At 45.0% G+C, this 60,948-nt stretch overlaps 2 protein-coding genes across 3 annotated transcripts in view; one reads left to right on the forward strand and one right to left on the reverse strand.

The window, feature by feature from the left end:
* CMTM7 (CKLF like MARVEL transmembrane domain containing 7) overlaps nt 1-25,907 on the forward strand; it is a 52,286-nt gene extending 26,379 nt beyond the window's left edge. Inside the window, exons 2-6 of the mRNA XM_044915836.1 lie at nt 13,290-13,463; nt 20,089-20,187; nt 23,289-23,370; nt 25,157-25,215; nt 25,527-25,907. Coding sequence (XP_044771771.1) covers nt 13,290-13,463; nt 20,089-20,187; nt 23,289-23,370; nt 25,157-25,170 — 369 coding nt within the window. The 3' untranslated portion in view covers nt 25,171-25,215; nt 25,527-25,907. The remainder of the gene's footprint in view (nt 1-13,289; nt 13,464-20,088; nt 20,188-23,288; nt 23,371-25,156; nt 25,216-25,526) is intronic.
* Nucleotides 25,908-35,735: 9,828 nt separating this feature from the next.
* Nucleotides 35,736-58,809, reverse strand: CMTM6 (CKLF like MARVEL transmembrane domain containing 6). 2 transcript variants are annotated; one of them, XM_021678841.1, is made up of 5 exons: nt 58,579-58,809; nt 48,228-48,404; nt 43,563-43,661; nt 39,888-40,053; nt 35,736-36,612 (listed from the first exon to the last, which is right to left on the reverse strand). In XM_021678841.1, the coding sequence occupies exons 1-4, from the start codon at nt 58,714-58,716 to the stop codon at nt 39,916-39,918; spliced, it is 552 nt and encodes a 183-aa protein (XP_021534516.1). In that variant the 5' UTR covers nt 58,717-58,809; the 3' UTR covers nt 35,736-36,612; nt 39,888-39,915. The 2 variants fall into 2 exon arrangements, with proteins under 2 accessions (XP_021534516.1, XP_021534515.1); XM_021678840.2 differs by lacking the exon at nt 35,736-36,612 and having other exon boundaries at nt 39,213-40,053.
* Between the last annotated feature and the right edge of the window lie 2,139 nt (nt 58,810-60,948).

Raw genomic sequence — 60,948 nt, forward strand, 5'->3', positions numbered from 1 at the left:
ACACCCCTCACCTAAAACCCTGAGTTACAATGAGTACGAACCACATGCTGGGGACTTGGCTTCCATTTTTCTCTCTCGCCATACATGCAAGTATATTTTCACATTGTGACCTTTGTCACTTTGGGAACTTTTTTATATTTATGACTATGTTGGGAATATCTTCCCGTGTTATTAAAGCAAGGTTGTTTATGTTTGCCATATGAAAGTAATACATCTCAATGTAGACATTTAAAAAAAATATGAAGAAAACACACAGGGAATAAAAACCACCCATAATGCCATCACACCAGAATTTTCACAGTTAACATTTTGTCTGTGGTTGTGTCCTTTACATATATTGTCTCTAGTTTTATTTGTGGGGTGGGTGGTAGGAGGAATTACAGCTTTGTGCCTGATTTTTTTTTTTCTTAGCTAGGTGAACATTTTCGTTAATGGATACATAGTATTTTATCATGAGGATGAGCCATAATTTAATCAATGTACTATTGAATATTTAGGTTCTTAAAAATGTTTCCACTTTTATAACACTCTGTGTTATTCTTATAAATAAATCTTGGCTTATATCTGTGAGTATTTTTTTTAAATCCATGAGATCCTAATTTACTAGAGGTGATGCTGTTGAATCAAAGGATATGCATTTTTATAGATATTTGATAGTTGGGTGTTAAGTCCAGAGGTACGTGTGTTCACTGGTTTTTTTCCTCACACCGTCCTTATAAGGTATGCTATCTGGATGAGGAACTTGAGGTGTGGAAAAGCTAGAAAGTGGCAGCAGCCATTGAGCTGAGGCAGTTCGCTGTACCAAAGTCAAGCTGCCTGTCAGACATAAAACTGGATTTACGTAGAATAGAACTGATGGCTGGAGCATCCACTCTCTTCTCGTATCTGTGGAAGGTCACCAACCTCTCTGGACTATATGAACAGCCATTCCTAGAAGCCCGATACTTAATCCAAGGAGGGACAAAGCACTTGGTAAGTGAGTTCTCTCACTGAATGGTTCCTTTGTGAGATCCAGGGAGGCCCAGACCCTGCCTGGATCTGCATGGGCGTTTCATCTTGTGAGGGGCGTGAGACCAGAAAGAGGATATGGTAGATGGGATGGGAGTGAGGCGCTGGAGAAGGGAGAGGCCCCTTCAGTCTGGGGAACAGAAGGACAGAGAATGCTTCGTGGACAGTATAGAATTGTATGATACGGTAGCACATGTGGCTATTTCCATTTAAATCAATTAAACATAAATTAACAATTCAGTTCCTCAGTCACACCAGCAACATCCCTTTTTTTTTTTTTTAAGATTTTTTTATTCGTTTGAGCGAGAGGAAGAGCAGTAGGGAGGGGCAGAGGGAGAAGGAGAGAGAGTCTCAGGCAGACTCCACACTGAGCGTGGAACCCGACGTGGGGCTCGGTCCCAGGACCCTGAGATCACGACCTGACCTGAAACCAAGAATTGGTCACTTAACTGACTGCACCACCCAGGCGCTCCCCTCACCAGCCATGTTTCAAGTGCTCCACGGCCACTCGCGGCCATTGCCTACCATACTGCCCACACAGGTAGAGAACGTCTCCACCATCACAGAAAATCCTGTTGGACATTGCTGGTCTAGAAGCTTGTGTGTCACCTGACCCTGGATCCAGCCGGCTGAAGTGGAGACCGCATTGTCAACAGGACATAAGGGAGATCCAAGGCTCATGCAGGGACTGGTTCTGGGCGGTGACAGATGGAAAGGGGCTGCTCCCTGTGGAGAGTGTGGGATGAGGGGCTCAGCCCTGGAGTGTGTGACGCAGTCTGGGGGGGAAGATGCCCACATGTAGGCTGTGCCCTGAGCGACGAGGGCTGCCCACAAGCTCTTCCTGAGGCCTGTTCGGAGCGGTGCTGAGGGTGGCTGCCTCCTGTGTCCTTACCCCAAGCATGGTCACCCGAGGTGACCTGGGTGGGTGGCTTGCTCCCTGTAGCCTCAAGTCTGGCTGCCCTGCCTTGAGTTTTCCCTTTATTTCCTTATCTCGGCACTGACGGGCCAGGTAGGGGTGCTTCCTAGAGAAGAAGCAAAGATACACAAACTGGAGTTGAGAGGACTGTCCCCTGGGAAAGGGTTTACGAGGATGCTCAGCTTCTGGAGAGCAAGGGTCTAGAAGCCAAAGGTGTTGGTAAGATTCAGGCGGAGGAAAGGTTTTAAAAGAATGAATCTGAAGTGTTATGGGGCAGCTGCCTCTTTAGGGAAGAATGGGTCTCATCTCAGTGTAAGGCTTCTTGCTTCTTCTGCTCACAAAGGCTCTTTGTCTTGTAAAATCACACTGTGCATTTCCAGACATCTCAGGGTCTTGGATATGCTTTCCACACCGCACTGCCAAGTTGATTGAAGCAGCTTGGCTGTTTTTCCAATCAGTCTGGGAAAAACATCGCTCTGGAATGTCCCTTGTATTCTTGGCAGAAGGTTGGCCATGCTGTGTTCAGCCCACCTTGTACCAAGAACTGTGGAAACCTGCAGGCAGCTGTCCACCTGGGGCCACCTGGTCCCCCCTTCTGTGTCCCCCCCCATTCTGACCCTGGGGTGCTTGCTTGCCTCGGAGACGCTCTCTGCGCTGGTACTTGTGCTGGTGACTTCTGTGAGTGCAGAACTTTATCGCCTGGTCTCCCTGTGGTTGGGATTCGGTTTATCTGAAGAAAGCAAAACCGTTGTCTGCTCTTGGATGAAGCCTCGTGGCATCACACAGCCAGAATTGCTCATGACATGGGATTATTGCTTTATAGTTTTAAAGATAAAAATAGGGGCGCCTGGGTGGCTCAGTCATTGGGCATCTGCCTTCGGCTCGGGTCGTGATCCCGGGGTCCTTGGATCGAGCCCCGCATCGGGCTCCCTGCCCGGCGGGAAGCCTGCTTCTCCCTCTCCCACCCCCCCTGCTTGTGTTCCCTCTCTCGCTGTGTCTCTCTCTGTCAAATAAATAAATAAATAAAATATTTTAAAGATAAAAATAACTGCTCCCTGGGGCGCCTGGGTGGCTCAGTCGTTAAGTGTCTGCCTTCGGCTCAGGTCATGATCCCAGGGTCTTGGGATCGAGCCCCGCATCGGGCTCTCTGCTCGGCGGGAAGCCTGCTTCTCCCTCTCCCACTCCCCTTGCTTGTGTTCCCTCTCTCGCTGTGTCTCTCTCTGTCAAATAAATAAAATCTTTAAAAAAAAAAAATTAAAAAAAAAAAATAACTGCTCCCTAACTCCCACGGATGCCTTGATGTAACAGGGATGACTGCAAATTTCAGTTGCTTAGTTATTAGTTTTTTCCCTGAGCTTACTGGGCATTTTATTTTTTAACTCTTTATCACGGACAGTTTCAAACGTACACGAACGTAGAGAGAATAGCACAGTGAGTGGTTGTGTAGCCCTCAGCCAGTGGTCACGATCCCCAACCCATGGCCAGTCCTCATTGAACTATATCCCCACCCACTTAATCCCCCCATATTGTTCTTTAACAGCTTTGTCGCGGTATAATGTACATACCATAAAAGCTCCTGGTTTTATGTGTGCAATTCAGTGATGTTTAGTCAATTGACGGAGTTGTGCAGCCCCTCCCATAATCCCATTTTAGGATATTTCCATCACCCCCGAAAGATCCCTTATGCCCATTTGCTCCTGTCTTATTGTGAGGCAGACCTTCTGCTGTGTTTTATCTCATCCATAAATATTTCAGTGTGCGTCTAAATGCTGGGCATCCTATTCGCTTGTCATGGTGGCATCTGCTCAGGCGGCCCCTCTTCCTTTTCTTTTTTTATTTATTTGAGAGAGAGAGAACGAGAGAGAGCACACGAGAGGGGGGAGGGTCAGAGGGAGAAGCAGACTCCCTGCCGAGCAGGGAGCCCGATGCGGGACTCGATCCCGGGACTCCAGGATCATGACCTGAGCCAAAGGCAGTCGCTTAACCAACTGAGCCACCCAGGCGCCCCAGGTGGGCCCTCTTCTGCTTATGCCTAGAAGCAAAGCCGTGCATTCAGTGCTGCCTTTTGGTAAACCCTGGAGAGCCTGAGGGCAAGTGATTACGGAAAGGAGGCCGTCCCCTGCCAGCCAGCCATTTTTACCCCGGGAGGGCTGTTGAGAATCCAGCTTAACCCCAGGCTCAGATCTCAGTTTACCACTGAAGGCCTGTGCACTTGGGGATACAACAGGGAATTAGTCATGGTCCCCACCTGTGTGCCCAGGGCTCAGCCGTATACACACTGAGGAATAGGGTGAGCAGGGGCAGCCTCAGCTGGGATATGAGCTTAAGAGTCAGCTTGTCTCAAACTAAAACATCGCTCTGGCGTGATCTACATCTGAACAGGTGCATGTGTATTCTACACACTTCCTAATGACCCCTTGCTTCTGGGTTTGAAGCCTCTACTTGTTTCCGGCTGCACAGGAGAAGAGTGAGTGTCCTGGTCTCATCCCACATGTAAAGGTGGGATCTCTCTAGGGTGATGCTTTTACTAACTTCCTCTACTCCACTCCCCGCCCCCGCCCCCGCCCCGCTGACCACCTCACTCCCCTCCCAGGCATGAGGGGGTGGGTGGAATGGGGCCCCCCACAGCGCCTGAGACACAGAAGGGTCTCAGATTGCAGTCAGCCATCTATTCATTCATGTACTCACCAAATATCTATGGGGAACCCAGGTACCATTTAGGGTTCCTGGCCGTGGGGAAACAACTGGACAGTGATTAAAACCCCCATCATCACGGGGCTTACATTTGGGGATGACAGCCAAAAATAATAATAATAAATAGGTAAAAAACAGCTTGCTAGGCCATGATAAGAGCTCTGGAGCAGAATAATTGAGTAAGTCGCAGCTACAAATGATAAAATGATTATCTTTTTGGAAAGCGGTATATGTACAGTATGAGCCAATCTTTGAAAAGAAAAAATAAAATAATACATATGTTCTTTAAACATACCTAAATTTCTCGTGATCTTTGAAAAACCCTGGATGTACATTATACCTCGACAAAGCTGTTAAAGAATAATATGGGGGGATGAAGTGGGTGGCAGCTAGTAGGTGTTCAGTAGGTGAGTGTGCCTGTCACCACTCTGGGTTCCTCACCCCCAAGGGCTCCCAGGTCACTCCCTGGGCCTCCGTGCCTCCTGGCCCGCCTCAGCCAGGACTTCCCTCACCCCTTGGGGGTTTCCATGGCAGTGGCCTCCAGACCCTTCAAGCTATATCATATATTATTATTATGTTATATATTCTTCTTCTTTTTTTTTTTTAAAGATTTTATTTATTTGAGAGAGAGAGACAGAGAGAGAGAGCACAAGCAGGGCAGTGGGAGAGGGAGAGGCAGACTCCCCGCTGAGCAAGGAGCCCCACACGGGACTCGATCCCAGGACCCTGAGATCATGACCTGAGCCGAAGGCAGACGCTTAACCATCTGAGCCACCCAGGTGCCCCGAGTTCATCTAAATTTCTTGTGATCTTTGGAACACCCTGTACTTTTCCTTCTGAAAAGTTTATGATGAATTTGTGATGGCGTAGGTGTGGGTGTTTCTCTCTTCCTTTAGATTGTAAGCTCCAGGAGGGCAGGGACTCTGTTACGTTGATAACGATTCTGTCCATAGTGCCCAGCACAAAGGAGGCAGAAGATAGTTTTTGAATTGTGCATCAACAGGAGGATAAGTTGGAACAAAAAAATCCACCCCAGCCATTCCCCTCTGTCCCGTTCACTCTGCTGACACACACGTTCGGTAGCCAGTGTTGAGGCTGGAGTGCCCTTGGGAGCCGCAGCTCCGGGGCCCCCCCCCGGCCGTCACTGCCATGGCAACGGGACGCTGCAGGTGCTGGGAGCGCGCGCGCTGCAGTGGGCAGGCCTGGGTCCCGGCCTGGCTCCGACTCACTCCTGGGTGATTGGGGCAAAGCGGCTTCCTGTCTCTGTAGCTCAGCCTCCTTTCTGTGAACCTACATGATAAAATGGGCAAGTGCTCGTCAAGCACTTGGAGCTCGGTGCGCGGTGAGCGGTCAGTGTTAGGTACTGTCTTGGCCCTTCTCCTGATCGGGAGCCATGCCATTAGGCTCTTCTCTTCATGGTTGAATCCTCCCATCCCCTGTGGCGTCTCCACACTGTCTCAGCTGCCCCTGGTCCTCTCTGATGACCCATTTCTCGGGGAGGTGACCACCCCGACCCTGTCCTTCCGCTTCCATACATAGACGAAGCAGAGTGCCCTCCCCTAGTAACAGCAGGGGCAAGAGGCCGAGGGTGTTGCTTTTGTTCTTGAAATTCAATCAGCCATAGCAGAGACCAGGAAACTGAGTCAGATACTGAAAGAGAAACGACATAGAGAAACTATTACTTGGAAACCAAACAAAAATTTGTGGTTTCAGTTTGGTTCAATCTTAGCACCAAACCACCAAATTTGCCACCAAATGAATGTCAGTTGTGCTTCTCTGATCCTTTCTGATAGGATGATGTTTTTGACAAGCTGAGCATTCTATCTCGGTGGTCTAAGTGGATCTGATGACCTTTGCCAGCGAAGGGCCGTGGTGACGCGGGTGACAGGATGCTTGCCTAGGTTGCCCTCCAGGCTCTGTGGTGGAAAATCGATTAGGGACAAAGGGAGCATGGCCTGGCCTGAATAACAAGCAGAGAGTGTTCTGGCTCCATCACGAACGAGGCATCTAGAAACCTTTACACCCCATTCTCTAGGAGAGCCTGAATGCCAGACGTCCTGGGGTGGTTAATGAGCCCATTCAGACAACTTGGAAAGGTGTTCCAGAGTAGCCTCCAAAAGTCATTCTTTTTTTTTTTCTTTTTTTTAATTGTTATGTTAATCCCCATACATTACATCATTAGTTTTAGATGAAGTGTTCCATGATTCATTGTTTGTGCATAACACCCAGTGCTCCATGCAGAATGTGCCCTCCTCAATACCCACCACCGGGCTAACCCATCCTCCCACCCCCCTCCCCTCTAGAACCCTGTTTGTTTTTCAGAGTCCATCGTCTCTCATGGTTCGTCCACCCCTCCGATTTCCCCCCCTTCATTCTTCCCCTCCCGCTATCTTTTTTTTTTCTTAACATATATTGCATTATTTGTTTCAGAGGTACAGATCTGAGATTCAACAGTCTTGCACAATTCACAGCGCTTACCAGAGCACATAACCTCCCCAGTGTCTATCACCTAGTCACCCCGTCCCTCCCACCCCACCCCCCACTCCAGCAACCCTCAGTTTGTTTCCTGAGATTAAGAATTCCTCATATCAGTGAGGTCATATGATACATGTCTTTCTCTGTTTGACTTATTTCGCTCAGCATAATACCCTCCAGTTCCATCCACGTCGTTGCAAATGGCAAGATCTCATTCCTTTTGATGGCTGCATAATAATCCATTGTATATATATACCACATCTTCTTTATCCATTCATCTGTCGATGGACATCTTGGCTCATTTTTTTTCTACATGCCAGGCATTGTGCTAGGTTCCTAAGTGAAGTTTAATGAAAAAGCTCAATTCTCTTCTCAAAGCACTTGAGGCCAGTAAGAGAGGGAGACATGTATTTTTTTGTGTTTTTGGGTTTTTGGGTTTTAGTGCAATAGAGTGTCATGGAGCAGTCATGGAGGATGGCAGGATGACCCCAGAAACCATTCATTCACCTGATGTTGAATTCAGTACCTATCATGTGCAGGGCATTCTGCTATGAGCAGAGAGAGTTAAGTGTGAAACCAACAGAGTCCCTGGAGTAGTTGGGAGAAGAAGGGTAGTGAACAAGGTAACCAACAAGCAAATACACTCAACCAACAAACAAGTAGATACAGTATCAATCGCAAAGGTTCCATCGGAGTGAATACAGGGGACCCTGAGGGGCAGCCTGTGAGGCACTCTGGGGACCCAGTGTGCCCAGAGAAGCGGCCCTGGTTGGGACTAGAGGTGACTGTGTCCGCAGGTGGAGTGTCAGACACAAAACCCAGAAGCTATGAAAAATGATGCATAGATTTGACTGCATAAAAAATTTTAATTTCAGTAAAACAAAAAGACTAAAAATAAAGGCGAGGGAGAGAATATATTTGCAATATCTGTAACAGACAATAGGTTTATCAGAATATATCAAATCCATAATAAAAATACAAACAAGAGAAAAATAGGCCAAGAATATGAATAGGCAGTAACCAATAAACTTATGAAAAGATACTCAACCCACTAGTAATCAAGGAGATGAAGATTAAATAACAAGATACCATTTCCTTTCTTTTTAAATACTGATAATAATCTGTATGGGGAAACTCCTCTTTTTCTGGATAGCATTCTGGCAGCAAACATCAAAATCTTCAGTGTGAATATGCTTTCACTTAGTCATTTCACTTGTCTGGGAACCTTTCAGAAATCTTCGTACATACAGAAAGAGCGTGCCCAAGGATATTCTTTTGCAGGGTTGTTTGTATTAGTAAAAAACTGGGGATGTGACAAATGCCCGTCGGCAAAAAGTTGTTTAAGGTAGTGGCTCGTGACCAGAGGTGCTTTTGCCCCCGAGGACCTTTGCCAACATCTGAGGACATTTTTGGTTCTCTCACCTAGGAAAGTGCTACTGGCATCTCGTGGGGGGAGACCAGGATGCTGCTAACCATCCCACCGGACAGCCCCTACCAAAAATTACCCAGCTCCAATGTCAGCAGTGCTGAGGTTGAGAAACACTGGGTCAAATAAAACTGCAGCCAACTGAAAGAAAAGGGTAAATCTGTGCCATTAAAGATCTCCAAGACGTGTCATTTTTTAAGAAATGCTTTTTTTACAGCTTAATATGTGATTTTTTTATAATACAAGAAAATAAAATAGCAAATCTGAAAAACCGCTAAATAATCAGTTCTCCCCAGAGGCGGCCAGTTTCTTAGTGTCCTTCCGGAAATAGTCCCAGCATGGGCAAGCATATTTGGTTTCTAATAAGCTGCAGGAACTTTGCTGCCTGGTTAGAGTCGGAAACCAGTGCATTAACTAGCGAGCTGCTCGAGACCCACACCTGAGGACCCCTGACACAATGTTCTTTCGATTATTCCCCCTCCCTTGTGCTTTCAGTGGCATTTTTTATTTTTGGATACAGAACAGAACTGTGTGCTGGGGCTTGCGGGGATGGGAAGGAGCCTGTAGCAAGAGTCTGATACTGATGAGCGAGACGGGGATCCAGTGGAAGTAAGCCGGGTGAGGGTTCTCTCTCACGTGGGTGTTAATGAAGTTCCACAAGGGCTGTTTGGTGGTGATGACCAGCGGGGGCTTTAACAGGAAGGCGGGGGGGAAATTTCCTTCCATCGCAGGGCAGAATTCAGCCGAAGTTAGAAGCATATCAAATTCTCTTCCTGCCTGCCCACAGCCAAGCAAAGTCATTTATGGGCCGCTTGCATCTACAAATGCACTTTGCACACTGACTCACCCCATCTCTTGACTTTTTGAACAAGCCTGACTTTCATCTCGTGGGCTTTTCCAGAAAAGCCTTTTAGAATTGGGTCTGAGACCTTTTGATGTTGGCTTTCATCCTACTTCACTTTCTCCTGCCTGTCTCCCTCACTGAAACATTATTCCAAGATCAGGATAAAAGCCCCCACAAGAAGGTTGGGTGACCTGCCTGCATCCAGCCCGGGGTTCTTGAACCGTAAGGTGTCTGGGGCCATCTTCAGCCAGATGCAGGCACGTGACTCAGCACAGCAGACCTGGCAGGTGCATGGGAAGATCAAGCCTGCTTGAAGGAATGTTCCAGGTCACAGACTACAGGCAGCAGGTGATTTCTTCCTTGAGGGACCCAACCGGGCTGAGAACCTGAGCAAGCTGCCTGGCACCTGGCTGTGGAGACAAGGACATTTTATTTTATTTTATTTTATTTTTAAGGTATTATTTATTTATTTGGCACAGAGAGAGAGAGAGAGAGAGCACAAGCAGGGGGAGGGGCAGTGGGAGAAGCAGGCTCCCCGCTGAGCAGGGAGCCCGATGCGGGGCTGGATCCCAGGACCCTGAGATCATGACCTGAGCTGAAGGCAGACGCTTAACCGACTGAGCCCCCCAGGCGCCCGAGACCAGGACATTTTAGTTGCAGAGTTGTGGTGGAGGGACATTCATTCCTCTCAGGTGATGTCAGCCTGCTTCATCTGTAAAATTTAAACCCATTGCTGCTTTCACAAAAATCATCTCTTCTCAAAAGTAAGAACTCTGATAGAATGAAGTCAGAAATGACAGTTTGGGGGACGAGGGGGTGGTTTCGATCTGAGATGATTTCAGTGATCTGAATGGTGCCACAGCTGGTGTGTGAGACGCTGGCTCTGAGTCGAGGGCGCTTGCAACATTACTTTCAAACCCCTGGACGTGTGTGCTAGAGATTTTATTCGCAATTTTCATGGCAGTTCAATGTAAAAGAACACATCTTTATGAGGGGAGCTAAGAGGGCCCCCGGGGAAACAAGTTAGTCCGTTGGATGGTATCACATTTAAGTTACACTAAACAGAACCACGCGTGCCTTCCAGAAACCTCCCAGCCTTCCTCACTCAGCCTTGAAATCAGAACTCCTCCTTCAGGTTGTCTGCATTACGCTGTGTTTTGATTTGCTTTTCTAACTGGAAACAAGAAGAGGTCTGAGGGGCTGTGGTTGTGGTGGTGGGGGGGCGGGATCCATACCCTAGGGCGTTTTTTCCACGATGGTCTGGCTTGCTCATTCTTCCTTTTCACCTTTCTGCCTGCCCTCAGAGTATTGATCTAGAAGATTCAGGGGTCTCCAGCATTTGCAGAGGTTACCTGCTGGCCTTAGAAGAGTTCTGAAAAGTTTGGTGTCAATTAAATTTTTTTTTTTTTGAGTGTGCTGGCTAAGATGATGGCCATTTAAAGTAGGAATGAGTGAATTATTGGACCAAAAGGAAGCTTATAGTTGCATGTGTTAGTGTATATCATCTGTGGTCTGCATGAGGTTTTGCAAAATTGGGATTCTTGGAAGAAGAGCACATGGTAGGCAGCCTTAGGCCGATTGAACAGGATTCGGGAAGTCTTCTTTCACAAGAATGTTTTCCAGGGGGGTCTGAGATGGTTTTGGATAGAGCACGAACATCCTTCCTGCTGCAAGGTCCTCAGCCCTGGGAGCTCAGAGGGGAAGACCTGCACAGACCCCTGTGTTCATTGGGAAACTCCCCCATCTCTGTGTCACCATGTGAAAGAGGTGACTGTCACAGATGAAGAGTCGTACAAATTAGTCTAATCTTTGCATTAAATTTGGCACAAATTTGCTTCTCCACCTAGGAATGGCGCTGCATAATTCTGAGTTCTCTGTATTTTAAGGTGAGCCTTGAAGGCCGGCCCCCCGCCTCTCTGCCGTGCAAAAAAAAAGTCAGCAGGAGGTGGCGAGACCCGTAGACTGAGGCCTGCAAATAGGGACTGATGAGCAGCAAAACTCTGGTGAAACCGCCCAGTCCTGGGTGAAGCAAAGCCCCCCCCTCAGAGCTTTAAAACAACCTCAAGGCATGAATCATTATATTACCAAGGCTGGCTGGCTTGAGAGGAACCGAAAAAATGAAAATACTCACGTTGCTCATTAGCAAAGGGGAATATGCAAATGTTGAGGGTCCCGTTGTGTCAGAGTCCCTCTGCTGTTTGGGTTTGGCAAGCAGAGCACTCCTCTTGCACACACCTTCATCTTCGTGCCAGATTCTCTTCTCGCCCTTGTGCCTTTTCTGAGGAGTTTGCCAGACTGGAATGAGGGGCTTGAGAAAACAGAGCGTGTTTCACACTGACCCTTTTAACCGGTGTTAGATCATTTTTGTGATTTAATGCTTGTTATAGACTCACATTTTCTTCCTTTTTTTTTTTTAAGATTTTATTTTATTTTTTTGAGGGAGAGAGAGCAGAGAGAGAGAATGAGCAGGGTGAGGGACAGAGGGAGAAGCAGACTCCCCGCTGAGGAGGGAGCCGGACGTGGGGCTCGATCCTGGGACCTGGAATCCTGACCTGAGCTGAAGGCAGACGCTTAACCGGCTGAGCTACCCAGGCGCCCCTGGACTCACATCTTCTACAGCAGGTTTCTCCATGACAGCACAAGAGTCTGGGCCACATTTGAAACCAGATGGTTCTTTGTTGTGGGGGCTATCCTGTACATTGTGGGGTGTTCAGTGGTACCCCGGCCTCTACCCACTAAATGCCTGCAGCAGCCTCCCATCGTGGTGACAACCAAACTAGACATTGCCGAGTGTCCCACAGGACACAAAATCTCTCTCTCTCTCTCTCTGTCACTCTCACACACACACACACACAGCCTTTGTTCACTGTTCTACAGGAAAGAAGCATCAGTAAAAAAATCATCTTTGTCCTAAATTAGTTGTACTTTTAAAATAGATCCTAAGGTTTTCCATCATTTAACACCTGTGTGTTAGTGGTTTATTCCCTATGTGGGGTAAATAAGATTTTATTCTTTTTGAGTGGCCTTCACAAAAACTCAGAATCTTCTCTCTCCTCTTCCGATCTGCTCTCCCGTGGGATTCATATGTTGCTAATAATTTACCAGACCTGTTAATTCACTAATAGGTCATTAATTTATTAATCCTGCACGTTCATTCATTTGCAACAGTATACTTGGTGAGCTCTCACCACATGCCCAGTGGTGAGCAAGCCCCGCCTTGAATAACCAGGATTCCTTTCTGTTTCATAACAAATCCACCTTCCTCGGCTTGTCTATGAGGAGGGCTTACATTCTTGGAAAGCAAAACTGCATCTGACATGGAGGAACAGGTCCTTGGAGTCAGACAGACTTGGGTTTTTGAATCCCACCTCCCACTGCTTATGAGCTGGGTAGCCTTGGAACCATTATTGAACCAGTGTACCTCAGTTTCCCAATGTGAACATGGGGCTGATGCCCTCTCCATGGCAGATTTCTGTGAGGCCTCAAGGAGATCATGTACATCAGGCATCAGTAAATGCTACCTTACCATCCGGCCGCCAGCCGGTAAGTCGTGACATAGGAGCCGCCATCTTTGTGGGTCCAAAACGGCCAAATAGTGGCAACTTCCTACAGTTCAACCTAATAATAGGTAAATAAATGGAATGATTCTGCTTGGTTATTTTCCCGCGTTCCCGCCCTCTCCCGGAGGAGGCATCCCACTGGCACAACAGAACGCACTTCAGAGGATAAGCCCACTCGGCTGCAGCGACAGCTCGCGTGTGTCTTAAAAGCGTGCACTCTGGGAACTGGCACTTTCCCAGCCTTGCAGCCAGTTTGTGAGGAGATCACCGGAATTGCAGCAATTTCTCCGTGTGCTCCGGTTGTTTGTTCCCTGGGCGTCCGTCATGGGCTGGCCTGTGTCTGACGCATCTGTATTTCTGTTCCAGGTCACGCTGCTGATCGCCTTCATCTGCGTCAGGAGTTCTATGTGGGTCAGCTACAGCGCCTACAGCTACTTTGAAGTGGTCACCATTTGCAACTTGATAATGATCCTCGCCTTTTATCTGGTGCACCTCTTCCGCCTCTACCGCTTGCTCACCTGCATCAGCTGGCCGCTGTCGGTAAGGGGGTGGCCCAGGGCCCTGATACCCGACAGACTCTGTCCCATCTGCCCCTCCCCCACAGCCCCCCCCCTCCTCCATCACCTCTTCCTGCTGCAGCCCTGAACTTCTCACTGTCTGGTGGGCATCTCAGCCCATGTCCCGCTGGTTTCTAAAGCTCACCTTCCAGGGGCGCCTGGGGGGCTCAGTTGGTTAAGCGTCTGCCTTCAGCTCAGGTCATGAGTCCAGGGTCCTGGGATCGAGCCCCTCGTCGGGCTCCCTGCTCAGTGGGGGGCCTGCTTCTCCCTCTCCCTCTGCTGCTCCCCTTGCCTGTGCTCTCCTGCTCTCTCTCTGTCAAACAAATAAATAAAATCTTTAAAAAAACCAAAAAACAACTCACCTTCCAGCAACAAGAAAGCTGTGTGTGTGTTTTCTCAAGGGACAGAAAAGGGGCCGACTCTGTGTATGAGGTAGGAAGAGGAAGCTAATAAAGGCGATGGGTGTTTATACTGTTGTGATAAGATTTGTCAGCTAAAAGGGACTGGCAGAGTCTGAGGAAAGATTCCAGAAGTTTCCAGGATTTTTTTTCTTCCCACTATATTATTATTTAAATAGCTTGATTGACATATAGTTCACATGCCATACAATTGCCCGCTTAAAGTGTACAATTCAACAGAGTTTACCATAGTCCCAGAGTTGTGCAAGCATCACCACAGTCGATTTTAGAACATTTTCCTCGCCTCAAAAATAAACCCCATCCCCATTGGTTTGCTAATATATTGTTGAGGATTTTCATATTTGTATTCATAAGAGATATTGGTCTGTAGTTTTCTTGTGATGTCTTTGTCTGGTTTTGTTATCAGGGTAATACTGGTCTCAGAGTAATTTGGGAAGTGTTACCACCTCTTATATTTTTTAGAAGAGTTTGTGAAGAATTGGCACGACCACACATCACCTCCTACCTCTCATCCTCTCCAGCCTGAAAGCAACCGTGAATCTACTTGCTGTCTTGTGAATTTTCCTATTCTAGACATTTCCTGTAGGTGGAATCATATGTGTGGTCTTCTGTGACTGGCTTCTTTCACTTAGCAGAGTGTTTTCATGGTTTATCTATGTCGTAGCATGGATCAGTACTTCATTGTTTTAATAGCCAGGTCCATTGAAAGGATAGACCACGTCTTGTTTATTTGCTTATTGGATGGACATTTGGGTTGTTTCCACCTTTTGGGTATTATGAAACGTTATGAATAATGCTGCTATGAACACTCGTGTACAAGTTTTTGGTATGGACATGTTTTCATCTTGCTTGGGGATATACCTGAGAGTGGAATTGTGGGGTCCCATGGTAACTATGTCTCATTGTTTGAAGAACGGCCAGACTTTATTCCACACTGGCTGCCCCAGTTGACATTCCCATCGGCAGTGTATGAGGGTTCCAGGGTCTCCATAGCCTTCTCAACACTCATTATTTTCTGACTTTCTGATTTCAGTCTTGATTGTGACTGTGGAGCGGTATCTCATGGTTTTGATTTGCATTTCTCTGATGACTATTAATGTCAGTCATCTTTTGATGAGCTTTTTGGCCATTCGAGTATTTTCTTCAGAGAAAAGTCTGTACAGATCCTTTGCCCATTTTTGGATTAGGTTGTTGTTTCATTACTCAATTCTCAGAGTCCTTTGTATATTTTAGTTACAAGTCCCTTACCAGATAAATGATTGGCAGATATTTTCTCCCATTCTTTTGGTTGGTTTTCATTTTCTTGATAGTGTCCATTAAAGCACAAGTTTTTAATTTCAATGAGATCTAATTTAATTACTTTTCTTTTTTTGGTATAAAAAAATGTTTGTGTTTTGGTATAAAATCTAAAAGGCATTGCCAAATCCAAGATCATGAAGGTTTGCCTCTATGTTTTCTTCTAAGGAGTTTCATACTTCTAGCTCTTACATTTAGGTACTTGGTCTATTTTGAATTAATTTTTGTGTCTAGTGTGAGTTAAGGATTCAACTTCATTCTTTTGCAGGTAAATATCCACTTGTCCCAGCACCATCTGTTGGGAAGACCTTCTTTCCCCCATTGAATTGTCTTGTCATCCTTACTGAAAATTAGTTGACCATAAACACATGGATTTACATCTGGACTCTCAATTGCATTGATCTTACCCCACTGTCTTGATTGCTGTAGATATTTAACCAGTTTTGAAATTAGGAATTATGAATCTTCCCATTTTTTTCAGGATTGTTTTGGATTTTTGCAATTTCATACAAATTTTAGAATCAGCTTTTTAGTTTCTACGAAGCAGTCAGCTGGGATTCTAATACAAACCATTGAATCTATAGATCGATTTGGAGAATATTGCCATCTTAACAATATTAAATCTTGTGACCTAAGAACATGGAAGTTTTTCCCATTTATTTAGATCTTTAATTTCTTTCAACAGTGCTTTGTAGTTTTCAGAGGGTAAGCTTTGTGCTTTTTGGAGGGGGGGAGCTTAAATTTGTTCCTAGGTATCTTACTCTTTTTGATGACATTCCAAATGTAATTATTTTCTTAATTTCATTTTGGGATTGTTCATTGCAAGTGGATAGAAATACAAGAGATTTTTGTATATTGATCTTGTGTCCTTAACCTTGCTGAACTCATTTTAGATCTGACAGATCGTTAATGGATTCCTTAGGATTTTCTATACAAGATTATGCCATCTATGAATAGAGATAGTTTTATATTCCCCTCCAATCTGAATGCCTTTTATTTCATTTTCTTGTCCCACTGCAAGAAATTAGTTGAATATTGAAGTGGCACGACCACACATCATTATCTTGTTCCTGATCTTAGGAGGAAAGCATTCCGTCTTTCATCATTAAATATGATGTTATGGAGTTAACTTCCAGTCCTACTTTGTTGAGTGTTTTAATCATGAAAAGGTATTAGATTTTGTCAAATGCTTTTTCTTTGTTGAGATAATCATGTTTGTTTTCCCCCTTAATATTCTGTTAATATGGTGTGTCACATTGATTTTCATATGTGAAACTAACATTTGCATCCCTGGGATAATTTATGATATATAATTCAGCTTATGTGTAGCTGGATTTGGTTTGCTAATATATTGTTGAGGATTTTCATATTTGTATTCATAAGAGATATTGGTCTGTAGTTTTCTTGTGATGTCTTTGTCTGGTTTTGTTATCAGGGTAATACTGGTCTCAGAGTAATTTGGGAAGTGTTACCACCTCTTATATTTTTTAGAAGAGTTTGTGAAGAATTGGTATTAATTCTTCTTTAAATGTTTGGTAGAATTTTGCAACAAAGGCATCTGAGCCTGGGTTTTTTTTGTGGGTAATTTATTATTATTATTAGTTCAAACTTGACTTGTTATAGATCTATTCAGATTGTTTATTTCTGCCCGAGTCATTTTCAGTGGTGTGTCTTTAGAGGAATATGTCTATTTCATCTAAGTTTTCTAATTTACTGGTATATAATTGTTCATAGTATTCCCTTAAAATCCTTTTACCTCTGTAAGATCCACAGTGATGTCCCCTCTTTCATTTCTAATTCTGGTCATTTGAATCTCGTCATCTTTTCTCTCTCTTTTTTTTCTTGATCGGTCTAGCTAAAGGTTTGGCTATTTTGTTGATCTTTTCAAAGAACCAGTGTCAGTGTCACTAATTTTCCCTACTGTTCTTCTGTTCCCTATATCATAATTTCTGCTTCAGTCTTTTTTTCCTTCTTTCTCCTTTCTTTAGGTTTAGTTTGTTCTTTTTCCAGTGTCTTAAGGTGAAGATTAGGTTATTAATTTAAAACCTTTCTTCCTTTTTAATGTAGATACGTATAGCTATAAATTTCTTTCTGAGCACTGCTTTAGTTGCATCCCATAGTTTTAGTATATTATATCATCATCTTCATTCATCTCCAGGTACTTTCTAATTTCCCTTGTGATTTTGCATTTGATTGACCCAGTAGTTAGGAATGTGTTAATTTCTACATATTTGTGGGTATTGCTATTGCTTTCTAATTTCATTCTGTTGTATTTGAAGAACATACTTCATATGATTTCAATCCTTCACATTTATTGAGGTTTGTTTTATGGCTTACCATATAGTGTCTCCTGGAGAATATTTTATGTGTATTTGAGAAGAATGTATATTCTGTTGTTGGGTAGAGTGTTTTATAGATGTCTGTTAGGTCTAGTTGTCTTATAGCATTGAGTCTTTATTTTCTTGTTGGTCTTCTCCCTAGTTGTTCTACACATTATTGAAAGTGAGGTATTGAAGTCTCCAACTATTATTTTTGAATTACCTATTTCTCCCTTTATCTCATTGAGTTTTTGCTTCATGTATTTTGTTGCTTTGTTATTAGGTGCATACGTGTTTGTAATTGTTCTGTCTTCCTGATAGATTGCCGTTTTTGTCATTGTAAAATGTCCCTCTTTATCTCTGGTAACATTTCTCTTTTAAAATCCATTTTGCCTGATACTAGTGTAACCACTCCAGCTTTCTTTTGGTTGCTGTTTGAATGACCTATCTTTTCCTTCTTTCTGCTTTCAGTCTATCTGTATCTTTGAGTATAAAGTGTTTCTCCAGGGCGCCTGGGTGGCTCAGTTGGTTGGGTGACTGCCTTCAGCTCAGGTCATGATCCTGGAGTCCCGGGATCGAGTCCCGCATCGGGCTCCCTGCTCGGCGGGGAGCCTGCTTCTCCCTCTGACCCTCCCCTCTCTCATGCTCTCTCTCTCTATTTCATTCTCTCTCTCAAATAAATAAATAAAATATTTAAAAAAAAGTGTTTCTCCAATAGACAGCCTTCAGCTCGGGTCATGATCCTGGAGTCCCGGGATCGAGTCCCGCATCGGGCTCCCTGCTCGGCGGGGAGCCTGCTTCTCCCTCTGACCCTCCCCTCTCTCATGCTCTCTCTCTCTATTTCATTCTCTCTCTCAAATAAATAAATAAAATGTTTAAAAAAAAGTGTTTCTCCAATAGACAGCATATAGTTGGATTTTCTTTTTCTTTAAGTAGGCTCCACGCCCAGTGTGGATCCCAACACGGGGCTTCAACTCACAACTCTGAGATCAAGACCCGAGCTGAGACGCTTAACCCAACTGAGCCTCCCGGATACCCCTGTATCTTTTTTTTTTTTTTTATCCAGTCTGACAACCTCTGGATTGTTTAATTATTCACATTTAATGTTATTACCTGCTGTGTTATTTTGAGAGACATTTCTTTTGTGTTCCTAAGTTACAAGGCCCCTTTCAAAGTTATGGCACCTTTCTGCTTCTTTTGAGAGCAAAGTCCTCTGGTAATGATGCTGATACTGAAACACTCTGAGGAAAGAGAAAGGCTGGGGGTAGGGATGGGGGTGGGTGGAGAGGGGAGTGCATGTTGGAGGGGTAAGCTCAGCCCCACATTTTTGATGAGGTATATTGAGGCACTTTCCATTTAGGACTCTCGCAAATCAGTTTTCTCTACCCCACGTCCTATTCCTCTTTCTTCATGGGTGAGAATCTTGGAGGTAGGGAACTTCAGTTACTAATCTGCTCTTCAGTCAATATCTCTGCGGTCCACCTTCTGATTTTCCTTTCTAGTCGCTAAAGGAGAAATTGGGGTCTTTGATTTCGCACAGCTTTCAGAGGAGCTGCAGCTTAAAAGTGGAATGCTTTTCCAGAATTTAATAGGTCCCTGCCCTGATGGGCAGAACTTCATGGAGGACTAATTTCTGAATCCTCATGGAAGACACTAAAAATGAATACACTCTGGATCCAGAGGGAGTCCTCTCGTGGCCCTAAGCCCCAGTTCTCCTCTGATCTGGTGTTTAACGGGGAGGAAGAAGGAAGAAGGTGGAAGCCTTACCCTGCTGCTGAATGACAGAGGTTCAGCCTCATTCAGGGCCTGCAGAGAGGGCATTTTAAGCCCGGAGGGTGAATGGGGTGCAGATGGATGGAAGCAGAGGTGGAATCTGCCCTGCTAGCAAACTCCTCAGCAGTGTGGCCTGAGGGCATACTCCCAGAGAGCAGAGAGAAGATGAAATGAGGACAAAGTGAGGAGGCTTATTAGGAGCCAGAAAGTCAGCTCCTCCCACCCCCACAAGCACTTCACAGAGGGCCTCTGACCTCACCCTGGGCTGTGACTCCGGGTCTGAGGGGGCCAGCACCTCCAGACCGCACCTAAAACTGTTCACAGAGTGGGCAGGCACTCCAGGCAACCACCAAAGCTAGCACGTTGTTAGCCCAGAACTTTCTCTGAAGCAGAAGTGAGAGGTACACATCTCTTGAAGGGGCTCTGCTTCTCAGAGCTGGAGCTTCCTTTAAACTCTCCAGCCTGGGAGTTGTGGGAAGCTGTAGACAGCACCCGAGGTCGGGGTGCTGTCTACAGATTGCTCTCAGGAGTGGAGCAGTCCTTAGTGGGTATCTCTCCTCACCCAACAAGTGTCCTTTCTCTCTGTCACCTCTCTGGCTGCCTGCCCGGCTCCTTTTCTGTCTTGCAGGGCCTCATCCTGGCCAGCCTTCTGCAGCTGCTGCCTGTGAGCAAACTGCTCTGTCAGGAGGTCATGAGGAGAAGAGGAGATGTGTCCCTCTGTTCCTCTCTTCTGTGCCCAGTTGCCTCTGAGAACCAGGAGTGGACCTCCCGACCCACAGCTTTGCTTTGTTTTTGTCCCCAGGAACTTCTGCACTATTTAATCGGTACCCTGCTCCTCCTAATCGCCTCCATTGTGGCAGCCTCCAAGAGTTACAGCCAGAGCGGACTGGTAGCTGGAGCGGTGAGGACACTCTCGGGGGAACCTTCACGAATGAGTTCACTTCTAGCTCATTTTCTTCCTGATGGGCAGCGAGGAGATTGTTTCCTGGGGCCTTTCTTTCCCAGAAAAGTACCCATCAGAACCCACCTGGATCCAGCTAACAGCAGCCTCCAAAGAGCCGGGTCCACAACAGAGGGCCTCAGCAGGTGGATGGTCGGGGTTCCTGGCACTCAGATGGCGCCAGCGGCCCAGCCCTCCCTCAGACAGCCACTCCTTACATCAGGGGGCCAGTCGGTCTTAATGCACATGCCCGTTCGGGTCATTCATTGGTGGCTGCCTCGGGCTATGCAAAGATCCTGAGGCCTCTTTGGGGCCCAGAAAAAGAGCATGTGATCAGTTAGTGATCCCTGCCATGAATGGTAGCTCTGCTGGTCCTGATTTATAACAGTATTCAGGCCGGGAAACAACGCTCCTAGACCTTGCAAAGGTGAAAATTAATCCATCTGATAGCCTGAATAGAAGGATGGAAATGTATAAAAATATAGTGCTGTGGGAGCTGTGTTTACCACACATATGCAAATATATATACATGGGTGTGTTCATGTGTATGTATTTATTTTTAAAAGACATAGATTCCTGCCATCTGATTTCTGATTTAGCTAATTGGTTACAGTTTGGTGGCCTGTGGGCCAATACTGATTTGCCTCACTGATGAGCAGATGAAATTTTTTGAATGAGGGTTTTTCTTTTGTTTTTGTTTTTTTTTTAGTGAGAGGGAGAGAGAGCAGGTGGGTGCGAGGGCAAGGTAGGGGCAGAGGGAGAGAGAGAGAATCTTAAGTGGGCTCCGTGTCGGCACGGGGCTCCATCTCACAACCCTGAGATCATGACCTGAGCCAAAATCAAGAATCAGACGCTTAATTGACTGAGCCACCCAGGCACCTCAATTTTTTAAATGAGTTTGAAGAAAAGCTCTATGAGACAGGTACTCTTTCATTTATATGTTAGCAAAATTCTCCAGACTTTGGGCTGGGAGTGGGTTAATGCCTGGAATTCCACCGAGGGGTGGGGTCTGTCCTCCAAAGATGGGCACGGCGCAGCCAAGCCTTTGAATACTCATGAGCTTAAGTGCCTCCCTCTGCGGTTCCCAAGGAGAGGGGTGGGCACCACCTACAGCTTACCACCCGCCTGACTACAGACAGGCTGGTGAGGGAGACAGAGGAAACTGGTGCCCATTGTGTTTCGGGACCACATGGAGAGGTTCCCCCTGGGTTTTACGATTCAGGTTGCACATAACCATGTTTGTTAGCCCCAGAATCTCAATAAGCCCCATTTATCATACACCAGCTTGGTGCCTAGGACCAAGCCTCGGCCATGGGGGAGCCAGAGGAAACAAAAAGATACAGTCCTTGCTTATGAGAAAATGGTCATCCAGTTTAGGAGTCAAGGCCGAGGCCCATGAAACAATCAGCAAACAAGGCATTGTCATCCAGAAGAGCACCATGTAGCAGTATAATAAACTGTTCAATTATGCAGTGCAGACAGTAGGAGACCGGGATGGTATCTAATGTGCTAATTGTGCGGAACAGACAATGAGGGGCCCGGTCAGGCTCCAATAGGCTAATTATGTGGTACAGACAATCGGTGCAAAGGGAGCCAAGGAAAGGGACCTGGGGGAGGGGAAGCTGGGTGTGGGCCTGTGGGGGCAGCCTCTTCTGTGAACCAGCAGCCAGGCTTGAAAAGCAAACCAAACCCTTGGAGACCGTGCCCTTGGTCTGGCTGCTCCCGGGCTGTGCCTACTGCACGTCAGCCCGTGGTTGTGGCCACGTCGCCAACCGGAGGCCATTTGCAAGTCCGGGAACATCTGGGCAAAAATCGAGCAGGGCTCTGGAGCCAGATTCCTAGGGCTCACATCCCATGTCCAGCCCTTGCTGGCTCGTGGCCCTGGGCAAACTAGTTGACTTGCCGTCCCTCCATGTCTTTAGCTGCCAGATGAGGGAGATGGGAGGTAAGAGCAGCACCCACCTGGCAGAGGGGTGGGACTTGAAGGGACCAGCACACCTAATGGGCTTAGAACCCGGGCGGGCACAGGGTCGGTGGTCAGTAAGTCATAGCTCCTACGTTGCTGTTCACAGGTCAGGAACTGACTGCAGGCTTCCAAGTGCCAGACAGACACCAGAGTGTGTGCCTGCTTCTCTCTGGACCATCGGATGAGCCCCACCCGAGGCCCTTTTCCTCCCTGGCCGCCCTGCTCCTCATCTTTAAGTGAAGCTGGATGGGGCTGGGTCAGCTTTCCTAGGTCAGCGAGGTCAGCCACTTGAGCACTGGGTAGATCCTCAGAAAGGGAAGGAGCGCTGCCTTCACTGATTTTAGTCTAAGATTGTTGAAATATGTGCAAACGTAAAACTGTATATCAAGGCCTCAGCTTCTGGCTATGACACAGCTATAAAGTGAGACAGAACAGAAAGCCATTAAGAGTGAAATGCAGGGCGCCTGGGTGGCTCAGTTGGTTAAGCGACTGCCTTCGGCTCAGGTCATGATCCTGGAGTCCTGGGATCGAGTCCCGCATCGGGCTCCCTGCTCGGCGGGGAGCCTGCTTCTCCCTCTGACCCTCCCCCCTCTCATGTGCTCTCTGGCTCTCTCATTCTCTCTGTCTCAAATAAATTAAAAAAAAAAAAAAGAAACATAGTTTCTTTTTAAAAAGAAAAAAAAAAAAAAAAAAAAAAAAAAAAGAGTGAAATGCAATGCTGCCCCATCCAGTAAAATCCATTTGAATGTTAGAAATTTAAAAACCCCTACTGAAATGTACAGTTCCACCTTTTTCTCTTTCATTAGCCCAGATAATTGTCTTTTACAGCGCCTTGGCCTCAGCTCAGTTGTAAATACGAACCCGAACTTGGGCCCTGAAGTTGCCTAGAGTGAGGAGGGCCAGGAGGTGGAGCCCAGAGCCTGAGGGCCAGGCCTGAGCTAGGGCCCTGCACCTGAGCAAGGACCAGGTGGTCAGGTCACTCGGTTCCCCCAGGCTCCCCCTGGGCCACAGCTGGTACAGAGATGAGAAACATAAAGGACAGCCTGAGTGATTGGCCCTTGGCCTGGGAACCTCCTTTCTTCTCTGTCCTGTGCAGATCTTCGGTTTCGTGGCCACCTTCCTCTGCCTGGCGAGCATCTGGATGTCCTACAAGATCTCGTGTGTGACCCAGTCAGCAGGTGAGTTCCGGTTGTCCGAACACAGGCGATCTCTGAAAGTTCCCTCTGCTGGGGAACAGGAGGACGGCCTGTTGTGGAGTTCAGCAACAGGGAAGGGCCCCACTGCAGGGGAGGCCTTGAGGGGTAGGGGCCCAGGTGGAAAGGCGGAACCCAAGGCCCTCTGCTCTCGTCCTGTTTCCATAGCCCGGGGCATCCTCACGTGTCTACCTCTGATGCTGAAGCCTTTTCTTTAAATCCATTTCCTAATGACAAAAATGAAGTGTAGAGAATTTAGAAAGTGCACGTAAAGAAAAAGAAAAAATTTTTCATGCAAACCATCTGTCATCACATTACCCAGAAATAGCACCTGCTGGGTGTCTGTCCTTCCAGTATTTCCTCTCTCTGGATGGATGGATGAACAGATATAAAGATACATAGATAGGTATAAAGATACATAGATCTATCTGTTGCTTTTATTAAAGGATCTGACTTTATGTGTTATTTGTAACCTGCTCTTGTTCTTCTATTTAACCACCAATCAGGCATTTTCCCCACATGGTTGGGGATTCTTCTCCAACATGTTTTTTTTTTTAAAGAATTTATTTATGCATTCATTCATTCATTCGTTCATTCATTCATTCATTTTTAGGATTTTATTTTTAAGTAGTCTCTACACCCACCGTGGGGCTCGAACTCACACTCCCCACTGACTGAGCCAGGCAGGTCCCCTCTCCTCTCTCACTTTTAATGGCTCCATGCCTTGGGTGCAGTTCACTGCAGTTCCACTGCACGTCTGTGTCATAGTTTACTTGTCTCCTATTTGGGGTCGTTATGTTTTGTTTCTTTAATTCTTTGCTACTAAACGGTGTAAAGAGCATCCTTATAAATACAGCCCCACACTCATCCCTAATACCGTTTCTCTTTAGAATGCCTTCCTAGAAGTAACACTGCTAAGAGCTATTTTGATTAGTCCACTTCTCTACTCCAGCCCTTCCTCTCTTTGTTCTTCTACACCACAAAATATCAGAGCACGCACGGCCTGTGGGCTGAGCTGCCCCACGGAAGGGTTGTTTCATCAGAGCTTCCATTTCCTTCCAGAAGCTACTGATGCTGAGGGCAGGGAGCCAGTCACAAAAGACCACAGACTGTAGGATCCCAATGATGGGAAATGTGTCGAATGGGCTCATCCCAAGAGGCAGAAAGAAGATGGTGGGGGGCGGGGGGGCGGGTGTTGCCAGGGGCTGGGGGATGGGATGGCAGATGGGCCCTCTTTTGGAAGTGATGAAAGATTCTCACATTGTGGTGGTCAGTGCTTGAGCCATCCTGTGAATGTTTGAAAACCTTGGAAGTGTACACTTCAGACGGATTTAGTGGATTGTATGGTACGTGGAGTCTATGTCGGCCAAGCTGTTTAAAGAAAAAAAAGAATGAATGATGAAAAGTAGAGAATGTGAAAGAGAGTTACTAGGTAACAGCTAAAGGTGATACATGTGTAAATATTGGCAGAAACATAGGCTTAAAATTCAGGAAGGAAGAGCCAAAAGAAAGAGCTAAGACACTTCAAGTCCCTCTGAGGATGGGCTGGGGCTTGCGGCGAGGTGGGGAGCAGTGATATCCTCCCTGCACTACTGAATTTTTTTTTCTTGGAGAAGTGTATTTAGAAAGGCTAAATCATTCCAAGGGCGGTGGGTGCTGGGTGGAGGAAGGAGGAAGTGCACTGAGCCGAACCGGGTCAGCCCCCTGCTGTGTGGCTTCTGCGTGGGCCCTGCCCTGCCAGCCGGCCTAACTTTGCCATTTCCTTCTCAAGATGCAGCTGTGTGATGCCAGCCCAGGCCCGGCCCCGCGGGAAGCCCTGCGCACAGGAGGGTCAGTGGGCCAGCCCCCCACGAAGGGCTTCTGACCCCATGATCTTGTGCCAAAGCCCCGTCCACGCGGGTGCGCACAGGAGGGGGGCTTCGGCGTCCTCCAGGGCTCCTGAGCCGCGCGGAGCCTCTCTTTCCAGTCGTCCTTGGAGAAAAGTCCTCCCCGCCCGGGAAAGAAAACCAGCCTCCAGGGAAATCTGTTCTCTCCCTCCTGCTTTGAGAACCACCTGCCTCAGGGACTGATGACCCCACTTAACCCACGAGGGAGGGGTTTCTGAAAACTGCCTAACTCTGCTTCTACTTCACATTCCTCAGGGGAGTGAAGCCGCCTTAAGTCCTCTTAGAGAAACCAAGCCATCTCCTAATTTATCCAGCTTGGAAAGCCTCTCTCTGGAGAGAGCCTCTTCCTTAAGTGAGGCGTGTCTGCAGAAGCACTCTGTGGTCAGCCTGTCCCCAGAGAGGAGATCCCGGCTCCTTTCGGGCTTCAGCCTTAATTTCTATTGTGTGTGTGTCTGTGTGTTTGTGTGTGTGTTGTATGTGTGTGTCGGTGTGTGGGCGTGTGTGTGTTTTGTAATAAAATATTGACTTGGCCAATTGCACAAGGATTTCTTATTAACTGAGGCTGTCGACCAGGAGTAAAGTGATGGGGCCCACAAAGCTCGTGGGGACGCCTGGGGGCCCGCTCCTGCGTGTGCACACCAGCCCCTCCCCGGAGCTGAGAACAGCGAAGGATGCAGAAGATACGGGCCCCTCAAGATTTGCATATTTTCAGAGTAAATCGGTGATGAAGGGTGGAGGCCAGTACCTTTCACACAGGACAGAAAGCAGTACTCAAGAGCGACACAGGCAGCCCTAAAAAAAAGGGGGTAGAAAATTCTGGTACCTACTACAACACAGATGAAGCTCGAAGACATGACGCTGAGTGAAATAAGCCGGACACCCCAGGACAAGCCCTGTCTGATTCCATTTGCAGGAGGTTACTAGAGAAGTTACAATTCAGAGACAGAAAGTCGAAGGGTGGTGGCCGGGGCCTGGGGCAAGGGACTGGGGAGTTTGTGTGTCCACTTGGGAAGATGGAGATGTTCTGGAGATGGATGGCGGTGGCTGCCCAACAACATGAATAATACCACTGCACGGCGCACCTAAAAATTGTTAGATTGATACGTTTTATGTTCTGTATCTTTTACCACAATTTTTTAAAAAAGCAATACAAGACATTCTGTCTAAGCACCTCCACAGCTGGAAGAGCCACTTGGGGTGCGGGGGAAGACAGAGACCCAGGTCGCACCCAGCCCAAGGCCGGCAGCACGGCCGGCACCATGTTCTAGCGGGTGCTCGAGAATCCAGGCTGTGGGACGCGGGCGTCTTCCCTAAACCAGGCCCTCCCTGGGACTGCTCAGCCCAGGGGCCATAGCCCCGTGTAACCCAAACTCCATACCCAGCTCCCCGGGTCCCAGCACCGGGAGGTGACCCACGGGGGCAGGCGCGGCCAGGCTGAACGAAGTAAAGAGAGGAGGGAAGACTGGACCTGGAGGGAGGACAAGGCATCAGGGGCCAACCTGAGCCCCCAGGAGGGGGAACTGGGAGACCAGGCCAAAGCTGGTCTGCCCACATCCTCCCCCACAGTCAGCCAGCTCCCTGGCGGGCAGAGCCTCCCTGGGGAGGGAGGGAAGATGGAGGGTGGCGCTCTCCCTTGGGGAAGCCTCTGCCACCCACAAGAAAAACCTGCTCAGAGAGGCCCTCTGAGATGGCCTTGGTGGGGTTCTCTCCAGCGGGCTGGTGTGAGCAGCAATAAAACTGCCCACACCTACCCTGAGCGGGCTGGCGGGGACCCAAGGAGAAAGCCGAGAGGGAAGCCAGGCTGGCGACAGAGCTGGGATTTGAGTCCGGGTCCAGCCCTCCCCTGGGCCTGGCGTGTGACCACCGTACCCGGGGAACGGCCAGGCCAGAGCTGGCCTGGGCCAACTGGCTTCGTCCACAGGCGGAACAAGTGTGTTCCTGAGGGAGGCCCTGCCAGGGCCTGACACACTCCTTGTGCTTGCAGCCGTGTGCTAGAAGCTTCTCTTCCAGACACCTTTACCTGCTCAGCCCTCCAGCCAGGATGCTAAGATGACCCCGAGCTGGCCCATCCCCTGTACCACCATCTCCCACCCAGGCCTCCTCCCCAGCATGAAAAGCTGACTGTTGCCATGGAAACACAAGGGCCTTTGGGGCCTCTCCTCAGCAACCAGCACTTTGAACATCCTGTGAACTCTCAGGGGTGCTTCAGGGGGATCGTGGCTGTCTGATTTTATGTGCAAAATAGGTTAACCCCTTAAACCACACACTCTCCTGCTCTCAGTAGCAAACACTGACCCTGGAACCCCTCGACCCTCCTGCCCGCCCCCCCCCCCCAGCCTCCCTCACCTTGGGCAGCTTCAGGGGACCCTGGCCTCGCGCCTCCAGGTGAGTGTCTCTGAACCTGCCGCGTCCTGGGTGTCCTGGGTGGAGCGGGATTTCTCCGACCCGCACAGCCAAGACAAAGCAGGGGAATGAATGCAGAGATGAGGCTACAGCCCCAGTGCTCTTACTCCAAATTGTGGGCTTTTCAAATTAATCCCGTTCTTATGGACTGACCTTACAGTAAGTATATAGAACTGTAAGCTGGCCATTTATATGGATACCTTTTTCCTGTTTTACATAGTGGAGTTTCATACAGTTTAGATTGAAAAGGGGGGTTTCTCTTTAAAAACGAAACAAAAAACAAAACTAAACGTTCAGAACCCCCTGAGAGGCAGGTTGCTGCCAGGCTGGGCACCAGGGGGCTGGCTAGAGCAACCAGCCCAGGCTGGGAGAGGGGACATGGAGAGGCCTCCTCACGAAGGCCACCAGGAGGCTAACTGGAGCGTTTGGACCTTGTGAGGTGAAGGGGGCAACTGGTGGCTCGCTCGGGTTTTACTGTAATTTTCTCTGTCCAGGAGAATTACGCAAATGAGAAAGACCACGGTTAACTCCACTGCAGAGTTGTGCAAAAAAGGAAATGCGGTATCAAGTGTGCCCCTTGGCTCAGGTAACAGCCAGAATAATGGTCCCGCTGAATATCCACCTGACCAAAACGATGAAAACCCCTCCCTTCCCCGGGGAAGGGGGTGCTTGGGAGCGGGGGGTAGCACTCCAGGGCTGCCAGATGTCCTGAGTGCCCGAGAGACGGGGAAGTCTGGATTTTTAGGCTCCACATTTCCTGAGTTTAAAAAGGCTGCCAAACAAACTTTTAAAAGAGACGCTTCAGGCCGAACCAAGCCCGTGCGGAGGCTCTGCGCCGCCCGCGGGCCCTGGGTTTGCCACCCTGCGGGGCCTGCGGGCTCTGGGGACCGAGGGTGTCTGTCGCGCCCCAGGAAGTCAGGGCTGAGGCCGCAGCGAGCCGACGCTTCGCGGCCCGGCACCTGCTTCCTCCCGAAACCCAGGGCAGCGCGCGGGGCGGGGGCCCTCCTCGGGGAGTCCCCGGGGTCCCCTGCCAGCAGCCGCGCCCGCTGGTGCCCTGCCACCCCTCTCGCAGCTGGCCTCAACTTTCCTTTTTACGAAAACAAAACCCTGCGGCGGCGCACGTGGCCGCCGGGCGCGTCCACACCTAGCAGCGCGCGCCCTCTTGTGGCAGCGGGGCGCAGCGCGGCTTTTAACCTTGAACTGTGACTGGGCCAACTACCCGTTTCCTCACCCCTCCGCGTCTCTCTTCTCCCAGCATAACTTCCCAACCCTCCCATTCACCGCATCTTTGCTTTTCTTATTATATAGCTCTATTGCAGTTATATGGATTGCCTAGAAAGTGCAGACAACTACAGTAGTTATTTGTAATTAAATGAAATGGTCATCGCGCCAAACGAAATCTTTTGGGACTTCATTCACTTACCGTTACGTAGCGGTAACAGACACCCCCTTTCCCCCTTTATGCAACACTTTACATCCTCTGGGCCTCACGAGTCTTGATCCAGCCACCACTGCAGTGCCGGTCCTGCAAGGGCTGTGACCAACTTCATGCCGTCGTAACCACACAGCTGACGCCCGTGGACTCTCACGTGGGAGCTTTCCTGTGGACGCTGCCGGGGTTCCCAGCCAGCACCCACACTGTGCAACCCCCAAGTGCAGGAGAGTGCCTGCCCTGGGGGGCAGTAGCCGCCGATGGGACACAGGAGTCAGTGGATACGTCTGTTCTCCTCTCCCGGGACAAACTGTCCTCAGACAGGTTTTACATCACTTCTCCGAGACAGTTCCGTGGGACTGATGAAGTTTTAGAATATAAGTGAGGTCCGGAGCCCACGACCAAGAAAGAATTCTTGAGACATCTCTGGGGCAAAAAGGTGATTTTATTAAAGCCTGGGGACAGGACCCATGGGCAGAAAGGGATGCTGCCCTGGAGTTGTGAGGGGTGGCTGATTATATACTTGGGAGTTGGGGGAGGTAAGGAAAAGGGAGGTTTCAAAAGGATTTTTGTATGTTAAAGACTCACAGGATACCAGAGGCCTTGCCAAGGTCAAGTTAAGGTTGTTTTTCCTTCTAGTAAGCGTAGATAAGTAAGATAGTTGGGAGCTTCCTGGAGAAACATTACACTTCGCCCTCTTCAAGTATCTGTCAATGGGCTGCAAATTATAAGGACATTTAATTGTATCTACATTCCCTTCTGGAAGCTAGGCCATTGATAGAAATGCTTTGTCCTTGTAAATTGCGAAGACTTTCGTAAACTGAAGGAGATTCCTGTCCTGCAAGACTGTGATCTCTATCAGTTAACCATTCGTTTTTCCTTTAGGGCAACCAGGAGTGCCTGAGGAATGTCACACATACCACATGGTGTGTGTGTGGGTGTGTGTGGGTGTGTGTGTGTGTGTAGGGTGTCAGCTTCTGCTTTGTCCTCAGCTAGCCCTCTGCTCCCTCATCAGGACCAAGGGAAGAGTCACACAGTGGTGGCCAACTCGGCTACGCATCCTTCTATTGGCTCTCTCCTTCCCAGCTTCACTCCTGCCACACGTGGTTCGTTGGGCTGGATCCGTGGGCACAAGAAGCAGGAAATACGTGGTGGCTGCATGAATAGCCTTACTCAGGGGGTGTCCTTGGAAGACAGGAGTGAGGGGAAATAACTCCAAAAGTCAGAGCTCCGTGCAGTGCATCTGATCATCCACTTGGGTGGAAGTGGCCCAAGGACCAAGTATAGAGCCTTGGGGAGAGGTGAATGGCCAGGGGTCTGGAAAGAGAAAGACCAGGAAGGCCCTGCGGGGTGGGCGGGACAGAAAGCCACCAAAACTCTCAAACAGGCAAGTCATTTGACAAGACGTGGATTTCCTACAAAATAAAAATCCTGGGTGATGAGGCCACTGAATGCCAGAAAAAAGGCAGTGCAGGGGAAAAAAAAAACAAAAAACCTTGCCCATGGCCATATATTTTAGGACTAAGAGGCAAGGGAAGACAGAATGAAGAGGCTGGCGGAGCTGGGCTGGCTGGGGGCTGCGAGGGCGCACAGAACAGCAGAAGCGAAAACCTGGGGCAGATTTCACAGGTCCCGTGGAGCAAAGACCTCAATCTGAGCTGGTCCCATTCCGACTGCACCAATTAGCCGCGGGACAAGGAGGGACAAGAATCAGGTGTGGGACGGGGTCTCCGGATTCTACCCCACTCTGGAGGAAGCCCCGAATATTCCCCAACTTACTAGATCCTGGCTGTAGTTTTGTGGTTTTGTGGGCGTTTTGTTTTTTGGTCTGGACTGTGCTCGCTGCTCTTTTGCAAGAACCTGCTCACAGGACACACTCATGGCGACCTCTATTGGTGGTTCATATAAGGGTCACTCAGAGGCCGAGCCGAGAGTGGTGTTTACCCATAAAGCTTGCCAAGCATGAGGATGGAAACCGTGCCTTTTCCTGGGAGAAGAAAAAGTACATTGTCTTCGCGCACAAGGTTTCATCTTGCCAGGGGTGCCGTGCAAAGCTTCAGAGCTTCCCTTCAGTGGAACACCCTGGCCAGCCAGCGCAAGCCGGCTTCACCGTAGACTGTGGAAGCTTAAAGAACATGGTCTTGTCCATTTCCACAGTGAGCGGCATCATCAAAGCGAAGGGATGTGTTGCCACCATCATACCTGGTTCTTGGTTTGCAGCTGACGGCGTTGCTAATACTTGATTTTCAGATCTTGTTAGGAGTGACAACATACACTTATATTGCTCTGAATTCTCCAATGACAGATCATCAGTGTTTGGGACACAGCTAGCATAATAATGTGAACTTCCGGTGGTTATGCATTTCCATGACAGCCCCACGGAGAAAACTGCCTTTGCTGCATTACATGCCACCCAAGCACCGCTGCTGAAAGCCAGATGGGCCCTAAGTGAGGACGGAATCCAAGTGTCCTGCCTTTCAAGCGATCATCTTGGAAGCTGTGTCACAGCTCAAGGAGCTATTTCACAATCAAGTTAGGACAAACTGGGGGGCTTAGTTGGTTAAGCGTCTGCCTTCGGCTCAGGTCATGATCCTAGGGTCCTGGGATCGAGTCCCGCATCGGGCTCCTTGCTCAGCGGGGAGCCTGCTTCTCCCTCTGTCTGCTGCTCCCCCTGCTTGTGCTCTCTCTCTCTCTGACAAATAAATAAAATCTTAAAAAAAAAAAAAAAGATCTTTGGGGCACCTGGGTGGCTCAGTCGTTAAGCGTCTGCCTTTGGCTCAGGTCATGATCTCAGGGTCCTGGGATCGAGCCCCGCATCAGGCTCCCTGCTCCGTGGGGAGCCTGCTTCTCCCTGTCTCTGTCTCTCATGAATAAATGAATAAAATCTTTAAAAAAAAAAGTTAGGACAAATTTTATAGTAGCCACCAACTATAAGAGAAGTGGCCCCACACTCAAACTGGCTGCTTTGCATATTAACTATCGGGGACAGTATGTCCCAAACCTGGGACTATTCCTCCAGCCTCCACCTCAAGTCACCAGACATGTGTCCATTTCAGTGAAGGCCACAACAAGGAAATCATAGGGGCAATTCAGGCAGCAGTAAATGCCTTCCCCTAGAGCCTGTCTCCCTCAGACTTCAAGGAACTAGAGGCGTCTGACTGATCACCCAGCTGACTGGTGCCTCCAGCGATGAAAACTCCACTTCTGGGCCTGTGAACTTTGGAATTTGAGGACTTCCTCTTGCTGCCGAGAGTCAACTGCTAGCATTCCTGGGCCCTAAATCAAACCGTGTCCAATTTGACATTCTCATCTGGCAACTCTGAACTAGATTCCATAGGTGGGACAAGATCCAGAAAGTCCTCTCCTGAGAAGAAAATGGATCTTCTGATGAAGGGCCAAACCCTGAGCCTTTAACCATCTTCACAAACAGGTGGTTGCCCACCCATTAGACAGAAATAGTGTTTTCCCTAATGAACTGCTGGTTAAATGAAGGTCTCACCTACCAAATAAGCCAGCTGACAAGAATCCGTGATGAAAGAGCCCACCCACCTCCAAGGCGAGCAGGTCCTCTGCAACGCTAAAGCCATCCAGGGGTGGTAAACGGGTCACGGCCCACAGCTGTGGACACCCCGTGCAATGGGCTGAACACGTGGGACTTCTAGCCAGCGTTCACCTCCCTGGGATCTCGTGAACACCTGTATGCCGGCTCATGGGCTGTCACTAATGGCCTAGCCGTATGGTCGGGTGTTTGGGCCACCCAGGACTGGGCTAGTGATGACATAATAAATTGAATGTGGCCCCCATGGAAACACATAACTAGTTAATTACAGGCACAATATTTATGTTATATCCATGGTTATGTGAAGCAACCACATCTAGAGAAAAGCACTGAGACGAACTCGTGGAAGGCGAGGGAGGTGTTAAAACACGATCAAGCAAAAACTACTAGGCCATTAACAGTGGACAGGAAGAAGACAGGAAGTAGCAGTAGACAGGAAGAACTGATGGGCATTACTTCTAAGGACTTAGTATCGTTCAGGAGATGAGTAGGAGTACCGATTACCGTTGTTTTTAGAACGTCAAATATGTGTGCTACAAGTGTGAAGAGCATTACTGAAGAATTTTAGCTAATAAAAGTGGCAGGAATGACAGTCACCATTTTGCAACTTCTGATAACAGATGTAGAGAAAGGTCAAGGGATGGAAACCTTGAACTACAAAGTTGATCGGAACCTTGGTGGTGGGAGGGATCCGATGTCAGCCCCCCAACCACAAAGGGTACAGTTAGTGCAGGCCTGCTCGAGAGCCTGGTGAAGTCCACAGCATCACCCGCCAGAAAACCTTAAGTAAAGGAAAAGACTAATCTGATTTTAAGCAAGCCTTTAGAGCTCTCTTTCGGTTAGAGGAAACACAGGGAAGAGAGGAACAGGTTAAATGACATGAGGACACAAATAAATCCAGGATGTGAGACATCCTACAGGAATCCAAAAATTCTCAGAGGTAACAAGAGATGCCAGCAACAGTGCTGGATTCAAGATCAATAACAATCTATCACAATCCCATCCCACTATTCTAACCAGAATATGTAATTTTTAGAATAAAGATCCCATTCTGGAAACCTGCAGAAATGAAGTATCTAGGATAAATCTGACAAAAGACGTGCAGGACCTTTATGAAGAAAACCATCAGACTTGGGTGCCTGGGTGGCTCAGTCGTTAAGCGTCTGCCTTCGGCTCAGGTCATGATCCCAGGGTCCTGGGATCGAGCCCCACATCGGGCTCCCTGCTCTGCGGGAAGCCTGCTTCTCCCTCTCCCACTCCCCTTGCTTGTGTTCCCTCTCTCGCTGGGAAGATTTTATTTAAAAATAAAATCTTAAAAAAAAAAAAAAACCATCAGACTTTACTAAAAAACAATAAAAGACCCAAATCAGTGGAGATTCTAGGTTCATGATGAAGTTTAATGATAAATCATTTCCCCAAAAATTAATCTATAAATTCAATGCAATTCCAAGAAAAAGTTAATGAGGGCTTTTTATGGAACTTGCCAAACCTATCGTAAAATTTTAGAGTAAAAAGTGGAGTACCTCTGTATCCTTTCTCTCAATTCTACTGCAAATCTATAACTATTCTTTAAAAAGTCTTTAAAATAGGGGTGCCTGGGCAGCTCAGTTGGTTAAGCATCTGCCTTTAGCTCAGGTCATGATCCCAGAGTCCTGGGATTGAGCCCCACATCAGGCTGCAGTGGGGAGTCTGCTTCTCCCTCTCCCTCTGCCCCCACACAACCCGCTTGTGCTATCTCAAATAAGTAAATAAAATCTTTTTTAAAAAGTGCCAAGAATAGAACAATTTTGAACTTATTAGATATTAACACTTTATCAAGACTGTGGTATTAGCCTAGGTATAGAAAAACAGCCCAAGAAAGCCAGCCCTGGGCCCACACATATACATAAACCTGGTAAATGACAGAGGGAACTCTGTCTCTTAGAGGAGCAAAGAGTCACTTGCTAACACGAGAAATCAGATGGCATGTGGTATTCACACCACAAACAGAAATCAAGGTACATTCAAGTACTAAATATAAAATGCAAATCTTTAAACATTTTAGAAAGCAGAGAACATCTCTGACCTTGAGGTAACAAGAATCAATAAGCAAAGACGTGAAGTTAAAATATACAGATGTTGAGAAGATATTTCCAAGGCTTATTACTAACAAAGGATAACATCCATAATATGTCAAAAATTCTCAAATGAGTTAAAAAAAAAAAAAAACCTCAATGTGAAAGAAAGGCAAAGGATATGAACGAGCAACTCTTTGATGTGGGGAAGCCTAAAAGGTCAACAACCAAATGAGAAGATGATCAGACTCACCAGTAATAAGGAGAGTGTACAATCAAATGAGAGACCACTTCCATCCCAGCTCAGAACTATTCAGCCGAACTAACTCAGTGCAAGACAAGAATAATGAAACAAGCACCCCCGTACCCTGCTGAGAAGTCTCCACTTTGGACACCATTTGGAAATATTTCGCTGTGTTGGAATTGCACACAAACTGTGACCCAACAGTTTTATTTCTAAGTACACATTCTATATATAACTCTTGCACATATGCGTGAGATGTTCAAATGTTTGTTCACTGCAACACTGGTTGAAATGGTCAAAAATAAACCACATTAAAAGTTTTCTATCAACAGAGGAGAGGTAAGTAATTTGTGGCATATCCATTCAATGGAATTCCAAGGAGTAGTTAAAATGAATGAACTAGAGCTGCATGTATCAGATACATTTCAAAATACTACTGACTGAAGAAAGCCATCTGTAAAAGGATAAATACAGCATAGATACCATGTTATACATTGCTTATGGGTACATCTCTATAGAGAGCACAGACGACAAAGCAGGAAAGATAGCCACCAAATGCACGGTAGTGTTTGCCTTTGGAAAAGTAAAAAGAGCAAAATTCGAGGTGGTGGTACTTCACAAGTGAAACTTCATTTTCTGTTTTAAACAAGGACCTTTCAAGAAAATCTGGTAAAAAGTTAAGATCTACTAAAGTTGGGTGGTGTCTACAACAGGGTATTGATCTTCCGTACTTCCGGTGCTTGACGTAGTCCCACAATTAAAAGTGAAGATCTCAGGAAAAGAACAATACTTACCATCTTTTATTAAACCAATTTTCTATGGCACCCATTACTTGTACAACTATAATTTAGTCTAGACATCAAAACCGTTAGTTTTTCTATTTTAAATTGTTTTGGGGTAGTCAGGCCTGCGAAATGTTCTTAAATGGAATTTTATTTCCCCTAGCTGGGGCCCGATCCTCAACCTGCTTATGACAGATACTGTTGAACCCCAGGCCAGTGGCCCTTCTCCTGCTACAGAACCAATCTGTTCGGGTAATGGAAGGCTATATGCTTCCAAGGGTGTTCCCATCAAAGGAGAGGAATCTGGATTACTTTAGGCCATTTCTTCAGTAATGCCATTCTCCAGGTCAGTAAGCGATTTAGAAATGGGCATTGAAAGTCTTCTAGTAGAAGGCAAGTAGGTGAAGTCCACTGAGGGGCTTCTGGGAAAAAGGAACACCTTCGGGACAGAGAAATACACAATCTCTTCCCTTCGGGCCTTTGGACATTGTCGTGCAAGTGGACGATGTCTGGACATGTTGCCTCCATCTTGCTACACCATCAAGGGTCAACCCTAAGGATAAAAACTCACAGCAGAAGATGGATGGGCAGAAAAACATGGAAAGAGTCTGGGCGCCTGATAATACCACTGAGTCACTGAACTCTGACCAGTCACAGAACTGCCCTACCCGGGCTTCTTAGGAAAGACATTGTCCTTACTGGTTAAGACCTATTTAAATTACATTTTTGCTCCTCGAAGTTGACTGCACGTTGATACACAATGTTCTTTATCGAAACAAAACACAAAACTCTGAAGAATGTACAAATTCCAGGGAGTTCTTGATGACAATAAAGATCTTGTTCTCGTCCAGACCGGAGGCAGGAATTCTGCAACGACACAAACGATTGCAGCTTTACCAGAACCACCCTGGTTTTGCTTCACACTTTCCCAGTCACTGGACAGTCTGAAAGAGAATGTGCCTATTTTGTTTTTAGCATTGTTTAGCCACATCGAGAGATGTGATGGGAGAGTCCCAATATGCTTCTTTGCAAGTATTTCAAGGTGTTTATTGCTTTGTGACTTTTCCTATATGGCTCCTTAAAAATACCGTTTGAAGGTGTGTTCCGTCTTGGCAACGGGAGGGGCGGCGCCTGGGTAGGAAGAGGGTTTGTTTCCTGTGCCCCACACCTGGGTGGACCCCCAGTTCAGTGTTCTACACAGGGACTTACCACGGTTGTAGAGCCAACTCCTAGAAGTCTGGAGAAAGTTTTCATCTCAGCATCAGGCTTCTTCTTTTTTTTTTTTAAGATTTTATTTATTTATTTGAGGCAGAGAGAGAGAGAGAGAGAGAAAGCGCGCGCAGGAGAGGGGGTAGGGGCAGAGGGAGAAGCAGACTCCCCGCTGAGCAGGGAGCCTGACGTGGGGCTGGATCCTGGGACTCCAGGATCATGACCTGAGCTGAAGGCAGCTGCCTAACTGACTGAGTCACCCAGGCACCCTGAGCATCAGGCTTCTGAAGTAACAATGAAACAACTACAAAGGCAGACAATAAAATGGATTTATTTAAAAAGAAGACTACAAAATTTGACATTGAGCAAGATTAAAAAAAAAAAAAGACACACAGGATTTAAATTGATAAATACAAAAGCGATTGGCTATAAACAATGTAAAAATACATTTCCCAGTCCCCAAACAGAACATAATTTAAGTACAGCAATTATAAAATTTTTATACTGTATGTGCATTTCCCTTATAATTTTTAAGAACCACTCTAAACAGTTTATTTGTACAAAATATAACAAATTAAGTCTAACATGGCTGTTAATAAAAAATTATGATAACTTTCAGTTTATTGAGTGTGCCCTGTTTTGGACATAGGAGGGGTTTTGGTCCCAAGTTCTCCTTGAAAACTTTTTATTTTCCACATGGTCTTTTTCCTCTCATTCCTTCTATAACAGAAGAGGGAGGCTAATCAGTCATGGGTCCCATAACAAACAATATGAAGAGAAGTTCTGGAGTGACCAAAAGTACTAGTGAATATATGATCTTCCCGAAAAGGGAAGGATTAAGTGGCAGCTATGAGGCTCACTTGTGCTCCAATCAAACAAATGGAAGCAAAGCCTCAGAACAAGCAGAGCTGAAGTTCAATGTCAATGCGCTCCATGTGTGAGGCCGGCGGGGACATGTCCATCAACCTCAACCAAATCCATGCGCACGAGAGGCCCCTGAGGTAGCCCAGACCATTTGCTGCGAAACCCAGCTGGGTCTCGGTGGTATTTCAAATGACAGTGGTACAGTTAGATGGGAAATTCCAGAACCTGCCGACCAGAAGTGAGTTATTTTTGCACCACTCTATTCTTGGAGCCCAGACCCAGGCTATTTCTCCTCTCTTGGATGGTATGCCCAGTAACGACAGCATCAGTAATCGGTTTCATTATCTCCCAGGGAGGCGGCAGTGGTGACTACCCACCAGAACTAGCTAGCACCCGAGCTCTGGTACAAAGGGATAAGGTCCTGAGTCAGTAAAGACAGGAGAAGCTGTGTTTGGCCATAATGAATTCTGACCACCACATTCGCCACATCGACAACACATAAATGAGAAATTTAAAAAGGACAGGGTCACTAAATTGTCTCACTGGAAACATAATTCCGCTCCTTCCAATAGATAACCCAGCCCAGCTAGCCCAGGAGACCTCCACCAAAGTCCTGAAGTACCTGACGCATGGGCTCATTGCCTTAACTCTAGAGTCCTGAGTCAAAAATCCAAGAGGAGGACAAGAGAGGTCTACTCTGTGAACCACTTGGTCAGAAAGGTCCTGTCTTGAGTGCCTTGTCTGGCTGGGTCTAAGACAACCTGCCAGCAAGAGACAATGCTCCCAAATTATCAGAACTAGTTAGGAAGTGTCTCTTGAGAATGGGTAGACTACTCCCTTACACCATCATCAGTATTAACCTGGGCAGGATTTGCTAGATGCTCACTTTCTTAAGAAGGGCTCCCCCAAAGAGAAGTTAGAGTAATGCCCAATGTGGGAACAAGAACCCTAAAGATCCTGCTACATATTCTATGCAATTAAAAGGGCCCCAAATTTTGGACCACCTAAAGACCACTGCCATCAAGCAAGAGTCACAGCTAGAGGCTCACCTCTGTCGGGTGATGAAGCAGTGTATGGACCATGTGGATAAAGAGACAGAAAAGGGAGAATCTCAAATAGATGAAAAATCAAAGGCTGGGGTTTTAAAAAGAGGGGAGGCTTAAAAGAAAACTCTGAATGGGGCCTGCAGAGCTGTATTAACTTCAGTAGAAATAACCATATGCCAGTAAGGAAATGGACCAATTTCTAACTCATAGTATGAACTTATCTCTTCAGACAGTGGTAGGTGGTTGAAGCCTGTTTTTATAATTACTTTCACTGTATTGTGCAAAAAGTGTATCTTCTTTATCTTTGGTCCTTAGCCATGAGAGTTTCTTCCATTTTTCTGTGTGTTATATAAACTTTTTTTTTGCTTATCAACAACCACCAAAGTGCAGTAAAAACATGTGGTTTCTGATGTTGTTGCTTTTATACATATAAAATACCAACACCTCCCATACAGTTTCTATCAGGCTATAAAAGGTCTCAGAAAGAGTTATTATCCTAAAATGTAACAATATAATTTTAAGGCTGAGATACAGTAAAGCCTGGGTATTACATTTTTAAGGGAAAAAAAAATCTAGACCAATATTTTAAATAGTGATCTCTTAAATATACATTAAATTTTATCTGATCATCAAAAAAAAAAAAAAATCCTGGCTAAGCAAATTAATTTAAAAATGAAACAATTTCTAAATGGATGAACTTAATCATGCTGGCTGTGCAGCCTTAATTTGAAAGCTAGGCCTAGTAACGACGACAGAATAAATTATCTTCAGTTGAGCTATGTGATTTAAAGAAACAACTGTCCTCGCCTCCAAAACAAAAACAGAACCATTTCATGTGACAGACTGTTATTTAAAAAAAATTTTTTTAAGCCCAAAAACTCTCTGGCCTAATTTGTGGTGACTGACACACAGGCCAATGTTAATAAAACTGCCTTCCTGCCCTTCCCCTTGCTCTCCAAAAGAAGTGGCTTAACAATTACACAAATTCTACACAAGCGGCCAGGGCTCAGGCACAGTCAATACCTTATGTAACACGCAGTCCCCAAAGTCCTTAAGCATTAAGGGGTTCTGTGAGGGGCCCTGCCCTCCTGGTAGCCTCTGGTTTCCTCATCTGGGACTCCTGTCGTCTCTCACAGAACATAATGACAACGTCAGACAGGAACATAATACTTGCTAGAAATCCAAACACCTGAGGAGAAAAAAGAACAAGGGTTTATATGACAGATTTGGAATATAATCTCACATTTCCTACTTGGCTCTGGTAGTGTTTTATACAAGCAAGATGATTCGTCAATTTAATCCACATTCGTCTTTTTTTTTTTTAAAGATTTTATTTATTTATTTGAGAGAGAGAGTGTAGAGAGAGAGCACGCGAGCGAGTGAGCATGAGCGGGAGGAGGGGCAGGGAGGGAGAGAGAGAGAGAGAGCCCGAGTAGGGGGAGGGGCAGAGGGAGAAGCAGACGCCCCGCGGAGCAGGGAGCCTGATGTGGGGCTCGATCCCAGGACCCCAGGATCATGACCTGAGCCGAAGGCAGGTGCTTAACTGACCGAGCCACCCAGGCGCCCCTATCTTATATACATTATTCTTAACCTTAGTAATAAAAGACTTTTTAAGGGCATCAAAAAAATAGATGTTACAAAAAGAAATTCTAGAATAATGGCTATTAGTTGAAGTTTCCCAAAACAGAGATGTCCTGTCTTACGTGTGTGTGTGCACGTGTATGTGTGGGGTGCCAATCTGTGAAACTAAGGTTAATAGAGGAAAACCAAAATCTTATAAAATGATACAAAACACAAGATTATTAGCAATGGTTAGACTGACCCACAGAGGAGGTAAGGGAAATGAGTGAGTAGGGAGCTGAGCGCAGGTGACAATGGCAAGAAGTAATCAATATCCATTGACTGATCAACAGAAATTCTATTTTGAAGATACTTTTAGGTTAAATTACCTAAAAAATATTTTCCAGTGAATTGTCACACTGTAATAATGACACAGCAACATGACACCACTACCTACTTCCTCTTCCTTTAAATCACTTCCTCATTGTACTCTTCTAACATATGATCAAACATTCTGAGAATTCTGTCAAGAAGAGATCTTCACTAGCAAAACCCTTAAAGGAATGGGAGCCAAAGAACTGCTCTGTTAAAAGAGAAAATTATGTAGGTAATGGCTAAAGTCCCTTCCACCTCTAACACCCCATCTCTCCATGATTTTTATTATTGTTTGTTTTTATTTATATTCCAGTTAGTTAACATACAGCATAATATTAGTTTCAGGGGTACAATACAGTGATTCAGCACCTCCATACATCACCCTGTGCTCATCACAACAAGTCACTCCTTCATCCCCATCACCTATTTACCCATCCCCCCACCCACCTCCCCTCTGGTAACCAGCAGTTTGTTCTAGATTTTTTTTTAAAGATTTACTTTACACAGACAGAAGAAGGGGAAAGAGCAAGCACAAGCAGGGAGAGCGGCAGGCAGAGGCAGAGGGAGAAGCAGACTCCCCGCTGAGCAGGGAGCCCGATGCGGGGCTCGATCCCAGGACCCTGGGATCATGACCTGAGCCGAAGGCAGACACTTAACAGACTGAGCCACATAGGTGCCCCTGTTCTAGATTTTTAACATTTTGTTGTCATCTGCTCCAGTTTCTCGACCCTTCACACCCAATCCCTCTATCCTAAAGAATATGCATTCTGCCTCATCTCACTGTAAAGCAAACTCAACTCCAAATTCATGATTTCACCCCCATAGCCCCAACACATCCAACCTCCATTTAAATTATCAATCCCACATCTCCAAACCCAAGTCACTTCTCCCCTCTGGAGTCTTCATTTTGGCTTGATGGCATCTATCCCTTTATTTGCCCGGCAAACATATTACATGCTCTAAGGACAGACCAGATATCACCCTGTCTGTGAAGTCATCCCTAACCCCCTCGAGAGCTTTAGTCCAAGCAGCGCCCTCTACGCCATATCATCCAGACAAATGATCTTCCAGAGCTTTTGCTCACATACTTCACAATTTTTTTTTTAAATGGATTCCCTCACTCAAGTCTGTAAATTTTTTCATAATTTAAATAGTTACAAAAGGTAATTTCCAGCATATTATAAATACTGAGTTTTTAAACTACCATTAACTCTTAAATATATCCAATGAAATCTAAATACTGCACTAATCTAACACATCACCTTATTGTCACACACCAATAAGCTCTGTTTTAATAGCTGGTAATTTCATGCCATGCTCTCTTTCCCCCTTCAACTCAACTTTCCTCAACTCTATTTCACTTCCTCCAAGGATTTTATTTTATTTTTTAAAGATTTATTTATTTATTTATTTTAGAGAGAGACAGAGCAAGCAAGCTGGGGGAGGAGCAGAGGGAGAGGGAGAGAGTCTCAAGCAGACTCCCCGCTGTGCGCGGAGCCCAAGGCAAGGGCTCAATCTCACCACCCTGAGATCATGGCCTGAGCCGAAACCAAGAGTCAGCCGCTCATCTGACTGAGCCAACCAGGTGGCCCCCTCCAAGGATTTTATAGTAATACATTTCCACACCACAAAACATTTTACTGATTACCCTTATTAATACTCCTCCGCAACAAAAATATGTATATAAACTGAAATTAACCAAAGGGTCTATTAAAACTTTGACATTTCTCTTCATGTACCCATTGGTTCATGTGCCCATGCAGAAATATTACTTATTGCTGGAATGAGTCAAGGTTCAGCATTAATTTCATTTCTGTTTTGTTTTACATGTTTTACATGTGTGCTAATAAACTGTGCTCACATGAACAGGTAGGTAGAACCATGCAAGGCTCTGAACTCCTTTTGAGTTGTTCTGTAATTAAAAGTAGTTTTAATGATCTACTAGCTGACAAGTCAATTAATTATAACTTCAGTTTTGTCATGAACCAAGGATTAATTGGAACCCAGCTGACGTGCAAGAGGATTTGTTACTCAGTTATCAGTTATTCACGTTCACAACACTGGTACCAATTCAGGTGCATGATCCTTGATTTGTAACTCTCAAATCCAGAAAGCTACAAAAGTAAAGTTTTCATAATTTACTGGGCTCAAAAGTGGCACGAGGTAAAACTACTTACAGTCTTTATCCTTTTTACTGTGAATATTCATGCTTCAGAAATATTAACATGTTGGATTATAGGGTGCTGCCCCAGGCCTCTGAAGTTGAGATATGATATGTGCAAGATTATCTTTCTAAAAACCAGAATATTCTGAATTCTAAACAAAACAAAACAAAACTGCCCCCTCCCCAAGGATTTCAGATAAAGACATTTACTTATCTATCTCTTTTATTATAAAGGCTGAACCCTTGGATCATTTCTCCTGTGTATTCTCTACACCTAGAACAGCACCTGGCATGTAAGTATATTTTTGCTGGACTGCAAAGTAGAAAAGTACGGGATAATAAAGTCAATTCTATCACTTCCATTAGCAGTGACACGTTCATATGTGGAGTAAAGGGGCTTTTATTCTAAAGTCTAAAGACAGGTTCTCGGTTTCTAAGGCTATCCTATTTATTTGCTCTTAAGTCCTCTGTTCAAAATTACACTAAAAAATTACAAGATAAACTACTCTCCCATATTGTATCACCTGTCAAGTACTTTCCAAGTTCCATATTTCCAAGGAAACAAAACTAAGCAAGGGTTCGAAATACAAGGTACTCACAGTTGCAGCGATCTCAGCTTTGGTCCTGTCATGTGTGGAAACGAAAATGATGGATGCCAACAAAAACACGCATCCTGTTCCCATAGTAATATAAAAATCCTGTAACGTGTGCATAAAGAACATGGTTAGGTTGATGAAACAAATACTTTTGTTTTTTAGTTTTAAAAACCTTTGTGACAGTTTTTTCTTCACACAGCCCAAACCTACATACTTCAGCTCCTAACTTTTCCATAAATCAGGCATTCACTAACCTCCCTATAAAGGAACACTATCCACACTTTGCACAGAGCATATTCAAAGTACATCACAAGATAATCTTTTAATAAGAGCAGCTCCCCAAAAGGTTGTGTGTGTGTGTGTCTTTTTCTCAAGGACATATTAAATTATCAAAGCCAAAGGTTTATTAAATCATCTTACTGCCAGCAAAAAAAACCCCCAAAAACTAGAAACAAAAAAATTTTTCTTTCCTTTCAAAGTACAGATGGCCCCTGGCTTACAATGGTTGCACTTATGATTTTTCACTTTAAATGTTGCAAAAATGTTCCATGTTCAGGAGAAACTGTACTTCAGACTGTGAGTCTGGATGCTTTCTCAGGCTAGCGCTGTGTGGGACGATCCTCCATTGTGATGCTGCACAGTGGGAGCAGCTCCGGGTCAGCCACCAATCACGAGGGTAAACAACAGGTACGCGGACAACCCTTCTGTACCCACACGGCCATTTTGTTGGTCACTTTCAGTATAGTATCCAATTACATGAATCAACACTTTACTATCGAACAGCCTTTGTGGTAGATGATGTTGCCCAACTGCAGGCTAATGTAAGCGTTCCGAGCACACTGAAGGCAGGCTAGGCTAAGCGATGATGTTTAGGAGGCTGTGTATTAATGCACTTTTGACTCAGGGTCTTTTCAACTTATGACGGGTTTATTGGGATGTAATAACCACTGTAAGTCGAGGAAGATCTGTATTCTATGCTAGGATGGCCTCTCTGAGGGTACTTCAGTGCTTTGAAAGCACTCTGGAAAAGAGAGAATCAGAAGAACCACCATCATTAACTACATAAAATATGCCAATAGTATGTTTTCTAGACACTTAAGCTTTCTGCAATAACATATTGCTTCCAATCGTTCCAAGTGAGTAACCCAAAATGAGCTTGTATCATGAGTTTATCTACTCTACAAAAGCTTCCATATCTCCTCATAATGCAGTTCATGACATGAAGTTCTCCTTGAGTTTCCAAGGGTTCTCTCAGGCACACTCTTGTATGGCTCCTCTCAGATGCCAAGTGAAACCAGTGCTTGACATGCACACTTGACTCAGAGGAGAAACTGGTAAAATGATGGCCATTCCAAAGGGTTTTAAGTCTGATACTTTCGGGGTTTTCTGAAGTGCAATCTCCACTAAACCTAATATCAATAACCCATCCAATACAGAATTCCTATACTGTCAATTGTACACTTAACATTTATAAAACAAAGTAAGAGATTTTCTCTTTGCTTCTAAAAGAGGTGGTTTTTCTGCAATATTCTGTTTTTCCTGTTCCTTTGAATATTATTTCATATCTGTGACATACAAATAAAACTCCATTTACTAATATCTGGAGTACATTCAAGGAGGTATTAAACAAGACAACCATTTTGAGGCAGACTAATGTGGTGTTCAAGAAACATGGATTCTAGAACCAGACCGAGTTCAAATCCCAGTCATGCTACTTCTTGGCTCTACGACTTTGAATTCGTTACTTAACATCTGTCTTCCTTAGTTTCATTTGCAAAATGGGAGTAGTAACAGTATGTTCTTCAGAGGCGATTCTAAAGATTAGAGTTAATTGGTAGAAAGTGCTTAGATTAGTGCCAGGCACACAGTAAATGTCCCGTAAGTGTTGGCTGTTGTTACTCTTGACAGAATCTGAGCCCCAACAGCACAGAACAGAAAAGATTCTCCCTTCAAAAAGCTTATTCCTCCCACTCCCTAGGCATTACCACCACCACCACCCTCTCAAAACATTCTCTGTAAAACAGAAAACTTCTCTGACGTTAAAAAGTATGTAAGTACATTAGTAAGTTGAGAGTAAAAGTGATTTTTAAACCTTTTAAACAAACATGAAATCCTTATGTTAGGTGGAAAGTACAGCATATATGACTCTTAAATCACCTATGAATAGACAAAAAAGACCCAAAAGAGATATAGTAAAATATTTACAAAAGCTGTTTTAGGATGAAATGACTGATTTATTCCCCCCTCCAACATTTTAAGATCAGTACTTACTCTAAAATGTTTTTTTTTTAAATTACTTTTAAATGCTCCTCTGATGTAATAAATGTTTTACATTTTGTTTAGTTTAGTTAAACCATTAAACCGGAAAACATTGTTTCTTGTCAAAAAGATCAATGTTTTCTTGTCAAAAAGATCAATGTTCTTAAACATTACAGATGCAACACTAAAGACTAAACCTTTCTAAAATATGGACGGTGATACTGTTTTGCCATTGAGAGATAAGAAAAGAAAAAATAATTTCGATCTTTAATGCTTAAAATATAAATTTATACACTAGAACTACAAATCAATCAGCTCAAATATACTACTAAACTTTTCACTCATCCAAAAATCTTACCGAATACCTCTCTGTAAAAAGGAAGGATTTACAAAGGTTACAAATAAAATTAACAAAAATTCTAAGGTATTCTCTGCATCCTCTTAATATGCATTCCATACAATAAATGGGTTCTGCTGTTGCCATCATTATAGGGAGATCCCTGAGGTGATAACATTTGCCACAAGAGCATCACAAGTTGGTAGGGCGCTGGTACCAGCCGGAATCGGGGGAGGCCAGAGAATGGAATGCAGAGTGTTGAGGGCTTTCCTGGGTTCCAGTCTCAGTTTATTTTTACCCTAGCTGTGTAACTTTGGACAAGGTATGTAACCACTCTGAACCCAAATTTCCTCAACAGGAAAATGGAGCCTTATGGTGTGAGGATTCTAAATCACAGTACATGAAGTGTCTGGCGCAAGTCCGTGCTGACAGCAACTATTATCAGGAAAGGTAATGGGCCAGTCCTGTATCGGCCATACCAAGAGCTGCATGTATGTGCTCATCAAAGGCTTGGTGGATGTGATTCAGCTCCAATCTGGTTTTCAAAGTTATTTTTTTAACTGTTGTGGTATCAACTTTTTTTGCTTTTTAATTTTTAAACTTAAAATATTCTGTTAAAAGAAGGTAATGGATTCTTAGAGCACCAGACTTAAAAGGCACCAAAGTGTATATAGAAAAAAGTAAATCTCTTAGGTGTATATTAATATCTGACCCGATGCTTACTCTGCATTAATTTAAAAAATTAGGGGCGCCTGGGTGGCTCAGTCGTTAAGCGTCTGCCTTCGGCTCAGGTCATGATCCCAGGGTCCTGGGATCGAGCCCCGCATCGGGCTCCCTACTCAGCAGGGAGCCTGCTTCTCCTTCTCCCTCTGTCTACCACTCTGCCTACTTGTGCTCTCTCTCTGTCAAATAAATAAATAAAATCTATTAAAAAAATAATAATAAAAATAAAAAAAAAATTAACAGAATCTTACTGCTTGTATTGATCTTGTTATCCTCCGTTCTTAATAGTTAAAAACTCACCCTAACTGTATCTTTTCCCTCAGAGGTGTGAATGCTTTTATATGTCAACGCTGACATGTACTTGTCACAAACCACTATTAGCTTAGTTCCAACACTACTGAAGAAGGAAACTGCTCAATTCTTTCTTAAGTGCAGTAAACATGTGAATCATGTGTCATCTCACAAATCCACACTATACTCAAAAACATGCACCAGCAGACTGTCTTTAGAAAGTTATGCATCACTGATTCTGTGAAAATAAAATTCTCATGTGTGCTTTCATTAAAAGGGAAATTTCTGAACAGTGAATTCAACAAGTGCCTTAATTCACTCCCTGATAACTTCTTTCATAATATCAAAATCAAAACAAAATAGGCAGCATGATGTGGTGCTTTATTTGAGAAGCTCCAGAAATACCTCACATGAGTTCATCACTCTCTCTAACGTCTAGCCTAATGCCCGGCGCACAGCAGGTACACAACGGACAACTGTAGAACCCAAGAGTGACGCTCTGAAAAGTGAGAAATCAGAAGGGACAAAAATCCTAGTTTTTAAAAAATACGTGTTTAAAAAAAAAAAAAAGAGGGGCGCCTGGGTGGCTCAGTTGGTTAAGCAACTGCCTTCGGCTCAGGTCATGATCCCGGAGTCCTGGGATCGAGTCCCACGTCGGGCTCCCTGCTCAGCGGGGGGCTCTGCTTCTCCCTCTGGCCTTCTTCCCCTCTCGTGCTCTCTGTCTCTCATTCTCTCTCTCAAATAAATAAATAAAATCTTTAAAAAAAAAAAAAAAAAAAAAGAAAAAAAAATACCTCGTGTGAATGAGATCAAACCAATTAGCTGTAAACCCTTGACCGAGTCTGTCTCCCCCTTTCCCCTTTCTGATTTCACTTTCCCCCTCTCCCACCCTGCTTGGCAGGGAAAATGGAGTTGCTCAGGGGCAGAACTGGAACCATGGAGAGTGTCTTCTCGTGCTACGGAGTTCTGAAAGCAGCACTGTTCTGAAGAATAAAACTACGCAAGATTCCAAAGGAGCCATGTTCTTCGTAAAGGGATTCTATTTTTCTCACGCTTACCGACTGCTTGACTTTGGTAGAATCGACTTGGTCATAAACGCGAGTGCAGTACACAATCAGGATGAGGAGACTCAGAAGAAAGGCACTGCAGCTTACGAATTCAAAAAAGTAAAGTCCTCCACACAGTGTACACTGTGACACGACTTCCTCACACACAAAGGCCAGCAGGGACAGCAACTACAAAAGAAACAAAGCTGTTTACTCAAGTGTTTTCCAGAGAAACCGACAGTATTCAGAAAACTCATCTGTTCACTCCACTCTCTGGAAAGTAGAGACTGTGGCAAACACGATTACTGAATGGACCCCATCTCCACAGAACTGCACAATCTGGTTGCCTGAGGGAACCCAAGTACACAAATAATTAACTACCCAGTGCTAAATGCTAGACTTGGGGGAATTACAGGGTACCAGGAATTACAGGGTGTTGTTGGCACCCTCCCACCCCAAGGCACGCAGAGATCCCACCACCCCCACTGAGCCGAGAGAGCGAGTTCAGTCAACCTGGTTCAAGCACCCAGTGTGAAGGAAGGGGATGGCAGCAAGAAAATGATGAGACGAGACTAGAGAGGTAAGCGGAGGCTAGATCTAAATGTCCTCACTTACTAGTTTAAAAAAATCTGGGTTCTAAGGGTTTTAAAGCAAAGGGGCGAACATTCAGGCTTCCAGCTGGGAAGCTTGATGGAAGAAACCAGGGGAAGACAGTGAGCTGGGGAGTGGTGATGGAGAACAGTTCCTGCAATCACTGCAAGAGGCAAGAAGCGGCAGAAGCCCTTTGTCAGGACCAATACAAATAGAGTAGGAAACAAGATAACAGACGTGAACGCTTTATTTTAACTTAAAGCAAAAAGGCATGTTTATTCACCAATCTTTGGAAATAGGGCTTTTCTCTGGGTTTGAGCCTACTGATTGGAATTCCACGTCATGTTTTCTGCACTAATCACTTTCATCATCTATAATTACCACTTGCAGACTAATGTTTAGTTGAAGTGGAGCAAGACCTTGGACACTAGAGAAGCGGAGGGCAGAATCCTTCTAGATTTGGACTAGTTTTACTAGCCCTTTACAGTTACCTTGCTCTCACTTAATTCCGCAGCAAATATTTTAGTAATTTATTTTCTGGACTTTCCAAAGCATTCAACTTAGTTTTCACAAAAACAATTCCTTTTCCCACTCAATTTCAGTCTGTGTGATATTTAATTAAATGTCTGACCATAAAAAGTATAATTGGTAGTAGTGGGAATAACCCAAGTCAACTGATGGCAGAGGCAAAAGTGCTCAGACAGGCATGGGTCAGAACGCCGTGCACTGAATGCACAATGGTAAGGTCCGGTGAATTTGGCAACTCAATTAAATGCAAGTGGGATTTAACAGCACTCCCACTGTTGTATATAAGGTATTAATATACTGGGGCCCCACTGCAGGAAAAGGAGTCGGGGTTCTTTTGTCTTTTTTTTTTTTTAAGAGGCAAGGATGCTGGGAAGAGAATACATTGTTTTAAATGTGCTGTATATGAGGGGGTTGCAAAAGAGTTAAGGGAGGTGTCTAGGGGGCAAAAGGATATACAGGTCTGCAGCTCGGGGGAGAGGTCTAGGGTGGAGATGAAGACGTGGGCATCGGCCAGTGAGATCACCCAGAATGAGGAAAGCCAGCTTTATGCAGAACTCTGAGCAAACCCAAGATTTAAGGGATGTGCAGAGGGGGTGACATCAGCAAAGGACAATTAGGAGCAGCAGTCCAAGGAGGTAGCAGGCCAAGGAAAAAGTATTCCTACCAAGAGAAAGTAAGCACGGGTAATGAATGCTACTCAGAGGTCGGGTAAGAACAACACAGAGACACTGACATGAGACTGAGCTACAAGAAGGCTGCCGGTGACATCAGCAAGCCCATGTCAATGTAGTCAACCAGGGAGGCTGAGATTACAGTACTGTATGGTGGGAAGTGAGGGGAAGACAAAGCAATGGGAGAGAGTCAGGAGAGTCAAGAGGTATAGCGTGGGAAGAGTGGCCAGATAGGAGAGTAGTGGACGAGGTCAAAGGGAAGGGAATTTCAAGATGGGAGAGAACTGAGCATGATTAAATACTTAGGCAGAAACCAATAAGACGGGTCGGTCTAAAGACAAGGTAGAAAAGAGGCTCTCTATAGATAGGATTCAGAGCCCAGGTTTGGGGCTAACTCTTCTCTGGAAATAGGAAGAGAGAGAAGAGAGGTTCACTTGGGCAGTTAGTGTGGGTTTTGTGAAAGCCAAGGGAGTTTCCTTCAAGCATTAAGACCATCAAAATGACTGGTGACCTAAATCAAAGCCTATCGGGAAATGCCATTTTGCCCCTCAGATCAGTAGAAGCAACCAGATATATTAATGACAACAAGTGTGCTACCAAAATCAGCAGATACATTGCATATTATAAAAATGTTATCCTACAAAATATTTTTTTTTTAAAGATTTTATTTATTTGACAGAGAGAGACACAGCGAGAGAGGGAACACAAGCAGGGGGAGTGGGACAGGGAGAAGCAGGCCTCCCGCCGAGCAGGGAGCCCGATGCGGGGCTCAATCCCCGGACCCTGGGATAGACCTGAGCCGAAGGCAGACGCTTAACGACTGAGCCACCCAGGTGCCCCAATATTTTCGTTTTTAAAAAAGATTCTATTTATTTAGAGAGTGAGAAAGAAAGCATGAGTCGGGGGAGGCTCAGAGGGAGAGAGAGAACCTCAAGCAGACTCCCCACTGAGCGTGGAGCCCAACGCGGGGCTCAATCCCACAACCCTGAGATCATGACCTGAGCCGAAACCAAGAGTCGGGATGCTTAACCAACTGAACCACCCAGGCTACAAAATATTTTCATCAAACAGAAGTCAATGGTACACCACTCTGAAGAACAATCGAGCAATTTCTTAAAAACTAAACACACCACTGCTGTATGACCCAGCAACCGCATTCCCACATTCTGCATACGACCAGGAGAAATGAAAACATGTCTGTGCAAAAACTGACACATGAATGTTCATAACAGTTTTATTCGTAACAGCTCTGGAATCTGGACACCATGCAGATGTCCCTGTTTGGCTAAGCAAACTGTGCTACATCCATACCATGGAATACTACTTAGCAGTAAAAAGGAGCAAACTTCACATATGCAACAATGTAGATGAATGTCCAAATTATGCAGTGAAAAAAATCCCAAACTCAAAGGTTACACTCTACATGATTCCATTTATTTAGGCTTTTAAAGATTTATTTATTTATTTATTTTGGGTGGGGAGGGGCAGAGGGTGAGGGAGAGAGAATCCCAAGCATTCTCTGTGCTGAGTGTGGAGCCCCACTCAGGGCTCGATCTCACGACCCCAAGATCACGACCTGAGCTGAAACCAAGAGTCAGTGGCTTAACTGCTCCACCCAGGCACCCCCATGATTCCATTTATATAGCATTCTTCAAATAACAAACTACAAAGCTGGAGAACTAAACAGTGGTGGCCAGGGGAGAGGGGAAAGGTGTGGCTGTAAAGGGGTGGCAGGAGGGAACCCTGTGGTGATAGGACGGTTCTGGACCAGCTGTGGTGGTGACTCTAGGAAGCTACACAGGTCACACACACATACACAAAGTGCAGAGGATCTCCCTGTATGTTTTGTTTTGCAAGTTCCTGTGAATCTATAATTATTTCAAAATAAAAAGTTTAAAAAAAAATGGTCAAACCTAAATTGGTATGAAGGTCTCTAAGGGATTTTTCCCTCTCCAACTGGTTAATACAAAATTTCATATATCCCACAACTGAAAAGAATCCATATAAGGATGAAAACAGAGCCTACTGGTATGATTTCCTACAAGTTAGTAAGACATAAAATAGTCCAACATATCCCAAACAACCGCCTTCAGACAGCTGTTAGGTTAGGTAAGGTGTTCCCAATTATTACACCATAGGATACAAAGTGACACACCAAGACAAATCCCAGAAAGTCATTGTGTAAAGGTACTTCCTTAGTCTCCTGTAATTATAATTACAGGGTGAGTTTTTACATGACTACAGTATAATAAAATACTAAACATCTAATATTCCATTTGCTTTATTCTTGCCTCTGTGTTAAATCTTATCCAACTTTTTAGGAGTTCCTCCATGACAAATTTGCAAAATATACCTCAGGTATACAAAAGCCAATTAACTGTGAGAAGATATCAGCCTAAAGCTCTAACTGGGGTCTGAGACTAGTTGATCGTGAGCCATTCTTATCACAATAACTAGGTTATCAGGAACGCTCATCTATGTAAGCCATATGATAATAAAATCTTTTCTGCAGAGATACAGACTGCTTGTCTATTCTCAGTAAGAAAGGGGCAGGACCCAGCTCAGCCAGCAGCAGTCAGGGTCTTCCTTACCAGTCCTGTTCCAAACTTATGAACAGGAGTCAAGCCTCAGAGCAGTATTAAGAGGCAGATCCTACCCGGACATCCTGAGAGATTAAAGGGGTACGATATCAAGTTTGGATGTTTACTAGTTCCTAGTCCCAGTTTAAGACCAAAAAAATCAGCACTACAAACTATATTCAGTATGAAGTTTTCTCCTGACTCCTCCCATCTGTCTGATGCTCCGAACCTTCCTATATAATCTCCCACAGCACTCTACAGTATTTTTACGTTATACATCTGAAACTAATACATGTCAATTATACCTCAATTACAAAAATCTTTTTTAAGAAGTGCATTTGGGTATCATGTATCCAACACTATAATATGTATAGGAACATGTAATGACAGAGCAACAAGATCAATGTATAAGAAAACAATACACCTCATAATTGACCATCCATTATATATAGATTCAGGAAATCTCAGGAAAATGCTCGGATCCACCTGGACTAACAGTAGCTAGAAAGGATAAGTGGAAAAGCAAGACTCAAAGCAGGGCTAAGAGATACATAGGATCTGGAAAGGCAGAGAACATTCCAGGTGGAGGACAAAAAAGAACAGATTCATGAAGGCAAGAATTTGCATGGTAAACCCCACAGGGATAATAAGGCAACTGACCTGAGTGGGGAGTGATGATGGAAATGTTTAAGGAGCTGGGTGTGGTTATGTGGTGATCAGGCCAGGGAGTATGGACTTTTGGATGAAAGCAACAGGGACTACCTGCCTGGTTTAGCTGGTTAGAAGACAGGAGGAGCAGAGGACTGGGTGGGGCCTGAGTAGGAGGGAAAAGAGTAACTCGCACCTGACAAGCAAGTCACAGGGGGTCTAACACTTCTTAGGAAGACTCTTTAATAAGCAAGTGAACATACTCCAAATCATTAATTTAAACAGTGATGTGGGGGGGTGAAGCATGGCTGATTTTAATCATATTTCCTAATTTATATATATTTTTTGGTAAACAAACACTTTTTGTATTAAAAAAGAAAAAAAAATTAAGTGTAAAAGTTAAGGGAAGGAATAATTTCAAGAAATGGGTAATCACCAGCATTAAATACCAAAGTGGTTAAGGATAAAAGAGGTAAGGTCACTGGGTAAGGAAATCATAATGAATGTTAAAGGTTGAAAGACTCAATTATTATTTTCTGGTAGTTTTACTCTCAGTAGCATGAAAACCTCACATTAAATATCGCTTACTGACTATTAAGAACCTAACAACATTACACCCAATGTGACCGCTTCTGATGACATAAAATTTTACCCAAATAGAACTATGGGAATTGTCAAGCCTTTAGAGCTGGGAGGTCCTTGGAGGGCACAGTCTCCCACCCTTGTGACTACAGGCGATGGAGGAACGAATCTCTGATTGCTAGGTCCCACCCTGGCCAGATATGGCCCAAAACCCAGGTCTCCTGACTCCCACTTTGCGCTTGTTCCCCTCCCCCCCCGACTCCAAACAATGTTTTTTTTTGTTTTCTTTTAAAGATTTTATTTATTTATTTGACAGAGAAAGAGCCAGCTAGAGAGGGAACACAGCAGGGGGAGTGGGAGAGGAAGAAGCAGGCTCCCCGCAGAGCAGGGAGCCCGATGCGGGGCTCAATCCCAGGACCCTGGGACCATGACCTGAGCTGAATTAAAGGCAGACGCTTAACGACTCAGCCACCCAGGCGCCCCCCAAACACTGTTTATTAAGCTCATTTTACAGCTATGTATGTTTGCGTGGGTTTTCCCTTAAGACTGGATTTTTGAAGTTACAATCAGAGTTTTTGCGCATTTCCCCTTTTTAAATTTTACATTAAGACCAATGTGCTAGGATCAACACATTTGGGAAATCTTAGTGACTAAAACGTGGCTTAGTCACAGTTCTGGTGATTTAAACATTCAGATAGTGACTACCCTGTGTCTCTCTTCATTTCAGTTTCACTACCCCTTCTGAAACGTCCGTCTTCCTTAACATTAACAGTCTTTATATTAAACACAAATTCTCCATCATCGGTCTTTGTTAAAGTCTCCTACTAAAACATTTCTTATAAAAAGAACTTTTTAATGCTTTTTAATGCCATTCATTATAAGGCCCCACTACAAAATTAATTTGTGAATTAATGAACTTGCTACTAAAACCTGTAGTCCTATGTAAGGTCCAAGTAAACAAATCCGTCAGTCAGCCTGAAGTTAGGCTAGGCCTCCCTTGCCTTAGGCAAATATTTACTTACAAAGGTTCAAAGATATAATTTGCTGACCTTATGGATCTTCCTCAAGGTTAAAAATAGAGGATTTCAATTTACAGATCAATTTTCACATTGAAATAATGAAGAGAGCACCAATATAAGAGAAACTGCTTCTAAGTGACTTGTTTCTTGGCACTTACAGAGTAACATTATTTTATAATTTGATAAATTTAAATCCCTGGTGAATTCTAAATCAAACTGTCTGCCTGAAGAGTCATTATAATCACAGTACTGAGAGGCCATCACGACATTCAGCTGGTACCATAAACACAATGTCAGCTTGTACACATATTCAGATCATTGCACCAGCTTACCAGCAAGGAATTAGGTTGCCTAATGTCAATTTTCCCCTGAAAACAAAAACAAACTCCCTCAAAAATAACAACAAAAACTTCACACATACACAAATATACATTTTTGTGTATATATATATGCGCATAAGGAACAATCTAAGGATAAAATAAACTGATAAAGAAATAAACTGCATAAATTTAGGACTGCGATGACTCCTTACATTGCATTCCCAGCTGAGTATTTCTTCTTCAGCTCTGGAAGGGCAGATGGTAGTTAAGGGATGCTTAGGTTTTGGACAAGCCTTTGACAAAATTAAGGTTTTATCTGAATGGTAGCAGACACAGCTATATAATTCCAGGGGTATGTAACTCAAGAGCTAGTTATGCTCCTTTATCTCTAATCTCTCCTTCTGTTTGTAGGCTCCACTCTCTACTGGTTTGGTGTTCAGCTCTGTACCAGCACACCCCACAGAGCCTCAGAGATTTGTAAAAATCTTAGTGAGAAGAACCTCGGAGGAAATCCAATTCAATCTCCTTGGACTCTTAAGAACTTCCTAAGTACACAGAGTCTGATTTTTTAAGTTTTAGAATAAGGTTCCTTTCTCTTTTGGGGTTTTGAGACTTTAATAAGATTTATGGGTCTAGAATAATATACCCAAACACAGAAATGCACATTTTGGATACGTCACAGGGCTTGCATGTCTCTTATTAAAGTACCTCTTCTGATTATGGGTTTCTATATTACAGTTGTTTCCTTATTGGAGCTCTGCAAATCTACTTAAAAAAAAAACTACTTAAAAAAAAAAATAAGTTATCTAAAGTAAAACAACCTAAAGGCAGAATATGACTTTGCCTGTTGCCCCAGGCTGGATGACAGCTTTAATTTATTTCATTATAACTTCCTTGGAACTTTCTGGGTAACTCCTATAATATACACTATTGTGAAAAGATAGAGGCCATCACTCAAAGCAGGAACTAAAAGACAACAATCAAAATGGAAAGCAATAATGAAATATTTTTTAAAATCTCTATTAAAGAAAGCTTATAACATTACAAGTTCCCCATAAATAAATAAACGCATACCTGTTTTACTGTACTTTGCTTTACTGCATTTCATAGATAATTAACATTTTTCAAATTGAAGGTTTGTGGCAACACTGAGTCAAGCAAGTCTATTGGTACCATTTTTCCAACAGCATTTGCTCACTTCATGTCTTTGTCACATTTCAGTACTTCTTGCAATATTTCAAACATTTTCATTATTATATTTGCTATGGTGATATGATCAGTGATTACAACTCGCTGAAAGCTCAGAAAATGGCTGGAATTTTTTTGCGATAAAATATTTTAAATTAAGGAGCCTGGGTGGCTCAGTCTGTTGAGCACCCGACTCTTGGTTTCAGCTCAGGTCATAATCCTGGAGTCCTGGGATTGAGACCCTTGTTGGGCTCTGCGCTCAGTGCAGAGTCTGCTTATCCCTCTCCCTCCTCTCTACTCCTCCCCCTGCTCCGGCTCTCCCTCTCAAAAAAATATATTTTGAATTAAGGTATGTACATTTTTTTAGACATAATGTTATTGAACACTTAACAAACTACAGTATAGTGCAAACATAACTTTTATATGCTCTGGAAAACCAAAACATTCATTAGGCTCGCTTTATTGTGATATTTGCTTTATTGCGGTGGTGTGGAACCCAACCTGCAGTACCTCCAAGATAAGCCTGTAAATGGATTTCAAGAAGAGACATTAGTTTTTATTCTTTCCCTCTTTCTCCTTATGATGGGGAACAAGCTGGAACAGTCCACCAACCCCTACAAGGCAAATTCATCCCCCCCCCACCCCGCTTCTCCACATCTAAGTAAAAAGTCTATCACCAAAATTTCTGGTTGTATGTCTATTCCAAGGACATGGAACTACAGTTTATTAAACTACAAATAAGGTAATGGGAAATTTTACCTCAGCTTTGCCATTTCTGATTAGAAAAGAAAAACAGACAACGGCAAATGAGATTTAACAGGCAGGACACCAATATTGATGATGTCTGTAGAGCAGCAAGAATACTTCAGATATGGATATTAATCTTTTCTGTTCTAAAGATTTCTATTTGTGTAGAAACATTTGAGCTCCACTGCAGAGAACACCACTGATATCTAACAGTCCTGTTAGAACTGACAAGAGAAGAACAGAAAGGAGCACCTCTGGGTAGAAGGACCATATGATACAAAGGAGTAATGCCAGGAGGGAGCCCCTTATGCCTGGTAACAACTGGGAACTACCTAAAAAGAGGCTGGAGAGAGAGAGCCTTACCCTCTTGGGTTCCGTAGGCCACACTGTCACCTGCCTCCAGGTGATTTCCAAACTATTCCCAGATGTGATCATTTTGACAACCAGAAGTAGTGCCAGTTTTCTGAGAGCTATTTTTTTATTTAATAAAAGTAGGTCATCTGAGTTCTAAGAATGTAAGTTCTCGTTATCGGAGTTCTAAGAATTTAAGTTCGTCCCAAGGAAACCAAACTGGCTATTTTTACTTGAGATGACTAAACGCAAAAAAAAAAAAAAAAAAAAAAAAAAAAAAAAACCAAGCAAAACCAACTTAGGAACATTCTAGGAAGTCTGATTTTTCCTCTGGCAGAAAATGTTCATCATTGCTTAAAACAGAACATAGTATGTCAGTATGTGCGTGACTGGAATTAAAATCCAAAGATGTTTTGATATTTTCACTACAAGGTTTAAGGTACCTTTACTGCCTAAAGGAAACTAAAACTCAATGAAATTCAGAGAGGGGTAAACCATGCCCAACTTTTGCTACCTGCATGCAAATACAAGCTGTCCTTTTCTCTGTGTACTTCGCACACACATATTGCTCATTCAGAGGTAATTCTTTTCCAGTCAATATAAAACACTTGGGAGACAATTTATTGGAAACACCCATCCCAATGCCGTGCGTGGTAACGGAAGACTTCGTCCAACAAATTAAACTGCCCCCCACGGGCTCCTGCCAGGAAAACCACAGGAACCAGGGAAAGATAAAAAGCACTTGGGAATCTAAATACAGGCACTTCGGGCGATAATGCAGAGTAACAGCTGGGAGAGGAGACGAAGGTCGTAACAGAGGATGGAGTGAAAGAAGTCTGAGCTGTTGACTTGGGTTTCCGAAGCATTTCCTGGACCCGCGGAACACGCTCGGGGGCCCTACGTCGTCACCGGGGACCCAGCGGGGGTGAGGCTCGGGTGGAGAGGCCGCCCGGCGGCGGGAGGTAACGCCCCCCTTTCCAGCCGAGAGAGAAGGAACTAGGTGTGTGGAAACCGCCGTTTCCTGAACAAGCAGGTCGAGGAGAAGCAGCTCGGCAGCCTCCCAAGCCCGCAGGCCGGCGGCCCCGGGGCCAGACCCCCTGTCCCCGGGCCCGGCTCGCCCACCCCGGCAGCGGACTTACGAGCTGCAAGCCTTTGAGCGCGAGCCGACGCAACGGAAGCCGGCCCCGGGAGAAGCAGGAGGCGAGGCCTCTCCGGGGGCCCCTGCCTGGGCCCGGGTCCTCCTCCGTGGTGGGGCCGTATACCACTCCATTCTCCATCGCCCAGGAACGCGGTGGCCGCAGAGGTGGCGCCGCGGACTTCACCGACACCAGGACCACCAGCACGGCCGTCACTTCCTGGGTCTCCGCCCACGCTTCCGCCCCACCCCGCCTCGCCCCGCCCCGCCTCCGCTCTAGCTCCGCCCCCGCGCCTTAGCCACGCCTCAAACTTGCTCAACATCTGGAGAGAAAATTTCACGCAGAGAGAACAGCATGTCCTAAGGCCCGAGTAAGGGAGGAGAGGAGAGGAAGTTGGAGATGTAGGCAGAGTCCACATAATGTAGGGGCCTTGCAGAGCAAGGAAAGAAATTAGGTTTCATTTTGAGAGCAGTGCATTGTCTGAAAGGATTTTCAGGACTGCTCCCTCCTGCATCTCTCTGAATTCCTTTTAGTCTTACTTGTTAAAACCATTTAGTTTACTTGTCTCTTCCTTGTGCACCAACTCCCGCAGTCATATATGTTAATTTTGTGTGAACTTAAGGAAACTCATACTTTCATATTTTATTTTAGCAACTGAAGTTGATTGCGTTACATGTCAGGCACACCTATTTTCTCAACAGTGTAATGTAGGTACTATCATTACTTTCATTTTACAGATGAGCAAACTGAGACCAAGAGGCGGAATATATCCAAGGGCAAACAGCTAAGGGTAGCTGGAATGCAGACCTACACAGTCTGACTCACAACCTTGTTGCTAACATGAACCCAGCAAACCTCAGCCTCTAACCTATCTCTCCATTAGAGCCTCAAAACCCATGGAACAGGGGAGGGGCCACTGCTGCCACCTACTTCCATATTTAATCTACTCTCCTCCATGGCCCCAAATCTCCCTTTCTTCCTCTGGTGACAGAACAAAAGCTCTTATTCAAATGAATAGAGACAAGTAGATACTACTCTGCGGGGCTGTCTCTACAGCCAGCCCAAACTACCCTCTGTCTTTGATTAAATGCATTCTAAATGTCCTGCCAAGCAGCCACAGATCCCGTTCAATAAAACGAAGCCACTGTGTTTTCACCAGGGCTACAAGGACTCACTGCCCTATAATTCTTCAAGTGGCCATAATCCCAAATCAGACATTACCGAGGTCTGAAATTTACTTTGAAATTCATCCAAAAAAAATAAGACAGGTAGAGGAGCAGAGAGAAGGATAAAAGGATAAGCTTGTGTTAAAGCAACCGCTGTAACACGTTAACGGGGTAGTATATGGGTGACTACTGTGCTGGTTTCTTAATTCAACTTTTCTGTGTGTTTGAACATTTTCAAGATAAAATATTGAGGGGAAGTTATATTTAAAAACTTTGAGCAAGGAGAGAAGATGGACAGATTCTCTCAACCCTCTCAGTTTATTTAAGGTGCATTTGGGCATGCTCTAGGGGGTCTCTACCTCTCTTTGAATTCAGAAGAAGATAAGAATTCAGCTCATGATTCACAAACTTCGGGATGCCTAAGAATCATCTGGGAGGTTAACTAAAAATAAAGGTTCTTGGAGATCTGCCCCAAAGTTTCTGAATTTGGGTGGGTCTTGGGAATATACTTTTGTAACAAGCTCTCCAGAGGAGACTGGTGAGAAATCCATGCATACGAAGGAACATTGTTTTATGATGTGATAAGAATGAAAGCCATTACGAAGGAGACAGCAGATGTGCCATAACTTCCTTTGTCCTGATTGATTTAGCGGTGTCCAAATCAATTAGACTAAGGCACTAATATACCTCCCAGTTAAAAAAAACAACATCAACTGTGCATTGCTTAAGTTTTCTTAATAAAAGACCAGCTAAAGAGTTTAGGGCTTCATGAACAAACACTTGTATTAGGGACCCCATTTGATGGGTGCATCAGCTAGGAAAGCTGTCATGTTTGTTCATGAATAAACAGCACTGAATAGTCACATGTCACAGCAAAATGAGAAATCTTATTTATGGAGAAAAGATATACCAAAGAGAAAAAAGAAAGGCTCATTTAAGTTTTGAAGAATATTCATTTTTCTCCTTCAATATTATGCAGTTAATATTTTTTTAAAATGAGGAATAGGAAACATTCACAAAAAGTGATAGTTTGGGAAAATATACTTTGATGAGATTTTAGACATTCAAAAAATAATTTGGTGCTACTTTTTTCAGTTCAGGTTTTGATTTTTCAGCAGCCCCTACTCAAAAACTTTTACTGGCTTTCTTATCTATTTTACTGGCTTTCTTATCTATATTAGCACAGTTAGGCAATAATGTGGATACA

This window comes from Neomonachus schauinslandi, chromosome 1 (genome assembly GCF_002201575.2).
Source record: "Neomonachus schauinslandi chromosome 1, ASM220157v2, whole genome shotgun sequence".
In the NCBI taxonomy this organism is placed as follows: domain Eukaryota; kingdom Metazoa; phylum Chordata; class Mammalia; order Carnivora; family Phocidae; genus Neomonachus; species Neomonachus schauinslandi.

Bases quoted from the DNA above. Each gene is read 5' to 3' on its own strand.
- CMTM6 (XM_021678841.1), bottom strand. From the start codon at position 58,716: ATGGAGAATGGAGTGGTATACGGCCCCACCACGGAGGAGGACCCGGGC. The intron at 48,405-58,578 runs GTAAGTCCGCTG...TTTCTTTTGTAG, and splicing joins CGCTCAAAGGCTTGCAGCTC to TTGCTGTCCCTGCTGGCCTT. The intron at 43,662-48,227 runs GTAAGCGTGAGA...CACACGTTACAG, and splicing joins CTACCAAAGTCAAGCAGTCG to GATTTTTATATTACTATGGG.